At 50.8% G+C, this 70,055-nt stretch overlaps 3 protein-coding genes across 4 annotated transcripts; 1 reads left to right on the top strand and 2 right to left on the bottom strand.

Annotated features, from left to right (window-relative positions):
* Positions 1-20,236: 20,236 nt before the first annotated feature.
* On the bottom strand, positions 20,237-33,812 carry LOC123348708 (mast cell protease 1A-like). Its single transcript, XM_044986323.1, has 5 exons — positions 33,749-33,812; positions 24,290-24,437; positions 21,790-21,925; positions 21,340-21,612; positions 20,237-20,990 (listed from the first exon to the last, which is right to left on the bottom strand). Exons 1-5 carry the CDS (start codon positions 33,756-33,758, stop codon positions 20,847-20,849), a joined length of 711 nt encoding a protein of 236 aa, XP_044842258.1. The 5' UTR covers positions 33,759-33,812; the 3' UTR covers positions 20,237-20,846.
* Positions 33,813-37,117: 3,305 nt separating this feature from the next.
* On the bottom strand, positions 37,118-40,813 carry LOC123348710 (granzyme B-like). 2 transcript variants are annotated; one of them, XM_044986326.1, is made up of 4 exons: positions 40,750-40,813; positions 39,385-39,532; positions 38,693-38,828; positions 37,118-37,790 (listed from the first exon to the last, which is right to left on the bottom strand). In XM_044986326.1, the coding sequence occupies exons 1-4, from the start codon at positions 40,811-40,813 to the stop codon at positions 37,641-37,643; spliced, it is 498 nt and encodes a 165-aa protein (XP_044842261.1). In that variant the 3' UTR covers positions 37,118-37,640. The 2 variants fall into 2 exon arrangements, with proteins under 2 accessions (XP_044842261.1, XP_044842260.1); XM_044986325.1 differs by lacking the exons at positions 38,693-38,828; positions 39,385-39,532; positions 40,750-40,813 and adding an exon at positions 38,189-38,586.
* Positions 40,814-58,862: 18,049 nt separating this feature from the next.
* Positions 58,863-67,468, top strand: LOC123348182 (cathepsin G-like). The gene is made up of 5 exons (XM_044985627.1): positions 58,863-58,938; positions 63,995-64,142; positions 66,098-66,233; positions 66,411-66,683; positions 67,035-67,468. Exons 1-5 carry the CDS (start codon positions 58,863-58,865, stop codon positions 67,176-67,178), a joined length of 777 nt encoding a protein of 258 aa, XP_044841562.1. The 3' UTR covers positions 67,179-67,468.
* The last annotated feature ends 2,587 nt before the right edge of the window (positions 67,469-70,055 follow it).

The raw sequence follows: 70,055 nt of genomic DNA, 5'->3' as shown, positions 1-70,055 counted from the left end.
TTCTATCCAAACCCCAAATAAACCCGTTTTACTCTGTATAATGCTTATAGAGGGTACATTTTTTAATTGTTCACCTTCTATATCACTGATAGAGAAATATGCACAGCTGTTTGGTCCCACAGGTATTAATCACTTACTCTGGGTTTATTAATAAACAAAAGTGATTTTATTAAGTATAAAAGTAGAATTTAAGTGGTTTTAAGTAATAACAGCCAGAACAAAGTAAATCACAAAGCAAAATAAAACAAAACATGCAATATATTAAGGAACTGATTAGAGGTAATATCTCCCCCTCAAAGATGTTCCAATAAGCTTCTTTCACAGGCTAGACTCCTTCCTAGTCTGGGCCCAATCCTTTCCCCTGGTACAGTCTTTGTCAGATCCAGCAGACATCTCAGGTGGTAACCAGGGCTTTTCTCATGACTGGTCTCCTTTTGACCTGCTCCACCCCCTTTTATAGCTTTGCCAAAAGGCAGGAATCTTTTGTCTCTCTGGGTCCCCACCCCTCCTTCTAAATGGAAAAGTACTAGATTTAAGATGAATTTCATTATCAGGTTACATGGTCACATATCACTGTAAGACCCCTAGTCTCCATCCCCCATGGGCTGGCCCACATGTACACAGGAAGGCTTTCAAGTAACCAAGGCCATTTACAACTGATTGTTTCTGGAGCACCCTTAATGGCCTCCACTTAATATTTATGTTTACATCAGTGACACATGTTTATATCTTATTCTCCTAACTCCAGATATAGAAATAATACGTGCCAACAAATAAGATGAACACACTTAGTGGATTACAAACTTTCTAATGACACCATACAAGGGGTATTTAGTGTAAAGCATATTCCAGTTATGTCATATTCATAAGCATACTTCCATAAAGCATATGGAGTGCGATGTCACAGGATCGCCTCTGGATTCGGCCCTTATGGGACGATGACTGGAGATTTTGTCCATTTCAAATGTCCACACCTCTAGCAGGACTTCGGCAAATTGGAAAGAGCTACAAGAACAAGCTGGCGGGGAGAGGTAAAAGGAGAGTGATCTCCTTAGGGTACTGGAGGTGAAGATGGGACTTGGCCCCCTTCTGTAGGAACCTCCATGGGGCAGGGGTTTCTTGGAGCAGGGGGCTCCTCAACCTCTCTGGCCAAAGCAGGAAAAGACCCGATGGCTGGCAGCTGGAGTCAGAAAAGGTCTGGCTGAGACTAATATGCAACCATTAAACATGCAGCCATGTGAACAACTGACCCAGGGCTGTAATGGAGACCAGAAATGCTGGGTGGGTTCTGGCTCTGGGGTGCCCACCAGGGGGTCAGGTTGGGAGGTCACAATGGTCCCTCCTGACTTTGAAATCTAAGGGTCTGGGTATCTCAGTGCAGAGAAGCCCAAGGGTGTAGTAGGGAGGGGGCAGGGTTAACCACATCTGCAGTCAGGCTGAGTGGGCACCAGAGCAGGGAGGAAACCACCCACCCTGATGTGGGCACAGCTGTGGCTGGAGGCGTCTCCAATTCGCATCTTCACCCCTGGGCCATCTGGGGTGGGAGATTCCGGGCACCAGGGTACACGTCCCTGTGGTTGCCAGGCCCTGCCCTCCCCTCCCCACACCTGGTCCATATAAGCCCCGGGGCTCAGGCAGAGGATCCGTGCCCATCCCTGGATGTCTCTGACAATGCAGCTCTTATTCTTCGCCCTGCTTCCCGTGGCCTTTTGCCTTCCCCCTGGGTCTCAGGCTGGTAAGTTTCTTTGGGGGGGAGATAAGGGCCCATGGGCAGCGTGACCCTCATACCATATGGGGATCTGTGGGCCGCATTTAGGGTCTCCCCCTTGCTCCTGCTGGGGCCAAGCGCCTTTATCAAACCCTGTATCCTCTCCTGAGTACACCTGGGGCTCTCAGAGCTGCCCAAGGGGTTGGGTGGCCCATCCCCCACAGGCTCCTTCGGGACTCCACTGCCAGGGCCGATGCAGGGATATTTTGTGCCCAAGGCGAAACTTCCACCTTGCCCCCCGCCCCGTAACATCAGTTCATTGAGGGGCAAATCCCAACGAGCCTTTATAGACCCCAGGGACCAGCCATGCCCAGGGGCTGCTCCCCAGACCAGGTTCCCCCGTCCCCACCCCCTAAACTCCCCTGGAGGGTGCACAGCCCCCCGCGAGCCCTCCTCACCCCACCCCGGCGGCCCCCACCCCGAGTCCACTCACTGGCTTTGCCAGGCTTGGGCCGCTGCAGCAGCTCGGCAGGGAGGAGTTGCATTCTGGGGGATTCTGAAGGCTCCTGCAGCAGATGCATGTGAGCAGAGGCCCCCGTGCACCCCCCCGTTCACCACGCTTGGGCTCTGCGTCTCCTGGGAGTGTGATGTCACAGGGGGCGGGGTGATGGGATGGGAGCGGTACCTGCAGCAGTGTGAGGTCACTGGGGGGTGGGATGATGGGATGGGGACGATACCTGTAGCAGTGTGAGGTCACTGGGGGGTGGCATGATGGGATGGGGGTGGTACCTGCAGCAGTGTGAGGTCACTGGGGGTGGGATGATGGGCTGGAGCGGTACCTGCAGCAGTGTGATGTCATTGTTTAGGGTCGTCTTGTTGTATTTTGGGTGCAGAATCTTTACACACACAGGGATCTTTTGTCGTTTCATGTCCAGTCCTTGTTTTATGTTATGGGCTCCCAGGGATCTCACTGTAAAAGACGAGCAATGCATGAGTTGTAGGGGCAGGAGCCTATGTGAGGTTGGGGATGGGCTCATGTGGGTCTGATTCATGGACAGTGATGTGGGCAGACAGGGCAGACTGGGGCTCTTAGGCCAAGATCTCGGACTCCACTGCTGTGGTGAAAAACCTTATTCTGATGGGCACAGGGCCTTTCCCCAGTGGCACTGGTGTCGCATCAGGTAGCTCCACCAGCCCCTTGTGCTGTTCCCCTGAGCTCCTTCACTCCTCGTTGTCCTCCTGCTGGGCCCTTGGGTCTCAGCTCACCTCTGGCCCAGTGACCCTTTCCCGGCTAGATCCAGACAGGGGCCTATGCCCAGTTCCCCCCAGACCAGACCCCTGCAGAGCTGTCCTGGGGCTATGAGCCCCTCCCTGCCCCGATCTGGATCTGGAGCATGGTTTGCAGAGGCCCCTACAGACACAATGATGCCCACTGAGCAGATCAGACCCCTGGGCTCTGCTCTCCCAGCCTGTCGCACTCACTGCTACTTCCCTGCAACCTACAACGGCACCAGAGCTCCCAGCTGCCCCATCACCTGCTAACACCCGATTTGCCCTGACATCCCCAGCACAGAGGCACTTACTTTCCATTTCAGTGAGCCGCCATCAGCACAAAGTTCTCCGACACCAGGAACCCTCCACAGCGAGACTTCTCATCTCCATCTCATATTTCCAAATAGGCCATGTAGGGTCTGGTGTGGGGCTGGGCTTCCTGTCCCCCGATGATCTCACCTGGAGGGAGACCAGGCTGATACAAAGAGCCCCATCGGCTCCTTGGGCCAGACTGGGAGCGAGCTCCCCATCCCAAAGAGGTGTCCCCTCCAACCTCATACCACCCCCTGTAATGCTCTCCCTGGGGGATTCCTGTGCCTGGAACACTCCCTACTCCTCAGTTCTCCCCCAGGCTGGATACCCCATGGGGCCAGAGGGTAAATCTAAAGCTCTGACCTGCCTGGGAGTGACTCAACAATCGCAACAGTATTGGGGGGGCAATATCATTCCAGATTAGGCCAGGCAGCCCCCAGAAGTGCACTGAGAGGTCCCTTGTGGATGCTTCTCCTTCTCCATCCACCCACAGTGACCAACCAGAGCTGCTCCAAGACTGACCTACCAATCTTTTGGTCCAGTGAAAAATTTTTACTAAGGGCATTTTTTCTCAGAAAGCCTTTTCTCTCCTTGAACATGTCTGATTTTTTCTTGTGAAATTGATTCTTTCCCTCCGGGTTTTGATAATTTTTAGGTGGAAGTTTCCAGATTTTGCTCGCTATAAAAGAAAGTTTTGGGGGGTTTCCCATGGAAAAATAAAAAAACAACTTTTGTGATCAGCTTCAAACAAGTCTCCACTCAAGTGAGTGGATGAGTTGGAAAATGCCACCTTTAACAAATGGCTGTTACAACACCAGAGTTAGGAACTGATCTGTCACCCACACACCTCATTTGTAACCGGACGTGTGCAATCAGGCAGCAGTAAAGACCAAGAAAAAGGAAGAAGAAGCAGGTACAGCACAGTGCTGTAATAAACGCAAACTACTTAAGAAATAAAGGAAAAGTTTTTTAAAAAGAATTGGCAAGATAAGGAAACAGTTTCTGTGCTTGTTTCATTTCAATTAAGACAGATAAAAGCCGCATTTTAATTCTACATAGTAAAGTTTCAAAGCTGTATTAAGTCCATGTTCAGCTGTAAACTCTTGAAAGAGCCAGAATGTGTTGTTCAGAGTTATGAACACTTAAGAGTTAGGAACAACCTCCACTCCCGAGGTGTCAAGGTTCCTTCCCCACTCTGAACTCTAGGGTACAGATGTGGGGACCTGCATGAGAACCTTTAAGTTTAACTACCAGCTTAGATCTGGTTTTGCTGCCACCACCCAAATTATTTATAAGTCATTTGGGAAACTCTGTCTACCTCCCCTCCTGAATATCTCCCTCCCAAGTACTATAACCCTTCCCTGGGTAGCCTTGAGAGACTTCCCCACCAAATTCCTGGTGAACACCAGTCCCAAACCCTTGGATCTTAAACCAAGGAGGAATTAACCATTCCCCCTCCTTTCCCCCCATCAATTCCTGGTGAGTCGAGATCCAACCCCCTTGGATCTTAAAACAAGGAAAAATCAATCAGGTTCTTAAAAAGAAGGCTTTTAATTAAAGAAAGAAAGGTAAAAAATCATCTCTGTAAAATCAGGATGGAAAATAACTTTACAGGGTAATCAGATTCAAAGAGCTCAGAGGAACCTCCTCTAGCCTTAGGCTCAAAATTACAGCAAACAGGGATAAACACTCTAGCAAAAGGAACATTTACACACTGAGAAAACAAAGATAAACCTAACACGCCTTGCCTGGCTGTTACTTACAAGTTTGAAATATGAGAGACTGGTTCAGAAAGATTTGGAGAACATGGATTGATGTCTGGTGCCTCCTAGTCCCAAGAGCGAACAACCCCAAAACAAAGAGCACAAACAAAAGCCTTCCCCCTCCCCAAGATATGAAAGTATCTTGTCCCCTTATTGGTCCTCTGGGTCAGGTGTCAGCCAGGTTACCTGAGCATCTTAACCCTTTACAGGTAAAAGGATTTTGGTGCCTCTGGCCAGGAGGGATTTTATAGTATTGTACACAGGAGGGCTGTTCCCTTCCCTTTATAGTTATGACATGAGATGATCATAACTCTGAGGTTTTATTGTACTGGCATTAGGGTGGCACCTAGACCAAGATGTGCCAGGCACTGTACAGACCCTGTGTCACAGGTCTCACCCCCACTCTGAACTTTAGGGTACAGATGTGGGGACCTGCATGGACCCTTCTAAGCTTAACTACCAGCTTAGATCTGGTCTCGCTGCCACCATCCAGATTTCTGAGTTATCTGGAAAACTCTCTTCCCCCCAAAACCTTCCCCTCCCAGGGTAGCCTTGAGAGACTCCTCCACCAAGTTCCTGGTGAACACTGATCCAAATCCCTTGGATCTCAAAAACAAGGAAGAATTACTCCTTCCCCCTCCCTTTTTCCCCCCACCAATCCCTGGTGAGTCCAGATCCAATTCCCTTGGATCTAAAAAATGGGGAAAAAATCAATCAGGTTCTTAAAAAGAAGACTTTTAATTAAAGAAAAGAAAGGTAAAAGAAAAAAACCTCTGGGAGACAGCATACAAGCTGATCTCACAGACAACAGATTTAAAACACAGGATGTTCCCCTGGGCAAAAACCTTAGTACACACAAGAATATCCAATTTGATTACTCCCCTAATTGCACAAAGACAAGTTACAAAAGAAAATAAACATAAACCTATTTATTCCTTTCTAAAACTTACTACTCTGATAAGAGGCTGGTTTCTTGATCTTTTTCACTCCGGCTGAAACTGAAACTGACTCTAAAAAAAGGAAACTTCCCTCCTTCCTTTTGAAACATCTTGTTCCCCCATTGGTTCCTCTGGTCAGGTGTCAGCTAGGCTAGGTGAACTTCTTAACCCTTTGCAGTTAAAAGAGGCATTAACCCTTAACTATCTGTTTATGACACCCTGACTGAGATCATAGAATCCTAGAATCATAGATCTCGAGTGGTCATCTAGTCCAGTCCCCTGCACTCGTGGCAGGACTAATGATCTAGACCATCCCTGACAGGTGTTTGTCTAACCTGCTCTTAAAAATCTCCAATGATGTAGATTCCACAACCTCCCTGGGCAGTTTATTCCAGTGCTTAACCACTCTGACAGTTAGGAAGTTTTTCCTAATGCCCAACCTAAACTGCCCTTGCTGCAATTTTAGCCCATTGCTTCTTGTCCTATACTCAGAGGTTAAGAAAATCATGTTTACCTCCTCCTTGGAACAACCTTTTACATACTTGAAAACTGTTATCATGTCCCCTTTCAGTCTTCTCTTTTCCACACTAAACAAACCCAATCAGGCCCTTGCCCCCCTGTGCCAAGCACTGCTCAGACCCTAACTGAGATCAGGGACCCCCATTGTGCCAGGCGCCACATAGACCCGACCAAGATCAGGTTCTCCTCATTGTCCTGGGCATGGCACAGACCCTGACCAAGATCAGGGCCCTCATTATGTCAGGTGCTGCTAAGACCCTGTCTGAGATCAGGGACCCCATTGTGCCAGGCCTTGCACTAACCCACAACCCTTTCCCCAAAGAGTGCCCATCTCAAACAGACACAGGAAGAACCATTCTTCTTATTATATAAATGGGGAAACTGAGGCCCAGGAAGATTGTTCCTAAGTGGTTTGGGTGCCCAGTTCTGTTATGTCCTAGGGGCAGCCGGTGTAGGAAGCAATCACTTGAGGCCAGAGAGCAGACAGCTAACCAAAACCTCCATTTTATTTACAGAAACAGAGAGCTCACTCAGCCGGTTGAAACCGGCTGAGCTATCCCTTAATAGTCTAACTCAGTTGCCATAGTAACAAAACCCATGACAACCAAATACACAACATATTCCTCCCGCCCCCCTAATAAGAACATCCCCTAAATAAAACACACACTAAACTAGAGAAGGAGGGTAGACTGCCTCCATTCCCGGCTAAACCCTGGGGATTATTTTGCCCCATAACCATGGGTTCGCCCTAACTAAAGATCCAGCCGATGAGGAGGCCTTCTGTCTCTAGGTGGATTACGGCGAACTTCTGGTGTTGTTGCACCCGAAAGTACTAGGGGCTCAGGGTCCGCAGCACGAATAGGTGAGGAGGTGGTATCAGCTCGTGCTGGGCAAAGGGGTATCTCAGCTGCCGGCAGTAATGGGGGAGAACAGTCAGGAACAGGTGACTCATGATTCGGTGTCTCACCAGGAGGGGTGAAGTCAGACCCCTCAACTGCAGATGGGTCCTGAAGACTGGCATGACCTGGCAACAGCTGATCTACATGTCGCCGCCAGGTAAGATTCTCTGCAGTCCGGACTGTATAGGAAACAGGTCCTGTTTGAGTGATGACTGTGGCCGGGACCCATTTAGCTCTGGAAGTATAATTCCGAGCCAAAACTGGCTGTCCTGGGCTAAAGGTTCGGTCTTTTGCTCTGGGTGCCCGTCTGATGACTTGATATTGCTGCTGATGTTGCACAGTTTGTCTGGGTTCAGAAGGTTTCAGCAGATCAAAGCAAGTGCGCAGCTGTTGTTCCATCATTAGAAAGGCTGGGGAAGCCTGGGTCGTAGCATGAGGTGTGTTTCTATAGGAAAGTAAGAAGGTATCCAGACGCTTTTGAATGGAGTGTTGTCCCTTTGCTGATTTCAAAGCGTTTTTCATTGTCTGCACAAATCTTTCAGCTAATCCGTTGGTGGACGGATGATATGGTGCTGACGTGATGTGGTGTATCCCATTTGCCTTCATAAAATTTTGAAACTCCTGAGAGACTAACTGCGGTCCGTTGTCGCTCACAAGTTGTTCTGGCAGACCAAAACGACTAAAGAGTCCTCGTAGTTTTTGGATAGTACTCTCTGCAGTAGTGGACTGCATTATAGAGACTTCTGGCCATTTAGAATGGGCATCTACTGCCACCAAGAACATGCTTCCTTCAAGGGGGCCAGCAAAGTCAACGTGAATACGTTGCCACGGGTTTTCAGGCCAGTCCCATGGGTGTAGGGGTGCCCACTGGGGTGCATTTCTTACACTCTGACATGACATACAAGTTTTTGCCTTCTCTTCAATAGCACTGTCCAATCTAGGCCACCAAAAATAGCTTCGTGCAATTTCCTTCATGCGCACTATTTCACAGTGACCGGAATGTAGCTGTTCTAACATCTGTGATCTCAGGGGTGGTGGAATAATGACACGCCTCCCCCACAACAAACAACCAGATTGGACCGATAACTCCGTCCGCCTGGACATGTAGGGAACAAGGTCGGGTGAGACCGGAGAGGTTTGTCGAGATTTTCCATGCATCACCAGGTCCATAACTTGGGATAATACTGGGTCAACGCGGGTTGCCTTCTTTATCTGAGTAGCAGTGATGGGTGTATTCTCTACCTGTTCAAAGTAGAAGATTTCCTTTTGGGCACTATCTTGATGTTTGACCGGTAAAGGCAACCTTGAGAGGCCATCTGCATTGCCGTGCAGAGTGGATTTCCGATATTTGATTTCATATGTGTGTGCAGAAAGTATCAATGCCCAACGTTGCATACGACTAGCAGCTAATGGGGGAATGCCTGTGTAGGGTCCAAAAATTGATGTCAGAGGTCGATGGTCTGTAAGAAGAGTAAACTTTCGCCCAAACTGGTACTGATGAAACTTCCTAATTCCAAAAACAATTCCTAATGCCTCACGTTCGATTTGGGCGTAGTTAGTTTCTGCTTTGCTTAGAGTGCGTGAAGCAAAAGCAATAGGTCTTTCTTCTCCCGAAGGCATAACGTGTGACACGACCGCTCCCACTCCATAAGGGGAAGCATCGCAGGCCAATTGCAGGGGTAAGGATGGATCAAAGTGCGTTAGAACTTCAGAATTTAACAATGCATCCTTAGCTTTGTTAAATGCAACATCAGAGGCTTCAGTCCACTTCCAGGACTTGTTCTGTCCAAGGAGCTCATGAAGTGGTTTTAGCAGTGTGGCTAACTGTGAGATGAACTTTCCATAATAGTTCAGTAGTCCTAGAAATGAGTGCAGCTGGCTTACATTTCGAGGTGGGGGAGCCTCCACAATAGCTTTAACTTTTGCAGGGGCCTTATGAAGACCTGCAGAATCAATGATGTGTCCCAAATATTCAACAGAGGGCTTGAAGAATTCACACTTGTCTTTGCGAACTCGTAGGCCATACTCTTCCAGTCTTTGTAGGGTAGCCTCTAAATTCTTTAAGTGATCCTCTTCATTTCTTCCAGTGACCAGGATATCATCCAGATAGCACTGAACTCCTGACAAGCCACACAAGATCTGGTCCATAGCCCTCTGGAACAGGGCGGGAGCCGATGTGATTTTGAAGGGTAGGCGACAGTATCGATAAAGCCCCTTATGAGTCACAATAGTCAACAGCTCTTGGGACTTTTCATCGACGTGCATCTGTAAATATGCTTGACTCAGATCAATCTTACTGAACTTTTGTCCCCCAGCCAGGCCTGCGAAGAGGTCATCGATGCGTGGAAGTGGGTATTGCTCTGCACACAACACTGGGTTGACAGTGACTTTAAAATCACCGCAAATCCAGAGAGAGCCATCTTTCTTCACTATTGGAACGATAGGAGTGGCCCATGAGCTATGGGTAACTGGTATTAGGACTCCATTGGTGACCAGGCACTCCAGGTCTGCTTCAACTTTTGGCCTGATGGCATATGGCACAGTTCGGGCTTTCAGATATTTTGGTGGACTGCCAGGTTTAATGTTCAATGTCACAGTGATTCCCTTCATACTTCCCAAATCATCTCCAAAAACAGCATCATGTTTCCTTAGTATAGGGGTTAGACTGGTTTCTTCTTTAGTCATCCGGTGCACTTCTGCCCAATTCAGCTGAATCTTCCCAAGCCAAGACCTACCCATTAAGGCTGGGTAGTCACCTCCCACCACAAACAGTGGCAATTTAGCCGCCTGTCCATTGAGCTCCACCTTAACATCAATAGTGCCCAACATGGGCACAGCTTCACCTGTATACGTCTTCAGAACAGTTTTTGTTGCCTTAAGCGGAAGATGCTGTAGCTTTTCCTTATACACAGTCTCAGGAACCAGCGAGACAGCTGCACCGGTGTCTAGTTCCATGCGTATAGGTTTGCCCTCCAATAAGGGGGTTACCCAGTATTCATGTGAGCCCGCTCCCAAAGACAAAACATGCAGTGGCACTTCCTCTTGTGAGGAGGTGTCACCTTGATCATCCTGGGTCTGCTCTAGGGTATGCAAGGTTCCTCTTTTTGTCGGCCAGACCACAGGCCTCTTTTTCTTTTGGTTACAGGCATACTCAATGTGTCCCTTTTTGCCACAGTGTCGACACACCAGGTCCTTACACCAGCATTCTGATGCCTGGTGACCCAGCTTACCACAGCGGTAACATTCTTGACTCTGCACCGTTTTGTGGGTCAGTTCTTGTGACACTTTTTGCACCCTAGGGGATGCACCGATGTATTGTGCCTCCCTTGTAGCCAGTTCCATGGAGACAGCAATATCAACAGCCTTCTGTAATGTAAGCTGAGCCTCTGTCAGTAGGCGCTTCCGTATAGCTTCACTGCAGAGGCCACACACTAACCTGTCACGCAGGGCATCATTTAACATCTCTTTAAATTCACAGTGTTCTGCTAGCTTTTTTAAAATGGCTACAAATTGTACAACTGTTTCATCTTCCTTTTGGTCTCTTTTGTGGAACCTATATCTTTCAGCAATTACCAGTGGTTTTGGGGAGAAATGAGACCCCAGGATTTCCACAATGTCACTGTAAGATTTAGTCTCAGGCTTAACAGGGTGTAGTAAGCTGCGTAGCAGAGAGTAGGTTTTAGCCCCTACAACAGTTAAGAATATTGGCACCTTCTTCGCTTCTGTAATGTCATTTGCAATACCAAAAAGCTCAAAACGCTCAGTATACACATGCCACTGCTCTGTATTCTCATCAAAAGGCTCCAGGGGCCTGGTCAAAGTAGCCATGATTTTTAGTTTCACTTTCACAGTCAGTGCAAACAAGCAGCTTTTTTTCTTTGTTTGGTCTTTACCTTGACTTCTACTTCCTTCTGTTACTGGAGCAGCACCGGAATCCCACCCTCGTCGCCAGTGTTATGTCCTAGGGGCAGCCGGTGTAGGAAGCAATCACTTGAGGCCAGAGAGCAGACAGCTAACCAAAACCTCCATTTTATTTACAGAAACAGAGAGCTCACTCAGCCGGTTGAAACCTGCTGAGCTATCCCTTAATAGTCTAACTCAGTTGCCATAGTAACAAAACCCATGACAACCAAATACACAACAAGTTCCCATCAGCACACCATGAAAATCCCAGTTTCAGGGACTGGCCCAATATCCCCACAGGGAGCCTAGGAAGAGCTAGGAAATGGTCCCAGATTTCTAGGGTCCCAGCCCTGTGTCTTAGCCCCATGACCAACTCCTCTATCTGGGGCTTGGCTTGACCGTGGGATTCCAAAAGAGCCTGTGGGGCCCCAGCCACACTCAGGGGAGGCTACAGGTTTCCTATAGCCCCCTTGGCCCTAGCAGGATCGTGGGGAGACCCTCACTGATGCCCACAGGTCCCTGTCATAAACATACAGCTACGGGTAGCATAAAATCCCTCTTCACCCTGTAAAGGGTTAATTCCTCTTTTACCTGTAAAGGGTTAAGAAGCTCAGATAACCTGAGTGGCACCTGACTAAAAGGACCAATAAGGGGAGAAGATACTTTCAAATCTGTGGGGGAAGTCAGGGAGGCAAAGGAACCAGGGCAGGACAAATACACCTCCCTAAGCCATATCTGAACTAAGCATCTAGTATTGCAGAAATAGTAAGTATTAGCAAATAAATGTGTTAGATTATCTTTTGGTTTAGCTTGTGAATTTTTCCCATGCTGAGAGACAGGTTTATCCCTGCTTTTGTAACTTTAAAGTTTTGCCCAGAGGGGAAATCCATTGTGTCTGAAATCTTTTTGTTACCCTGTAAAGTTATCTTCCATCCTGATTTTACAGATGTGATTTTTTAAATCTTTTTTTATTTTTTTTAAATAAACTTCTTTTAAGAACCTGATTGTTTTTCAGTGTCCTAAAGACCCAGGTGAGTTTATCTGTGCTCACTTTGTAACCAATTGGTTAGGATATTATTTTCATTGAGAGTAAACCACAAAAAGAGGAGATTCAACCTAGTGAGAAGCAGGGATCCCATTTTACCCCTGGGAAAAAGGAGGGTGGCTGGAAGGCTGGGCACTTACCTCCCCCAAACCATTCCTCTAACCCCCATCCCAAATCTCCTGTGAAAACAGAAGAGCCCCAAATGTGCTGTCACTGTAATTCCACTGATCACATGAGGGATAAATGCCCTGTGCTGGAAGGAAGCAGGCAGCAAATAGTCCATGCTAATTCTGCTGTTCTCAATGCAGAAATCTCTCAGGCGATTGAGACGTATCATACTGTTTTTGTGGGATTAGCCTGTGGAGAACCAGGCCTGGAGCACATAGAGGTTGCTAAGATTAATGGCAAGGAATATATAGGATGGAAGGACACTGGTGTAGAAATTTCTGTGATTAAGCAGAGTGTAATTCAAGAAGATGACATATTGCCAGGACAAAGGGCAGAGCTTTTATTAATAGAAGGTTAAGTCATAGAACTGATGGTTTAGAAAGTGGATTAACGGTGGGAATAGTAGACTATATTCCTGTTGACATGTGTATTGGGAATGATTTTTTCCACCTGGTTCAGGTTATTAAGGTGTTTACCAGCAGCAAGGAGTATTATGCTTGGACCCCTGAGGGAAAGGGTAAAGTCCCAGGAGCTGGGGGAAAGAGGGAAAACTCTCTTTTGATGCCTCTGCAGCAGGCGGAAATGGCATGCTTCTACGTGTGGGGGAGGTTGAGACCGGGTGCTGTACTACAGCTGAAAGCAACACCTCTTGAAAAATGAAAGGGGGAGGGATAGCTCAGTGGTTTGAGCATTGCCCTCCTAAACCCAGGGTTGTGAGCTCAATCCTTGAGGGGGCTGATTTGGGGCAAAATCAGTACTTGGTCTTGCTAGTGAGGCAGGGGGCTGGACTTGATGACCTTACAGGGTCTCTTGCAGTTCTATCAGCTAGGTATATCTCCATATACATTTTATTATAAATAGGTGGGATGCCTGTCAGTGACAGAACTGTCCAGGTTGTTAGCTGCCAGCAGATTGCGCATGAACAAGGGATAGATCCCATGCTACAGAGCATAGAGATCTGGCCTAGAGGAAGAAACTGGGGAAGTAAAAATGGGGGAACAAGGTGGTCTCTGCACCAGTCACTTGAGAGGAAGCCCAGGACAGAATGGCTGAGTCAGGATCTGTGCACCCAGGCACTCAGCCGGTGACTCAGGTACTGAGAGAGAACTGTGTAACTGACCTGCTGGAGGGGAGCAGTCACACAGCTGGCCTCTTGGGGATAGAGAAAGTGGTGATGGATGGTACCCCAATCTAGGTCCTGGTTTTTCAGGATGCTGTTCCTGATATGTTTGTGTAAAGTGACTGTCTCTTTAAGACAGGATGCAGATCCTATTGAAGAAATGGTTGTCTGTGAGAATCCAAATGCCCCAGCTGGCAGAGTGAGGAGGGCTTTCCCTGGGCTGCTATGGGAAAGCAGCTATGGGAAAGCTGTTGGGAAAAGATGCATTGACCAAAGAGTAGGCACGCTTAGCCCAGCAAGCACAGATCACAACCCTCCAGATAAAGGGGGTGGGGAAGGTCCCAGTGTTGGGCATGCATCTGATGAAGTGGGTATTCACCCACAAAAGCTCATGCTCCAATACCTCTTAGTCTAAAAGGGTTGGGAATGGAGATCACAGGGTAACCCCAAGAGGGGAGGTGGATTTTTTGCATATGCATAACCCTGAGGTTGGGATACAGCTCCACAGAGGGCTAGCCAACATGCAGAATCCCACTATATCCTCAGCAGTCCCCGGAGTGCCAAAGCCCCAAAGATACCATTGGAGTGAGGACCCACACTAAAGGGGACACGAAGGGAACACTGAAGGGAAAGAAAACCAGTAGTTGAACACACGGTTAGGTTCAGGGAGAAGTTGAAAGACACAACGGGTATTGAAGAAACCAGACTGTCTAAAGAGATGGCACGTTATGACAAAGATACTTGTAAACACCAACCTGTGATAAGGGGTTTGGTGTTACTGTTAAATCTCATGATAAAAAGTTTAATGCTAATGATAAACCCTATGACAAAGAATTTGGTATTGATGACAAATCCTATGAAAAGATGTAACATGCATGATTTGGGGGAAAAGCTTTGGGACATGCTAAGAGTGGTAAAATTAGAACACACCAGTGTTAAGAAGCCCTATGGTAATGCTGCTTCTCAGCTAATACCTGTATATGGGCTTGAAGCTTCTCAAAGCAGAGAAACTGTAATAAACCTGGTCTGTGGAAGGGGAACTGAGGCACACCACCTCATGGCATTTATGGCTATATGCTAAGATACCTACACTCTAGACCAGGGGTCGGCAACCTTTCAGAAGTGCTGTGCCGAGTCTTCATTTATTCAAAAGACATATCTGGCTTTAAGACTAAGCTTGATAAGTTTATGGAGGGGATGGTGTGATGGGGTAGCCTAATTTTGGCAATTAATTTAGCAATTGATCTTTGATTGTCAGCAGGTAAGTATGCCTAATGGTCTGTGATGGGATGTTAGATGGGATCTGAGTTACTACAGAGAATTCTTTCCTGGGTGCTGCCTGGTGAGTCTTGCCCACATGCTCAGGGTTTAACTGATCGCCATATTTGGGGATGGGAAGGAATTTTCCTCCAGGGCAGATTGGCAGAGGCCCTGGAGGTTTTTTGCCTTCCTCTGCAGCATGGGGCACAGGTCACTTGCTGGAGGATTCTCTGCAGCTTGAGGTCTTCAATCCACAATTTGTGGACTTCAATAACTCAAACATAGGTTAGGGGTTTGTTACAGGAGTGGGTAGGTGAGATTCTGTGCCCTGCATTGTGCAGGAGGTCAGACTAGATGATCATAGTGGTTCCTTCTGACCTTAAAGTCTATGAGTCTATTCACTCTGATTTAAGGTTTTGCGTGCCAGTAATACATTTTAATGTTTTTAGAAGGTCTCTCTCTAGAAGTCTATAATATATAACAAACTGTTGTTGTATGTAAAGTAAATAAGGTTTTTAAAATGTTTAAGAAGCTTCATTTAAAATTAAATTAAAATGCAGAGCCCCCTGGACTGGTGGTCAGGACCCAGGCAGTGTGAGTGCCACTGAAAATCAGCTCGCGTGCCACAGGTTGCCTACCCCTGCTCTAGAACACATTAATATCTGCATTGAGTTAACAATGCTGCACACATACAAAGAGATAGTTTCTAGCAACCCAGAGAAGGCACACTGGCTAACTTCTGAGATCACTAGACTGATCTAAAAAGTGTTAAAAGGTAGACAGAACTTTGCAAGAGCTCTTGTGGGTAACACTACAATGTTTATCAACACTTGGGAGTTGTATAGTCAAAACCTGAAGAGAATCTGGGGCCCACTTCCTCCACATTAGTCAGTGACTAACACTCCTGCAGTAAACTCAGTGGGGACGTGTGACATTCTGTACTTCAAAGTAGCACTTGAAACGCCCATATTCACCACTGTCGACAATCATGATATTTTTGTTCAAAGTGTGCTTTTTGAGGTATCATTTTAAAAGTCATGATCTGCTAAACATAATAATATCCTGTTGATTTGTATGTTGTGATGGAGTCACAGGCAGGGCCGGTTTTAGGCCAATTCCCCCGATTCCCCTGAATTGGGCCTCGCGCCTAAGCGGGCCTCGCGCCTGCGCCTAAGAGGGCCCGACTCCGGGGTCTTTGGCGGCATTTCGGCAGCAGTGGGGAGGTCTGCTCTGGGGTCTTCAGCGGAATTTCGGTGGTGGTCCTTCAGTGCCGCAGAAGATGCTGCGGGGACCCCCTGCTGCCAAAGTGCCGCTGAAGACCCGGACTGCTGCAGGTATTCAAATCTGGCCCCGTAGGTCCTAAAGCTGGCCCTGGTCACAGGTCCATTGCTCTGGAACTGCTCTGTTTGAAGCCAGTGAGGACTCTGGGTAGCGCGACTCCCCTCGGGCAGGCTGTCCAGGGCAAAAAGCCTCCTTGGCTACAGCCTTCCTGGTCTGACCTCAGAGATGCAGCATTTCTCTTCACACCTCACACTGCCCCTTGGTGGATCCACGTGGACAGGATCCCTGGGGAAGCCAGAGGGCCCTGCACCCCCACTGCGCAGTCAGTTGTGACTCTCAGCCATTGTTGTAACACAGAAGTTTTATTAGTCGACAGGAACACAGCATAGAACAGAGCTTGTTAGCACAGAAATCAGTTACTTTCAGCCAAGTCCATCTTGGGGGGACCCCAGGCCGGATACCCTGGTCTCCCCCCTCTAAGTCCCAAACAGGAGACTGCCCAGCTTCCAGTGACTTGACCTTCAACACGCCCATTGCCTCTTCTCCTGGTCTTTGTCTCGCTTCCCAGGCAAAGCGTCACCTGGTCACATCCCCCTCCTGTGTTTCAGGTTACGAATGGCACCGTCCATTGCTCACCTACAGGGAGGTGGAGCCGCCTCCCCCTCCCCCAAGGGTCTCAGCAATTCACACACCCTTATTTCCACCACCTAGGCATTGGTGCAATACACAGGGGAACTGAGGCATTCACAGTATTCATGCATAACAGTAAGACTCATATAGGCTTGCATACAACATAATAATGGGGGGAAATCCACTTTGTCACATGTGTGCTAGAGTTATAGGTGGAGTTATGAAATATTCTGCATGTGTTACAGATACATTGTGAGGTTGGGAGGTTGGGAGCACCCACAACCAACCTTTCAGTTACAACAAAGGAGTGGCCATCAATAGCCAGACGGCGTTAATGGCTCATCAACACCCAATCCACTATCCCAGAGGCTTGTAGGAGAAGGCAAGTACACCATGGGGGCCGACTAGCCCACTTCACAGCAAAGTTTCAGAGTAGCAGCCGTGTTAGTCTGTATCCGCAAAAAGAACAGGAGTACTTGTGGCACCTTAAAGACTAACAAATTTATTTTAGCATGAGCTTTCGTGAGCTATAGCTCACTTCTTTGGATACCGAAGAAGTGAACTATAGCTCACGAAAGCTCATGCTAAAATAAATTTGTTAGTCTTTAAGGTGCCACAAGTACTCCTGTTCTTTTCACAGCAAAGATCTTTCCAGCAAGCTGGAAATAAAGCATAAAAGAGGGGAAGTGACATCATCACTTGGCCTCTCTCCCCAAATCTCAACACCTGTAAGAACATCTGGAAAACAAAGACTTTGAACGGGGGAAGGGTGGTCCTAGGCTGGAAAAGAGTCCCAGTCCCAGTCTATGTGTTGAGGATCTGTGACCTGTTTGTACCCTCTGTCAGGGTGAGACACTGCTTGAGTTTGTAGAACTCAGACTGCAAATTTATTTTTATTTCTTAAGGAACCAACTTTGATCTCTACGCTTGCTACTTATAGGCACGTAAATCTACCTTTCTGTAGCTAAAAATCTTATTTTATTGTTTTAGCGTTACCAGTATCTAAAGTGCTTTGGAAATCTGTTCAGGTGACAAAGGCTGGTGCTTGTCCACTTTCATTTGAAAAAGTGTCAAACTAGGCAATGAGCTTACCCTGGCCAGGCTTCTGACCAGGGGCGGCTCTAAGAATTCTGCCGCCCCAAGCAGGGTGGCATGCCGCAGGGGGCACGCTGCTGGGCGCCGGTCCTGCGGCTCCTGGGCTCCTGGTGTCCTCTTGCAGGCATGCCTGCAGAAGGTCCGCCAGAGCCGCCTGCCGCCCTTCCGGCAAAATGCCACCCCATGCGCGCGCTTGGCGCGCTGGGGTCTAGAGCCGGCCCTGCTTCTGACCAGTGCAAGATGGTACAGTTCTGGGGTACAAGTCTGGGGAGCTGGGGGAATTGTCTGGAGCCTCCCTATTGATGGTTCACGAGTGGCTGGGAGATCATTCATGTACCTCAGTTGGGCATGTCCCTGCCTGGGGGACGGCTGTGTCAGGGCAGTGCCTATCAGAGGCTTGTAGCTTGACATCAGCATCACAGTGTGAGAGGCAGCCCAGGTTGGTGGGACAGAGGGTTCAACTGTCCCAAAGTCCAGGTTGCACCCTGAGGACTCTGTCACAGAAGGCATTTGCCAAACTGCCACACGACTTTCAGATTGAGAAACTGTAACATCAACATGGCCCATGTGAAATAGGTTAAAAACTGGTTTGCCACTGAGTGCAAAATGCAATGTCTTGCCCCCTCCAGCCAAGGTGGGAGGTGACCTTCGCAGATGCACCTCTGAACTCTGGATCTGTGCTGACTAAGGAGAACAACTGTGAGTGGGATGCAATGAAATGAGGGGCATGTTAATGGAACTTTTAGTTGCTGAATTTAAGAACCTGAGGTGAAAGGACACTGCCCAACGTACTCTGGGGTGGGGCCTTTGCTCATTGTTTTATATTTATGAATCCTTCTTGCAGCATTTTCCCAAGTTAGTACCGGGTCACTTCCACCCTTTTATTAATAGTTTCTTTTCTACACTCGTACTCTGTGCTTGTGAATGGGGCAGTATTGCCTCTGAGAGCCACCCAGGGGGTACCTGGGTGGAGGCCTGAGACAGTTCTGTGTTGTATTGTTGACAAGGAACCCCTAGATATTGAACCCGGCCCTTGATGCTGCCAACTCCACCTGGCAGAAGGGTTTCATAAGCAGAGAAGGGAAATGTGCTGTAAATGAAATTACTATCAGGTAGAGGGAGGATGGGTTGAAGGACCATATTCAAAGAGTAGTTCTCAATGGTGTGCTGTTACAGTGGGAGGGCATTTCTAGTGGGATCCCACAGGGCTCAGTCCTGGATCTGGTACTGTGCAATCTTTTCAATAATGACTTGGATAAAGGAGCAGAGAATATACTTATCAACTTTGCAGATGAAACCAAGCTGGGAGGGGCTGCAAACCCTTTGGAGGATAGCATTAGATTTCAAAACGAAATTGACAGATGAGAGAATTGGTCTGGAATCACCAAGATGAAATTCAGTGAAGACAAGTGCAAAGTACTTCACTTAGGAAGGAAAAATCAAATGCACAGCTACAAACTGGGGAATAACTGTCTAGGTGGTGGTACTGCTAAAAAGGATCTGGGGGTTATCGTTAGGTCTCCATGTCTGTCATGCAGGTCGTGGAAGTGACGGATTCTGTGACTTTCCACAAACTCCATGACTTCTGCAGCAGTGAGTGTGACTAACCCCATGTGCCAATATTTATTTATGCCTGTACCTGTAATTTTCACTCCATGCATCTGAAGAAGTTGGTTTTTTACCCACGAAAGCTTATGCCCAAATAAATCTGTTAGTCTTTAAGGTGCCACCGGACTCCTCGTTGTTTTTGTGGATACCAACTAACACGGCTACCCCCTGATACTTGGTGAATAGATGTGAATAGATGGATGGGAATAGGATAGATCAGTAGATGGGGATAGATGGATAGATCTGTGGATGGATGGGGATGGGAAGATATAGGTCAATTTTTTGTGGCTAGAACAGTTTCAAACCTCTCCCGCTTTTGTCCTGGAAGTTGAACCTCTGGGATCTGGATAGTTGATTGCTCAGGTTGTTTTCCTCATTGTAGTTCCCTCTGAATCTCTGTCCCAGCCAGCAGGGACCTCTCAAGCTCTGAGGGGGTTAATTCCCCACTGGCACCCACCAGACCCTCATTCTGCATGAAATCACTAAACTCAGGTGTCCTGGTTCCCAGCCTAGTGCATTAACACAAGCCCAGCCTTCCCCCATAGGAGCTAATTCCCTCTTGGTCCTGGCAGATGCAGCGGCTGCTCTGGATTTCATGGCTTGAGTCCATCGCTCAGTCACTGAGTCACTTTTGTTTGTAACTTCATTTTTATTCATTGCTGGCTAGGAAGCAGCGAGCGAAATGCAGCAGGCCGAGTAGCAGGGCAGGGCAGGGCTGGGAAGGTGGGAAGGAGGCAATCAGTAGCCTTTGCTGAGTTCCCGTCCGGCTGGCCTTGCCAACCATGGGGACAGGTGTGTTTGGAACGGGCAGTGACCACCCCGAGGGAACTAACGCATGGGAAAGGCCCAGTGAGGACAGGGCAGGCTGCAGTTTTAACACAACTTAGCAGGACAGGTACACACTACCAGTTTAGAAGGACAGATAACGACGAGGATCTCCCATAAACAGTCACTCAACCAACTGACACAAGGGGAGAGATACAAACTGCCGAGTCTTCCCCAGGATTTGGCTCATGTCCATCACCCCAGGGGTAATAAACCAGCTGTTTCCCTAGCGAAGAGGCAGCCTAAGGGTCTGGGTTGGGATTCCCAAGGGAGCTTAGAGGAGCTGGTCTTGAACCAGGTTCCTAACTCCCCTGGGATCCCGGCCTTGATGCTCATGGGCTGGGCACTGCCTGAGTGGAGCGATGGCTGGGGCAGTTAGTGGGGGGTGGGGCTCAGCCTGGTGGGGGATCAGCCCCTCTGCAAAGCAGGCCCTACATCTGGGCCAAGCCAAAGGACAGAAGCGGCGCCTCTCCAGCCTGTGCAGCGATTCTTGGCTTGGCTCAGGGCTGCAGCCTCCTCATCGTCGCCCGTATCCAGGGGATGAAGGTGGAGACTCTCGTGTACACCCCGGGACCTCTGCAAGGCCCCCAGGAGACGATGCCCTGGGCTGTTTCCCCACACACCAGGGGGCCTCCAGAATCGCCCTGTGAAATGAAACAAGCCACAGATGGAGAACAGCTCAGGGAGTCATTCCAGCTGATGCACAGCTCAGTGACACCCCCCAGTGAAGCTGGACTCAGTGTCACCCCCGATGTCCCCCCGGTCTCTGCTTGGCCCCCACATGGCCCAGTGGTCTCAGCGCCCCACCCACTCTCCTGTCCACCTGGTCTCTGCTTCCTGCCGAGAGACCAGTTAGTTTCCCATTCATTAATACAGCACCTAGTGCCGTGGGGCCTGATCCCTGATCGCCGCTCGTGGGTTTCACTGCAACACCAACAGCCTCATTAATAAGAACAATTTATCAAGGGAGCTCGAAGCCAGGAGCAGATTTACCTGTGAAGAGTCTTTGCACTGATTTGGGTCCCCCACACACATCATGGTGGAGGAGTTATAGTTATTATATGGCCCATAAGGATCCTTCGGACACTTGGCATCCGGCATCACCATCACATTCACCTCCCGGAGCCTGGCCGGAGTCGATTCACTCTCTGTGCTAGTTCTGCCCCAGCCAGCGACGCTGCACCAATTCCCTGGCTTTACAATCTCGTTGGCGCGGGGCAGGGCGATGGTACCCACATCTCCGTTCAGCTTCGCTTTCTTTGCCAGCTGAGACACAAGAACGATGAGGATCAATGTCAGAGTTTTGCTCAAGAACAAGGAGACATCCCCATCCTCAGCAAAACCCATAACATGGGGTCAGTGAGGGTGGGGGTGATCGGATGGGGGTAGTTTCTGCAGCAGTGTGAGGTCACTGGGGGTGGGGTGATGGGAAGTGGATGATACCTGCAGCAGCATGATGTCATTGTTAAGGGTCTTATTGTCATATTGCTGGTGGGGGATCGGGCGGTGCACGGAGATTTTCTGTTGACTCCATTCCCGTAGTCGAATGTTATGGGCTCCCAGGTATACAGTGATCTTGCTGAAAAAGCCAAGAGCAGTACATGGGGCATTAGGAGCAGTAGCGTACATGAGGTGGGGGACGGGCACCTGTGGGTCTGACTCATAAATTCTGATCTTGTGGGCACAGGGCAACCTGGGTTCTCAGGCCGAGATCTTGGACTCTGCGTCTGAGGTGAAAAACTGACACCACTGCACGCAGGGTTGGGGACTGGCTGCCTCAGGTGGGCATAGGGACCTTGCCCACAACTCAGATTGCAGCACAAAGCCTCTTCCCAGTGATGCTGGGGTCCCAGCTGGTGTCTCCCCCAACCCTTGTGCTGTTCCCTGAGCACCTACATTCCCCACTGTCCTCCTGGTCCCTGGTTCTCAGCTACCCTCACCCCAGTGACCCCTCCCTGGCTAGATCCAAACAGGGGTCCATGCACAGCTTCCCCCAGACCAGAGTCCTGCAGACCCATCCTGGGGCTGTAAGTCTCTCCCTGCCTCGAGCTGAGCAATGGGCCAGACACCAGTTCACGTCACTGACTGTAGCTCCACTGATTTACCCAGCGCTGGATCTGGACGACGGTTTGTAAAGGCCCCTAGAGCAGAGGTGGGCAAACTATGGCCCGCAGGAGACATGGGCCCCTCCTGCCCCGCCCCTGAGCTCCTAGCCAGGGAGGCTAGCCCCCAGCCCCTCCGCCATTGTTCCCCCTCCACCACAGCCTCAGCTCACTGTGCTGCCGGTGCAATGCTCTGGGTGGTGGGGCTGCGAGCTTTTGGCAGCAGGGCAGCTGCAGAGCCTGGCCTGACCCGGAGCTCTGTGCTGCGTGGTGGTGGGGCTGGCTCCAGCCAGGCGGCACGGCTGCCTGCCCCAGAGCTCTGTGCTGCGCCGTGGCGGGGCTGGCTCCAGCCAGGCGGCACGGCTGCCTGCCCCGGAGCTCTGTGCTGCGCAGTGGCGGGGCTGGCTCCAGCCAGGCGGCACGGCTGCCTGCCCCGGAGCTCTGTGCTGCGCCGTGGCGGGGCTAGAGCCACTGGTGCTCCAGGCAATGTGGTAAGGGGGCAGGGACCAGGGGGGTTGGATAAAGGGCAGGGGAGTTCAGAGGAGGTGGTCAGGGGGCAGGTGTGTGCATAGGGGTAGGGGCGGTCAGAGGGCGGGGAACAGAGGGGTTGAATGGGAGCAGGGCTCCCAGGGTGGCAGTCAGGGGACTCCTGCAGGACTCCTGATGGGGGAGGAGTCCCCAGGGGGGCAGCCAGGAAGGAGAGGAAGGGTTGGATGGGGCGGCGGGGGGCAGCCAGGAGTGGGTGTTCCGGGGGTGGTCAGGGGACAGGGAATGGGGGTGGGGGTGGATGGGGCAGGGGTGTGGATGGGGCCGGGGCAGTCAGAGGGCAGGGAACAGCGGGGTTGAATGAGGGCAGGAGTCCCAGGATGACAGTCAGGAAGGAGGGGGGGGGTTGGATGGGGTGGCAGGGGGCAGTCAGGGGCAGGGATTCTGGGGTTGGTCAGGGGACAGGGAGCAGAGGGGATAGATGGGACAGGGGTCCCCAGGGGGGCAGTCAGGAAGGAGGGGGGTGTTGGATGGGGCAGCAGGGGGCAGCCAGGGGTGGGTGTTCCGGGGGTGGTCAGGGGACAGGGAGTGGGGGTGGGGTGGATGGGGCAGGAAACAGAGGGTTTGGATGGGGCAGGGGTGTGGATGGGGCCGGGGCAGTCAGAGGGCAGGGAACAGCAGGGCTGAATGAGGCCAAGAGTCCCGGGATGGCAGTCAGGAAGGAGGGGGGTGTTGGATGGGGCAGTCAGGGGCGGGGGTTCTGGGGTTGGTCAGGGGACAGGGAGCAGAGGGGATAGATGGGACAGGAGTCCCCGGGGGGCAGTCAGCAAGGGGAGGGGGGTTGGATGGGGTAATAGGGGGCAGTTAGGGGTCCAGGGTCTGGGAGTGGTGAGGGAGAAGGGGTGGTTGGATGGGGCACGGGTCCCCGGGGCAGTCAGGAAGGAGAGAGGGGGTTGGATGGGGCAGCGGGGGGCAGTTAGGGGACATAGAGTAGGGGGGTGGATGGGGCAGGGAATGGGGGGTTGGATGGGGCAGGAGTCCCAGGGGGGCCATGAGGGGGCGAGAAGCAGGGGGGTCAGATAGAGGTCGGGGCCGGGCCATGTCTGGTTGTTTGGGGAGGCACAGCCTCCCCTAACCAGCCCTCCATATAATTTCAGAAACCCGATGAGGCCCTCAGGCAAAAAGTTAGCCCTCCCTAGCCCTAGAGACATGCTGATGCCCCTAGGCTCTGCTCTCCCAGCCTGTCATATTAATTGCTCCTTCCCTGCAACCAACGAAAGTGCCAGAGCTCCCGGCTCCCCCATCACCTGCTAACGCCCGACCTGCCCCGACATCCCCAGCACAGAGGCGTTTACCTTCCATTGCAGTGAGCGGCCGTCAGCACGAAGTTCTCCGACACCAGGAACCCTCCACAGAAGGACTTATTTTTTCCATCTCGTATATCCAGATAGGCCATGTAGGGCCTGGAATGAGGCTTGGCTTCCCAACCCCCGATGATCTCACCTGGGGAGAGACCAGGTTCATAGAAAGAGCCCCATCATTTCACTGGGTGTGGCTGGGACCGAGCTCCCAATTCTGAAGGGGAGTCCCCAGAGCCAAACCCCACCCCCTGTGATGATCTCCTGGGGGATCCCTGGGCCTGCAACCCTGCCCCCTGCTCCGCTCTCCTGCAGACTGGACACCCTATGGGGCCGGAGGGTAAATCTAAAGCTCTGATCTCGCTCGGTGAAGAATTGGTGCCAAACGCACCTGGAATGGGTCAGTAATTGCACTGCCTTGAGCTAACAGCTCTGAGGGGCCAACGTCGCCCCAGATTAGGCCAGGCAGCCCCTAGAAGGGCACTAGCTGGCTCAGGGGGTCGGGAATGGGACATCTGCTCTTTCCCCTTGAGGACAGCTTGGTGCTCCTGTCACTGTTCCAAGGGACTATTTTTGCCCTTCCCCAGCTCTTCCTTACTTGGGCTGTGGCTAACACTGATCAGTATCGGTGCCATGTGAGACAACACACCCTGGTCCCCTGTGACAGTCTGCACCACTGTGTTCACCCCTTTACAGGACGGTGATACATTTCGTACAGAGAATGCCTTGTGAGGTCTCTCTCAGCACATGTTTCTGCAAACTTATTGGCTGAATTTCCTTCAGTCAGGATCCCTCTCCCAGTCTAATGCTGCTTCCTTTGTACTTCTGGTGTTGTGAATTCCGTGGGTAGAGAGAAAGGGAGACATCATTTGGGGCATCTCCTCCCCCTTCTTCTAGTTCTTTCTCTTCTTTGAGAATTATCTCCAGCTGAGGTTCAGGAGACAGAAAGTCTCTGGGCAGGGGCACCCCAATCTGTTTGATCATCAAGATGTAAATTTTAAACCCACGTCCTCTTTTCTGCCTAAGAATGGCCACTTAACCAGGTGACGGTCCAATTGATTACATTGACACTTGACTGAGGTGTCGGTTGGCATTTTGTCTCTAGAAAACTGGTTTGTGATTGCTCTCCAGATTTGGAACATGTCTTAGGAACATCATAAAGTAGAATCCCATAACTTTACATGCCACAAATATTTTACCAGGAAAATAATGATCAGAAAATTATGAATTTTCAGATGATACCTCACAAGGCATGCTTGCTATAAAATGTATCATAGTCTTGTACAAGGGATGAACATAGGGGTATAGTCTGTCACAGGCCCCTAGATACCACCCACTGAAACCAATTCCTGAGACCTCCCCATTCACATCAAATTCCCAGGGTCCTGCAATCCCAACCATACTCACCAGCCCAAGCCCTGGGGGGCAGGAGAAAAGCCATGAGGAGAAGAGGCAACATCTGGACCCACATGTTCGACATCAGTGCAGGGACCGTGAATCTGTCTCAGGCCTCAAGGCTTTATAGACTCAGCTTGGAGGGGATCAAGGGGGCAGGAAACCTCAGGGTCACACACACTCATCTAAATGCAGGGCTCAGGCGTCTCAGTTTCCAACCACAGCCAACCACACAGGCTGGGGGGGAAGGACAGGCCGTGCGTCAGCCATCGATCCTGCACAGCTGGATGGATACTGCATGGCTAGGACCCTACACAGCTGGATGGATGCTGACCACCTGGGTCCCTGCATCTGGATGGATGATGTACCACTGGATGCAGAAGACCCTAGTGAGGATGTGTCTAGCGAGATCCAGGACTGCTCTGGGTGCTGGCTCACAGCTGGGCACATCTGGGGCTCTTACTCATCTGGCCCCATCCTCGCTCAGCTCTCTGCCCGTGGCTCTGTGCTGGGGGCTGTGTGACAGTGACTGGTCTGGGTGGTGGGTGGGAACGTGTGTGACATTGTGCAGTCTATGTGGTTTTCTAAAATATTTTGGTAATGAGTGAATATAATGGAACTGGAATATGCTTCATGCAAAAGATCTCTTGTAAGGTATCATTACAAAGCTTATAATCTACTGAGTATGGTCATCCTATTTGTATAAATGTACCACTCTTGTAGCTGAAACTAGAAATATGATATGTAACTACAAGGGCCTATTGTAATTATGCAAAGTGTGGGCCATTAATGGTGGTTTGGTATCTTAATGGCTCCCATCAACCAGGACAATTGACTGGGCTCTGTTTGCAAGCCAGGCTGGGAGGAATGGAGGCTTGGGGGTCTTACAGTGACATGTGATCATGTCACATGAACTGGAATCCATCTTTAACCTGGTGCTTTTCCAGAGAAGGGGGGCGGAAACCCAGAGAGAGACAAAGGATTCCCACCTTATGCAAAAGATATATAGGGGGTGGAACAGAAGAAAGAGAGGAGCCATCAGGAAGAATCCCCTGGCTACCACCTGAGCTGGAACAAGAGCTGTTCCAGGGGAAAGGATTGTGCCCAGGCCTTTAAGGTGTCCAGTCTGAGGAAAAAACTTACTGAAGCATCTCTGAGGGTGAGATTATCTGTATTCAGTTTGATTAGACATAGATTTGTGTGTTTTATTTTATATTACTTGGTGACTTACTTTGTTCTGTCTGTTCCTACTTGGAACCACTTAAATCCTACTTTCTGTATTTAATAAAATCACTTTTTACTTATTAATTAACCCAGAGTCTGTATTAATACCTCGGGGGGGGGGGGAGCAAACAGCTGTGCATGTCTCTCTATCATTGTTATAGAGGGTGAACAATTTATGAGTTTACCCTGCATAAGTTTTATACAGGGTAAAACAGATTCATTTGGGTTTAGACCCCATTGGGAGTTGGGCATCTGAGTGCTAAAGACAAGCACACTTCTGTGAGCTGCTTTCAGGTAAACCTGCAGCTTTGGGGCAAGTAATTCAGATCCTGGGTCTGTGTTGGAGCAGTCGGGTGTGTCTGGCTCAGCAAGACAGGGTGCTGGAGTCCTGAGCAGGCAGGGAAAGCAGGGATAGATGTAGTCTTGGCACATCAGTTGGCAGCTCCCAGGGGAGTTTCTGTGATCCAACCCATCACAGATATGTATTTCAAATGTGCTTACTCTGAGTAGCGCTCATGACTGCATGTACAACAAGGAAGAAGCTAAAGCGTGCTGGTGGCCCATCAACAAAGACAATGGACCACGAGGAGCTTAGCCATCCTGTAAACGTTTCAGACAGCCAGTAAGTAATGGCTGCTAACGGCTCTGCAAAGCATGCATGGACATGTGACAAAACCTCATGACACTGAACTCCATTTTAGTACCTGTATTTTCCCACAAACTGGGCTGGGAACTCAGCTTAGAACAAAGGGTTCCCAACATAAAGAGAAACTATATGGGAAGTGACATCATGACTTCATCCCTCCACATCTCAACACGTGAAAGATCCTCTGGAAGACAAGGACTTGGAATGGGGGAAGGAATCTCAAGCTTCACAGCAATTGCAGTCTGTGCCATAAGAATCTGCAAGCCTGCTTGTATCATCAGTCAGGGTGAGAAATTGCTAATTCAAATCCTATCTTTATTATCCTATGATTTAGTCCTAAGTGGAGCACAGGATCTGGTCCAAGAGGTGAATGTAGCTGGACCACTTAGTAATAGTGATCATAATATAATTAAATTTAATATACCTGTGGCAGGAAAAACACCACAGCGGCCCAACACTGTAGCATTTAATTTCAGAAAGGGGAATGTAGAGAGTCTCAACCCTGTCCGGGGCGGTGGGGAGCCACACCTCCTCACTATACACTGTTGATGTCGGGGGGGAGGGGAATTAGTCTGGCCGCGGGAGTCTGCCTCGGCAGCCCTTACAGCAACTGAAAGCACGGGCCCTAGGTCAGGGTGGGGCAACAGTGAGTCAGATGCTCAGGCCCTCGGGCAGGGCTGAGCAGTAGCAACACAAACAGCAGTATGCCCAGGCTCTGGGTCAGGGCGGGGCAGCAATAACTCAGGCCCTCAGGCAGGGGCTGAGCAGTAGCAGTGAAACAGTAGCGATGAGCCCAGGCCCCCACACGTTGGGTGGCAGAGGGGACGTCCAAGCCCGGGGCACTAGCAGCAGCAGAAGACCCGCTGCTGTGGCAGTGGGGATCCTGGCCGCAACACACCGACATAGGCTCTGGGTGTGCTGCAGCCAGACTAGGGTCGGTTGCCCTCGGGCTACTTCCAGACTCCCCCTCTTGAGGTACCTGGGTCAGGGTGGTGTCCTCCGGGGGGGTCCAACACCGTGGGTTCCCCAGGATAGCTGGCAAGAGGCAGATCCAACAGCTCCTCCAGGTAGCTGGCATGGGGCAGGCCCGGTAACTGCTCCGGGTAGCGGGCGCAGGGCAGGTCGGGCCAGTGCTTGGGTGCACCATGGGCCACGGCGGGGGCTTCCCAGTCATGGGCCAGGCCGGAGGCATCTGGTCTCCCCAGCGGCTGTCTCTCAAGTGAGTTCTGAGGCCAAGCCTTTATACTTCAGGGGCACCGCCTGGTCCTCTGAGGGGCAGACTCAGAGCTCCCTAGCTCCGCCCAATCTGGTGTCCAGAAGGGCTCGTCCCTCTCCGAGGTGGCGGGGAGCCACACCACCTCACTACAGGAAACTACACAAAAATGAGGAGGTTCGTTAAACAGAAATTAAAGGGTACTGTGACAAAAGTACAAAGAGTCAATGTTGGGATATTGTTAGCCTTTTCCAGAGGGTCTGGCTGGAGAGTCTTGCCCGCATGCTCGGGGTTCAGCTGATCGCCATATTTGGGGTCGGGAAGGAATTTTCCTCCAGGGTAGATTGGCAGTGGCCCTGGAGGTTTTTTGCCTTCCTCCGAAGCATGGGGCAGGGGTCGCTTGCTGGTGGATTATCTGCTACTTGAAGTCTCTAAATCATGATTTGGAGCATTCAACAGCAGAGTCAAGGGAGAGAAATAGTTCAGGAGTGGGTGGATCGGCTTATGTGGCCTGCATCTTGCAGGAGGTCAGACTAGATGATCATAATGGTCCCTTCTGATCTTGAATTCTATGATTCTATGATTCTATGATTCTAAAAGTGAAATATCTGCAAGGTGCATGTGGAAACTTTTTAAAGACACCATAACAGACGCTCAACTTAAATGTATACCCCAAAATCAAAAAACATAGTAAGAGAACCAAAAAAAGCCACTGTGGCTAAACAACAAAGTAAAAGAAGCAGTGAGAGGCAAAAAGGCATCCTTTAAAAAGTGGAAGTTAAATCCTAGTGAGAAAAAATAGAAAGGAGCATAGACTCTGGGAAATGAAATGTAAAAATACAATTAGGAAGGCCAAAAAGAATTTGAGGAACACTAAGCCAAATACTCGAAAAGTAAGAGAAAATTTTTTGTCAGTACATCAGAAGCAGGAAGCCTGCTAAACAACCAGTTGGGCCACTGGACAATCGCGGTGCTAAAGGAGCACTTAAGGATGATAAGACCATTGCAGAGAAACTAAATGAATACTTTTCATCTGTCTTCACGGCTGAGGATTTGAGGGAGATTCCCAAACCTGAGCCATTCTTTTTAGGTGACAGATCTGAGGAAAGGTCCCAGATTGAGGCTAATGGCATATTGGGATGCATTAGTAGGAGCATTGCCCTCTATTTGGCACTGGTGAGGCCACATCTGGAGTATTGCGTCCAGCTTTGGGGCCCCAACTATGGAAGGGATGTGGAGAAATTAGAAAGAGTGAAGCAGAGGGCAATGAAAATGATTAGAAGGCTGGGGCACATGACTTACGAGGAGAGGCTGAGGGAACTGGGCTTATCTAGTCTGCAGAAGAGAAAAGTGAGGGGGATTTGATAGCAGCCCTCAACTACCCGAACAGGCATTCCAAAGAGGATGGAGCTCAGCTGTTCTCAGTGGTGGCAGATGACAGAACAAGGAGCAATGGTCTCAAGTTGCAGTGGGGGAGGTCTAGGTTTGATATTAAGAAACAGTATTTCACTAGGAAGGTGGTGAAGCACTGGAATGGGTTACCAAGGAAGGTGGTGGATTCTCCATCCTTAGAGATTTTTAAGGCCCAGTTTGACAAAGGCCTGGCTGGGATAATTTAGTTGGGATTGGTCCTGTTTTGAGCAGGGGGTTGAACTAGATGACCTCCTGTAGTTTCTTCTAACCCTCGTCTTCTATGATTCTATGATTCTATGCCAAACCAACCTATAATTTGTTCTTTGAGAGGTTTTCTAGCCTTGTGGATGGGGTGAAGTGTTAGGCATGATATACAGTAACTGCTCACTTAACGTTGTAGTTATGTTCCTGAAAAATGTGACTTTAAGGGAAACAATGTTAAGCAAATCCAATTTCCCCATAAGAATTAATGTAAATGGGGGCGGGGGCGTTAGGTTCCAGGGAATGTTTTTAATTTTTTTCCAGACAAAAGGCATTCTATACATTTTAAACAATTTTAAACAAACAATTTAATACAGGTATAAGTTTTAAACAATTTTAAAGAAACAATTTAATACTACAGTCATCCCTGCTGAGTATGACGCTTGGTTGAGGTGGTGGAGTCAGAGATTGGAAGAGGTTAGATTGTCCGGCTGCTCCTCTTGCGGTTCTTGCAAGCACAGGCACTGACTTTACTGGGGGCGGGGGGCTCAACCCTCGGCCCATCCACTCCATCCCTTCCCCCAAGCCCCCACCCTTGATCCACCTCTTCTCCCCCTCCACCTCCTCCCCCTTTACTTCATATGCTGCGTCCTCACTCCTCCCCTCTCCCCCTCCCTTCTGAATGCTGCAAGCCAGCTGACTGCTGCGGACAGGAGGCGGGGGGAGGAGGGAGAAGGTGCTGATCCACGGGGTCTGCCGGCGGGCAGGAGGTGCTGTGGGGAGGGGGGGGCTGTAGGGAGGCTGTCAGATGTGGAGAAAGCAGGCAGCCAAACAACATAAGAGTGCAGCATTGCACAACTTTAAATGAGCATGTTCCCTAATTGCTCAGTAACGTAACGACGAAGCAACATTAACCGGGACAACTTTAAGTGAGGAGTTACTGTATCTTGATTTTAGTCAGCCTTCTGACGCGGTGCTACCTGACGTTCTCATAAGTATAAGCAGGCTCTGAATGAGCTCTCCTCTGACATCTAATGGTGAGCTGGGGAAGATCATTACGGGCTCCAATCTTGTTTGCATGGGCACACCCACCCTGCCTAGCTACTCTGCATGATGGGGCTCCTTGCCCAAACGATCACTTTTGACTGGTGCTGGGTCACAAGTAGGGTGACCAGATGTCCTGATTTTCTGGGGACACTCCTGATATTTGAGGCTTTACCTTATATAGGTGCCCATTAATCCCCATGCTCTGTCCTGATTTTTCACACTTGCTGTCTGATCACCCTAATCGCAAGTCACTTTGTTGTTGGAAGAGGGGTCCTAATGGGGTGCTATCCTTGTTGTGTAAATCAAGGGCAGCAGAACTGTGCTTGGCATGCCCTGATTGAGGGACTCACCTTTGAACTAAACTGCACTCGCTAGGCTGGGGACATGGGTGCCAAAGCCCAGGGAGTTGAGAAAGGGTGGGGATAGGTACTTGTTCTTGGTGGTGTGGGCCCTAGACAACATTTGACCCTTCCTCTCTCCACTGCACAATAACAGGGCGGATTAAGATTCAGTTGTGGGTCTTGTTACACACCACAGAGCTGAAATCACTGACAATGAGGTCTAAGCATTAGACTTGCTTTGGGACAGTGTCTCTGATGCAAGAGACGGCCCACAGTGCATGAGGAGTGAGGTTCCCCACTAACAGCTGAAATCACTGAGAGCTGAAATCACTGAGGGCTGTGTTACTTGGTGGGACCTGAAGACATCCTAGTGGAGGGGAGAAACCAGCCGGGCAGCCAGTGGAGAGGATGGTGAGCGGCCAGCAAGGAGGCTGGCAGAGAGCATTGGAAGTTGCTGGCAGAGGGGCTGGTGGCTGGCAGAGGGGCTGGTGGCTGGCAGACAGGAGCAGTGAAGTGGCCAGCAGTGGAGGCAGCAGAGAGAAGCGGCGAACAGCCGGCAGAGCAGCAGGTGGCTAGTGGAGAGGAGCAGCAGAGTGGCCAGCAGAGTGTCTGGTGGAGAGAAGCAGCGAGTAGCCGGCAGGTGTTTGGCGGAGCGGAGGGCAGTTGGCAGAGAGGAGCAGCAGAGCGGCCAGCCAGGCGGCCAGCTGAGAGGAGTGAGCAAAGTGCCTTCTTGCCCCCTCCAGCCAGAGTGGGAGGTGAACTCTGCAGATTCATCTCTGAACTCTGGGTCTGCACTGACCAAGGAGAACAACTGTGAGCGAGTGCAGTGAAATGAGGGGCACATTAAAGGAACTTTTGGTGGCTGGACTTAAGACCCTGAGGTGAAAGGACACTGCCCAGTGGAGTCTGGAGAGGGGGTGGGTTGCTCATGGTTTCATGTTTACAAATCCTTCTTGTGGTGTTTTTCCAAGTTAATGCTGGGTTACCTTCCCCCTTTTAATTAAGTTTATTTTCTATACTCAGCTTCTGTGCTTGTGAGTGGGCACCCAGGGGGTGCTGTGTAATTCTCCTAGGTTACTGGTTGGGGCCTGAGCCGGTTTTGTGTTGTATTGTTGACAAGGAACCCCTAGATATTGAACCCGGCCCTTGTTGCTGCCCACTGCACCTGGCAGAAGGGTTACATAAGCAGAGCAGGGAAATGTGCTGTAAATGAAAGTACTATAAGGTGAGGGGAAAATACATTGAAAGACCATCCTCAAAAAAAAGGTCTTAATAGTTTGCTGTTAAAGTGGGAGGGTGTTTCTAGTGGTCAGTACAGTGGTCAGTCCTGCAATCTTTCCAATAATGAGTTGGAGAAGGGGTGGAGCATATACTTCTGAAATTTGCAGATGACACGAAGCTTGGAGGGGTTGCAAGCACTTTGGACGACAGCATTAGATTTCAAAATGAAATTGGCAGATGAGAGAATTGGTCTGGAATCAACAAGATGAAATTCAGTAAAGACAAATGCAAAGTACTTCACTTAGGAAGGCAAAATCAAATCCACAGGTAAAAAATGGGGAATAACTCAGTAGGAGCCGAGAAGGTTTTTTTCCCTCTCTATGTGACACTGGGGCAACTATTGGTAGAATCCTGTGTCCAGTTCTGGTGTCCACACTTCACGAAGGATGTTGAAAAATTGGAGAGGGATCAGAGAAGAGCCACAAGAATGATGAAAGGATTAGAAAATCAGCCTTAGAGTGAGAGACTCAAGGAACTCCATCTATTTAGCTTAAAAAAGAGAAGGTTACCAGGTTCCTTGATAACAAGTTGTAAGTATCTACCTGGGCAACAAATATTTAATCAGGGCTCTTCAGCGTAGCAGAGGAAGGTTTAACATGATCCAGTGGCTGCAGGTTGAAGCCAGACAAATCAAGCCTGGAAATAAGGCGTAACATTTTTAACAGAAAGAGTAATTAACCATTGGGACAATTTACCAAGAGTCATGGTGGATTCTCCATCAGTGGCAATTGTTCAGTCAAGGTTGGATGTTGGTCAAACAGATCTGCTCCAGGATTATTCTGGGGCAGGTCTCTGGCCTGTGCTAAACAGCAGGTCAGGCTAGGTGATCACAATGGTCCCTTCTGGCCCTATGAAGTCATGAATCCTTGTCAAGTGTCCCCCACCCTGCGTGTGAGCCAAGGGGAGGGATGTGAGTCAGAGAGACCAGATCCTCCCATCTCTGACAGCATCATTTCCCACCAACTCCTTGATGAGGGTGGAAAATAAAGTGTCTGATTCTCAACACCCCCTGAGCCAGCCAGTCCCCACACCCCCAAGAGATGAAAGAGATGGAACCTGGTTCTAACGACTTGGTGGGAGAAATATGGAGATATTGATAGAGGTGTGGGGATAGCTGGATGAGGGTGCGGAGAGACAGACAGACAGACAGACAGACAGATATGGATGTGGATGAATAGGTAAGTGGGGATGGGGATATAGAGATGGATGGGGACAGGTAGATGGATGGGGGTGGAACAGAGAGATAGATGGGGACAGATAGATGTATGAGTGAAGATAGATGAATGGCTCTGGGGATTGATAGAGAGGAAACAGATAGATGGGGATTAGATAGATTAGATAGGGATTGGCTAGAGAGACAGATTGGGATAGAATATATCGATTATGGGGACAGGTTGGTGGGGTTGGGTATAAATAGACGGGTGGATGAGGATGGGAAGAGGTAGATTGATTATTTTGTCACCAGAACAGTTTCAAACCTATACACGTCTCACTTTTATCCCTGAAGTTGAACCTCTGGAGTCATGACAGCTGACTGCTCAGGCTGCTTTCCTCCTTGGAATTCCCTTTGCATCTCTGCTCCAGCCTGCGGGACCCCTCCTGCTCGGCGGGGGTTCATTCGCCAAACACACCGGGAGTGGGTCAGTAATTGCCCTGCCTTGAGCTAACGGCTTTGGGGGCCAACCTCACCCCAGCTTAGCCAGGCAGCCCCCAGAGGGGACTGGGTGAGGAATGGGACACAGGGTCTGTTGCTCGGTGCTGAGCTGCTTGGTGCTGGTGTCGCTGTTTTTGCCCTTCCCCAGCCCTCCCTTACATGGGCGGTGGGTGACACTGATCGATATCAGTGCTGGGGGAGACACAGTGCCCAGATCCCCCCAGACATTCTGTACCCCTGTGTTAAACCCATTACAGGATGGAGATAAACTCTGCACAAAGCATGCCTTGGGAGGGCTCTCGCACCACATGTTTCTGCAATCTTACTGGCTGAGTTTAAAAAAAAGTGCCAAAAAAATAAAATTTCTGCACACAATATTTTAAATTTCTGCAAAATTTTGTATATTTTATTTGCCAAAATGAAACAATATAATCACGCCAGTTTCAATTATTTTGGTAATTAATTTCAAAATATCTGTCAGCCAGTAGGTCTGTAAAAATACAGACCAAATATATATATATAAGATTCTGGTCTTTTTATTTTTTTTTAACAAGTAAATTCCTTAGGAGACATATTACCATGGAACTTTTTTCCCCCACGGAAAATACATAGGGCAACAGAAGCGCTGCAGTTCTGCCTTTTGCCCACAAAAGGCCGCTCTGGCAACAGAGCATCCATCTGCATGCCGGGTGCTGGCTCTTCAGAAGCTGGAGGGACCCCGGGTGGGCAGAAGGTGGAACTGCAGCACTTCTTCCGTGGAAATGTGTTTTCTGCTGGGAGAAAAAGGTACTTGGGACACGTCCACAGAGGTGAAGAATTCCCACAGGAATAAATTCCCAATTAACCGTGACATTTTTCTGGTTAAATTCTTATCGACGATTTGGCTCATAATTATTTTCAGCGCGGCAGCGTTTTGAAGCGCTAAGTGTAGTCAAAGTCTCTCCCAGCGCTGTCCGTACTCCACCTCCCTGTGGGGAATAACGTACAGCGCTGGGGCTTTGACCACACTGGCGCTTTGCAGCGCCACAATTTACAGCGCTGGAGAGGGTGTGTTTTCACACCCTGCTGCAGCGCTGCAAATTTGCAAGTGTAGCCATGCCCTTAGAGTGAGACACTCAGGGAACTCATTCTGAAGCTTAACAAAGAGAAGGTTACCTGGTTCCTTGATGACAGGCTCTAAATATCTAGAGACAATAGTTAACAATGGGCTCATCAGTCTAGCAGAGGAAGGTCTAATGTGATCCAATGGCTGGAGGTTGAAGCTTGAAAAATTCAGACTGGAAATAATGTGCAAATGTTTAAGAGTGAAAGTAATTAACCATTGGAACAATTTCCCAAGAGTCCGGCACAGCTGATTTTTGAATTAAGATTGGGTGTTTTTCTACGGGACCTGCTCTAGGAATTCTTTTGGGGCAGGCCCATGGCCAGTGTAAGACAGGAGCTCAGGCTAGATTATCACAATGGTCACTTCTGGCCTTGGAAGTCATGAATTCTTCTCGACTGCCCCCCGCCCAGAGTGTGGGTGTGAGCTGGGAGGAGGGAGGTGGGTCAGAGAGACCAGATCCCCCCATCTGTGATAGCATCATTTCCCACAGACCCCTTGATAAGGTGCGGGGAATAATGTGTCTGATTCTCAACGCCCCTGAGCCAGCCAATCCCCCTGCCCAGGGCAGACAGGGGCCAGCATCCCCAAAGGGGAAAGATCCCATGTCCCATTCTCTGCTCCCCTGAGCCAGACAGTGCCCGCACCTCCTAGAGATGAAAGAGATGAAAACTGGTTCTGACATAGCATGGGGGGGGGGCACTATGGAGATATTGATAGACAGAAGCTTATGTGTATGGGGATAGGTCTGTGGAGAGACACAGATTAGATAGATAGACAGATAGACAGATAGATAGATAGATAGATCAGTGGGTGGGGTGGGGATAGATGGATGGATGGATGGGGATTGCCTAGAGAGATAGATTGGGATAGGATCGATTGATGGATGGGGATGGGAAGAGGCAGATCAATTTCTTGTCACTAGAACTATTTAAAACCTGTCCGATTTTTGTCCCAGAAGTTGAACCTCTGGAACCTGGACAGCCGATTGCTCAGGCTGCTTTTCTCCTTGTAGTTCCCTTTCTGTCCCAGCAGGCAGGGACTCCTCCAGCCCTGAGGGGGTTAATTCTCCCCTGGCACCCGCCAGATCCTCATTCTGCATGGAATCACTGAACCCAGGTGTCCTGGGTCCCAGCCTAGTGCATTAACCACAAGCCCAGCCTTCCCCTGTAGGGGCCAATTCCCTCCTGGCCATGGCAGATGCAGCGGCTACTCTGGATTTCACTGCTCAGGTTAATGTGGCAGTACCTGAATCACTCTTTCTTGTAACTTCATTTTATTCATTGCTAGCTACGAAGCAGAGAGCGAAATGCAGCAGGCCACTCAGCAGGGCAGGGGAAGTGGGAAGGGGAGGATCAGCACTAATGTTTGATCTGCGATCAGTTCAACGTAGCCGTCGCTGTGTTGCCTTCCCACTGTCATTGCTGGCACCAGGAACAGGTGTGTCTGGAACAGCAGGTGGCCACACAGGAGGAACAAACCCATGGGAAAGGCTGACACGGAGGAGAGCTACCAACCATTGAGTCCAGGGTTCAACTCGAGTCTGTTACCTGGGAGGAAATAACCCAGCTGTTTCCCCAGCAAAGAGGTCGTCTAAGGGTTGGGATTTCCAAGGAAGCTGACGGGAGCTGGCCTCAAACCTGGCTTCTAACTCCCCTAAGCTCCCTACCTTGACGCTCATGGGATGGGGGCTGCATGAGGGTCACAAAGACTGGGGGAGGGGCTCAGCTTAGGGGGGCTCCACCCCTCTGCAAAGCAGGCCCTACGTCTGGGCCTCTCCAAAGGACAGAAGTGGTGCAGCTCTGGCCCGTGCAGTGATTCCCGGCTCTGCTCAGGGCTCCAGCGTCCTCATAATCTTCTCTATCCAGGGGATGAAGGTGGAGACTCTTGTGTACACTCCAGGGGAGGTGCTCTTTTGGGATCCCCAGGAAACAATACCCTGGGCTGTTCGACCACACACCAGGGGGCCCCCAGAGTCACCCTGCAAAATTAAACAAGTCACAGTTGGAGAACAGCTCAGTGAGTCGTTTCCTGCTGATGTGCAGCTCAGTGATACCCCCTGGTGCAGCTGGTCCCAGTGTCACCCCACAATGTCCACCCAGCTCTCCTGGAACCCCACAGCCCAGCTGGTCTAAACACCCCACCCACTCCCCTGTCCAGCTGGTCTCTGCCTTCCCCTGAAACAAGACCATAGAATCTCAGGGTTGGAAGGGACCTCAGGAGGTCATCTAGACCAGTTCTTTTCCCATTCATTTGTACAGCACCAAGCACAGTGGGGCCTGATCCCCTATTTGCTGCTCATAGGCCCAACTGCAACCCCAAAAGCCTCATTCATAATAATGATTTATAAAGGGAGCTTGAAGCCAGAATGAGATTCACCATAAAAGAGGCTTTGCCCTTCTTCAGATCACCGACACACATCATGGTGGAAGCATCATAGTCATAGTAGGTCACATCGGGATTTTTCAGACACACGTCATCCTCCAGCACCTTCAAATTCGCCTCCTGGAGTGTGGTGGCTGGGGCTGATTTACTCTGTCTGCTGGTGCGGCCCCAGCCGGCAACACTGCATTTGGTCCCTGGCTTCACTCTCTTGTTGGTGCGTGGCAGAGGGATGGTTTTCACCCATTTATTCAGCTTCACTGTCTCTGCCAGCTGAGAGACAAGAATGATGAACATCAATGTGAGGGTCACATTCATGGGCACCCATCCACACCCTGTTCCCAGCAAAACCCTTTGACCATGTGGTCACTGGGGACAGGGTGATGGGATGAGGTGGTGCCTGCAGCAATGTGAGCTCACAGGGGGCAGAGTGATGGGATGGGGGCGGGGCCTGCAGCAGTGTGAGGTCACTGGGGCGGGGTTATGGGATGGGGGTGGTACCTGCAGCAGCATGATGTCATTGTTAGTGGTCTCCTTGTCATATTGTGGGTGGAGGATCTGGTGGCACACGGGGATCTCTTGTTGGCTCCATTCCTGTTCACTAATGTTATGGGCTCCCAGCTTGACAGTGATCTCTCTGTAAAAGCCAAGTATAACCCATGGGGCATCAATTGCAGGAGCGTATGTGAGGTGAGGGGTGGGCACCTGTCGGTCTGATTCACCAACAGTGATATGGATGGGGCAGGGCACCCTGGGGCTTTCCCCCTTTGCTGCTTCACTTTCCCCTTGTTCTCCAGGACCATGGGTCTCATCTCCCCTGCACCCTGGAGAACAATCCCTGCCTAGATCCATACGGGGCTATGCCCCACTCCCCCCAGCCCAGAGCCCTGCAGAGCTGTCCTGGGGCTGTGAGCCCCTCCCTGCCTCAATCTGGGCAATGGGCCAGAACCCAGCTGGTGTCAGTGGCTGTAGCTCCATTGATTTACCCATCGTTGGATCTGGACCATGGTTTGCAGAGGCCCCTAGAGACACACCGACACCCCCTGAACAGCTCAGACCCCTGGGCTCTGCTCTCCCAGCCTGTCCTGCTAACTGCTCCTTCCCTGCAACTTAGGATGGCACCAGAGCTCCAGGCTCCCCGATCACCCACTAACCCCGACCTGCCCCGACATCCCCAGCACAGAGGCGCTTACTCTCCATTGCAGTGAGCGGCCGTCAGCACGAAGTTCTTCGACACCAGGAACCCTCCACATGTTTTTATATACTGTCCGTCTTGTATTTGCAGAAAGGCCATGTAGGGTCTGGAGTGGGGCTTGGCTTCCCGACCCCCAATGATCTCACCTGGGGAGAGACCAGGTTCATAGAAACAGCCACATCATCTCCTTGGGCCGGTCTGGGACCGAGCTCCCCATCCCAAAGGGGAGTCTCCACAACATCATCCCACCCCTGTGATGCTCTCCCTGGGGGATCCCTGTGCCTGGAACCCTGCCCCCTACTCAGCTCTCCCCCACACTGGACACCCCATGGGGCTGGAAGGTAAATCTACAGCTCTGATGTCTCTGGATGGAAAATCGGTGCCAAACGCACCTGGAGTGGGTCAGGAATTGCCCTGCCTTGAGCTAACGGCTTTGGGGGCCAACCTCACCCCGGCTTATGCTTCACCACTGGGTGAGGAATGGGACACAGGGTCTGTAGCTTGGTTCTGAGTTGCTCGGTGCTGGTGTCGCTTTTTTTGCCCTTCCCAAGCTCTTCCTTACATGGGCGGTGGGTGACACTGATGGATATCAGTGCTGGGGGAGACACCATGCCCGGATCCCCCCTGACATTCTGTACCCCTGTGTTAAACCCATTACAGGATGGAGATAAACTCTGCACAAAGCATGCCTTGGGAGGGCTCTCTTGCCGCATGTTTCTGCAATCTTACTGGCTGAGTTACTTTCAGTCAGGATCCATCCCCCATGCTGCTTCCTTTGTACTTCCGGTGTTGTGTGCACCGTGGATAGAGAGAAAGGGAGAGGTCATGTGGGAGGGGAGGGGTCTGCTCCCCCTCTTATAGGTCTTTCTTCTTCAAGAATCATCTCCAGCTGGGACTGAGAAGACAGAAAGTCTGTGCAGACAGTAACACTGAGCTGTTTCTTTGTCAAGATGTAAATTTTTCTCCCACATCTTTTTTGCCCAAGAATGGCCACTTAACCAGGTGATAGTCCATTTAATTACATTTACTCCTGGTTGAGGCATTGGCTAGCTATTTTGCCTAGGGAACTGGTTTGTGGTTTCCTCCCAGACTTGAAACATGTCTAAGTAACTCCATGCAATAAAATTGTATAACTTTACATGCCACACATATTGTACCAGAACAATAATGATCAGCAAATTATGACTTTTCAGATGATAACTCACAAGGCACACTTTGTGTAAAATTTATCATAGTCCTGTAAAAGTAGTGAATATATGGGTACAGATTGTCACAGACCCCTAGATACCACCCACTGACCCCAATCCCTGAGACCTCCCCATTCACCCCAATGTCCCAGGGGCCCTAATCCAGCTGTACTTACCAGCCCAAGCCCCGGGGCATAGGAGAAAGGCCATGGGGAGCAGGAGCAAGCTCTGGGCCTGCATGTTTGGAGTCAGTGCAGGGACCGTGAATCTGCCTCAGGCCTGCAGGCTTTATAGACTCAGCTTGGAGGGGATGGGGGGCGGGTGAGGCAGGAAACCTCAGGTTCGCCCACACACTCATCTAAATGCAGGGCTCATGCATCTCAATTTCCAACCACAGCCAACTACATAGGCCAGGGGGAAGGACCGGCCGTGCGTCAGCCTGGGATCCTGCACAGCTGGCTGGATCCTGCATGGCTGGCTCCCTGCACAGCTGGGTGGATGATGCACCGCTGGATGGAGAAGACACCGCTGGGTACTTCTGGGATTCAAACTCACCCGGCTCCATCCTTGCCCGGCTCCCTGCCCGTGTCTCTGTGATAAGGGCTGTGGGTGGCAGCGACTGATCTCAAGTGGCTGATAGGAATGAGGCCCTTTGATCTTTCTCATATTGGCCCAGCTGTGAGCAGTGTGGGTCTGGGCAGACCAGCCATTGGCCCTGATCACAGCACCCACAGTGGGAGGGTTTCTGACAAGCCCCTCCACTTCAGGGAGTCTGTGACCACATGAAGGAGATGCGGCAGCATCTGTGCTGCCGTACCGCTGGGAGCTATGACTGTGCAGCATCAGATAGGAAATGACACAGCAGAGCCAGCAATATAACCCAGTTGTCCTGGCTCCCAACCCTCCCTCCTTCCCCCACCCTAACTGGTAGACCCCACAATCCTCCCAGAGCCAGGGACAGGACACAGGAGACTTGGCCCCCAACCCGCTCCTCTTCCCCTTCTCTAACCATTAGACCCCACTCCCCTCACATAGCCAGAGATAGAACCGAGGAGTCCTGGGCCCGGCGCCAGTGTACCCTCTCATTTTTCCCACCCCTCTACGGAATGAATGTTCTTATGTGCACCAGTATGGAGGTGAGGTGTGGCGCAACCCTGTGTGACACATCACCTTCATATTGGTGCACATAGCAACATCCATGTGGCGGGGGTGAGGCCAAAGGTTTCTGAGTGCGGGAGGGGGCTCAGGCCTGAGGCAGAGGGTTGGGGTGCAAGGGTGTGAGGGCTCCGACTGGGGGTGCAGGCTCCAGGGTGGGGCTGGGGATGAGGGGTTTGGGGTGAAGGACGGTGCTCTGGGGCTACCGTGAGGAGAGAGGACTCCCCCCAGCGCTCTCCTCACAGCAGCACTCGGGGGGCAGGGAGGCGCCTCCCTCCACCGTGGCAGATCCAGGGTTGGGGCTGCAGGAAAGTTGCCCCTCCCCTGGCCCTGGCAGGTTTCACCTGGGGCTGGGTTGGAGCAGGGGGAGGGTCACAGATCCTGGTGCCCTGGCCGCAGTAGCTCCGGGCTCCCCCGGCCCCAGCTGAGTTCAGGCCAGGGTAGGGGCACCCTGGCCTTGGCTGGGTTCAGGTTCTGGCAGAGTTGCAGCCAGGGGAGGGGCACCCCATTAGTGGCAGGTCCAGTCCGGCGCTGGGTTCCAGCCAATCCTCCCCAACCCATGGCTCATTGGAGGACAGGCTAGGTTGGGGCTGGGGGAGGGGCATCTCTCCCCTGGCTGCGGCATGTCCCCGGGCAGGTTCTTTGAGCACCTGCACAGCACTAATAGATGGCTGCGCGGCTTGCAGGAAACTTGGGGACTCCTGGCTCCCAGCCCTCTGTGACCCCGTTGGTGCCAACAAGCAAAGTGTTCACTGTCCTTCACAAACCACTCTGGTCTCAGACCAGAGAAACTCACTACAGCTCAGACACCACTTCCCTGGGCTTTACTGCATGAGAGGGCTTTACTGAAAGCCAGTACCTTGTCAAGCCTCATGCTCTCTGCAAGCCGTGCATATGGATGGCTAGCATCCTTATCCTGACTGACACTTACGGTTAATGGTCTTGGGGTGATCCTCCAGGGAATCTCATGGCTTGGGAATGGCCCATTCATGCAGGAGTGAGCTGGCAGCCCTCATCCCCACCCCCCAGCTAGCCAGTGGTAGACTTCACGGTGTGACACTGGCAGACCCAGGCAGCTGGCAGTAACTGAGAACTAACAAACTCATAGCTGGACACCAGACTGTTCACCCGTGTGTTAGTTTCACCCAAAATAGGGACGAGTCTTACAAGAAAGTATTTAGTGTTCAGACTCTATGAAATGCTCAGAAGTACCTCCCTGCATCGATCTCACATGCAGTGTCTGTGTTCCAGGATATAAGGAAAGATGTACATTTTGCTTTATAACACCAAAATGTTTGCTCTGAACATGAGCACCCGGGCACTGGAATTTTCCCACCACCCCCACCCCACACATCCAGAAGGACGATCAAAATCAGATGGGCCATCACAGGCCATCACATTAAAAAGGATTTTTGAATGGACCTCTTGCTAATGGAAAATGCTGCCTGCAAAAAAGTACTGTGGGTTTGAATGTTGAATGGAGTAAATAAAAGGAAGCCACTGGTCAATTTCTTCACCAACACAGACTCTTTCCTTAATTGTGTCTTTCTGGGCAACAAGTCTTCTGCAACAATTCCTATTCCTAGGGGAATTCTTTGCCAAAAAAAAAAGTGCCAAAAAATTAAAATTTCTGCACACAATATTTTAAAATTCTGCAAAATTTTGTATATTTTATTTGTCAAAATAAAACAATATAATCACACCAGTTTTAATTATTTTGGTAATTTATTTCAAAATATCTGTCAGCCAGTATGTCTGTAAAAATACAGAGGAAAAAAAAGGATTCTGGTAAATTCCTTACTAAGCATATTAAGATGGAACTTTTTTTCCCACAGCAAATACACACTGCAACAGAAGCGCTGCAGTTCTGCCTTTTGCCCACAACAGGCCGCTGTGGCAACAGGTTTCAGAGGAGTAGCCATGTTAGTCTGTATCCACAAAAACAACGAGGATTCTGGTGGCAGCTTAAAGACTAAGAGATTTGTTTGGGTATAAACTTTCATGGGTAAAAAACCCACTTCTTCAGATGCATGGAGTGAAAATTACAGATACAGGCATAAATATTTATTGGCACAGGAAGAGAAGGGAGTTACCTTACAAGTAGAGAACCAATGCTGAAGGCCAATTTAGTTAGGGTGGATATTGGCCACTCCCAATAATTGATGAGCAGGTATAAATACCAAGAGAGGGGAAATTGCTTTTGTAGCAAGCCAACCACACCTAGTCCCTATTCAAGCCCACATTGATGGTGTTAAGTTTGCAAATGAATTGTAGCTCAGCAGTTTCTCTTTGAAGTCTGTTTTTGAAGTTTTTTGGGTGAAGTATGGCTCCTTTTAAATCTGTTATTGAATGTCCAGGGAGACTGAAGTGTTCTCCTAGTGGCTTTTGTGTGTTACCATTCCTGATGTCCAATTTGTGTCCATTTATTCTTTTATGTAGAGACTGTCCGGTTTGACATTGTACATGACAGAGGGGCATTGCTGGCACGTGATGGCATATATCACATTAGTAGATGTGCAGGTGAATGAGTCCCTGATGGTGGGGCTGGTGTGGTTGCATCCTATGATGGTGTCGCTAGAGTAGATATGGGGACAGAGAAAGCAACGGGGTTTGTTACAGGGATTGGTTCCTGGGTTAGTGTTTCTGTGGTGTGTAGTTGCTGGTGAGTATTTGCTTCAGGTTGGGGAGCTGTCTGTTAGTGAGGACTGGGTTGCCTCCCAAGGTCAATGAGAGTGAGGGATCGTTTTCCAGGATAGGTTGTAGATCACTGATGATGTGCTGCAGAAGGTTTAGCTGGGGGCTGTACGAGATGGCTAGTGGTGTTCTGTTATTTTCCTTTTTGGACCTGTCCTGTAGTCGGAGATTTCTGGGTACCCATCTTGCTCTTTCAATCTGTTTCCTCACTTCCCCAGGTGGGCATTGTAGTTCTAATAATGCTTGATAAAGATCTTGTAGGGTGTGGCCCAATCTCTGCATTTGTGCTGGAGCTGAACTGGAGAGTCTAGCTCAGCAAGAGAGAGTTGAGGGGAGCCCATTCTGTCAGGGGGGTTATTCTGGTATCCCAGCACATCAAGGGAGAGTCTCAAGGGGGTCTCCGTGACTAAACCCATCGGGGGGACCAGCTGGGGTGGAATGGGAATAGGGCCTTTCCCCTCTGAGAGGCGCCAGCTCCACTACACACCTTTCTATTTTTTTTCTTTGCCCCATCCTATAGGATTGAATAGAGAGAATCTGATTCCTGCTCCAGAATCCCATAGGATAGTCCAAAAAGATCCCAGAGACACACAGGGGTTTTATCCCAACATTTACAAACTGCTTCCCCCACCCCCAATCCATTCTGATACCAATCAATTCATAGCATTGTTCTAAGAGTAATGAAGATCATTTGCATTTCACAACCAAAGCCTAGTTAGCCAATGGCTGGTCTAGCCAGGCAAAGAGCCAGCAAAATGGGTGTCTCCTTTAATGCTGGTTCTGCAGAATGTTCTGGATCCAGGGGATGAATTTGGAAAGTCTTGTGAACACACTTGGTTTGTAGAAATTCACAACGTATGAAGTGATGCCCTGGACTACTCCCTCACAAACCAAGGGGTCACCAGATTCACCCTGGGATTGAGAATAACCACAATTACATCTTGAACATCTCTAGTGCCACTTTTCATCTATAGGTCTGATTGCATCAGAGAAGAGAAGGTTTACATATTGTACAAGAAATATCTTTTGTGTAAAGAAAGAAGCCTTTCTTAAACTTTGGCAACTTCAGGAAAAATGTTTGCTGTGTTGAAGTGTTTCCTTTTTTGTCTGAGTCGCACTAGTAGGGTTGGGTAGGATTTTAAATGGGTAGTATTTAAGACAGGTTGAGGTTGTGTTGGGTAGACTTGGTAGGGTTTGAATTGGATGGATGTGGGTAGGGATGAGTCTGGATGGAATTTAGTAGGATGGTGTCAGAGTCTACCCTCACTTGAAACTGGGCGGTTTCAAAGTGAGGACCCGCATGTATTCCCCCACCCTAAAATCCTAGGGTAGGTCTTCCCTTCGGCTGCCACCACCCGGTCAATTCCGTGGGCCGGGACACCCCTGTTTCCCCCCTTGGGAACACAGATCAATTCACAGAGGAGGAACCTCCCCCCTCTTCCCTCTCTCCAGCCTGTTCTGGAGACAGAGATGCCTGGATTCAAACGCCTTGAATCTCTACACACAGGGAAGCAGCCCACTTCCCCCTCCCCTTCCCCTGAATTTCCCCAAGGGAAGGAATTAACCAAGTCCAAAGAGAAGAAAAGAATTTATTAAGAGAACAAAAGAAAATACAGAATCTCTATGAATCCAAGCTGGGCACTCATAGGGTATAACCTTGCTAAGTTCTGGAGAGAATCCTCTCTCTTTCTCAGTACAACCAGTACAAGCAGAATTAAGAATAATCAATAACAAACACACAGAATTGCAAACATAAGATTATTAGATAAGGACACAAAGTATCTTTCTAATACTCACTATCTTGACTAGAAGAAATTAGTTCAGAAAGGTGGAACTTGTAGGGACTTGATTAACTCGTCTGGTCTCTTGAACTCCAAACGGTCAAAGACAAAGACCCCCCCAAACAGAGGGAAAAGTTCCCTCCTAGGAGTTTCAAATTCTCTTCCCTGATTGGTCCTCAGGTCAGGTGTCCACCAGGTACTATGCTTTAACCCTTTACTAACTATTCATGACAGATGGGGTAATGTTGGGTAGAGCTGGATAGGACAGTAGTTAAATTAAGTAGAGATTAGGTAGTGTTGGGTAGAGTTGGAGTTGGGGAGAGTTGTGCATGACAGGGGTTAAGTTTGATACAGTTTAGTTAGGATTGTGTTGCATGGGGTTTGAGTTTGAGGAAGGGTTGGGTACAGTTGTGCTGGGTATTGTTTGAGCTTTAGCTAGCATTAGGTTGGGCTGTGTTGGGTTGGGGTAGGATTGGTAGGGTTGTGTTGAGTGGGGTTTGAGTTTGAGTAGGTTTAGAAAGGGTTTTATAGAGTGGGGTTTGAATCTGAGGTAGAGTTGGTAGGATTGTATTGGCCAGGGTTTGAGTTTTGGGTAGGTTTGTGTTGGAGGGCAGGGGGTTGAGTTTGAGATAGAGTTGTTTAAGGTGGGTTTTGAGATTAGGGTAGAGTTGGTACAGTTGTGTTGTCCATAGCTTGAGTTATGATAGGATTGATAAAGTTGTGTTGGAGAACGTGGGGGTTGAGTCTGGGGAAGGGTTGCGTTAAGTGGGATTTGAGTTTGGGGTAGAGTTGGTAGGGTTGTGTTGGCCAGGGTTTGTTTGAGGTGGGTTTGGGGCAGGGGTTGAGACTGAGGTAGAGTTGGATTGGGTTGTGTTGGGTGGGCTTTGAGATGAAGGAACCTCAATAACCAGGTGTAATAAAGGATCTTGCTCAAGCTAGTAGGAGCTGTGCTAAGGTGGTCTCACTATCGCTTCACCCTCTGGGCCGATCTGATGTCTGCATCAACACCCTGTCTCCTGAGTGGGGCTAGGTTGGTAGGGGATCACTGCACACTTAGATACTTAGCCCTGGAAAGTATCTCTCCATTTCCTCCCAGCAGTGGCCTCCTGGAACCAAGGAGCCTCCAGGTCAGCAGGATATTTACCCAAGAAGGTAATTTCTCAAAGCCGGGCTTCCCCACACACAGCATCCCTGAGGGGTTGTATCCAGGATACAGCTCGCACATGTCATTATTATGACCTCCAGGTTCACCTCATGGACCATGTCAGTTCTTCAATTCCAGCCAGTCCGACCCCACCTGGCCACCCTGCAGGTGGATCTCGGCCTCACCCAGGTCTTGGTCTTTGGCAGGGGGGATGAGCCGCACCCAGTTATTCCACACTGCGCTGTGTGCCATAGACAGGAATGTCTAGTGCATAGTGCGAGGTCACGGGGGTGGAGTGATGGGATGGGGATGGTACATTCAGCAGCATTATATCATTGTTAAGGGTCTTTCTGTCATTTTGCATGTGGGGGACCCAGCAGAGCATGGGGATTTTCTGTTGGCTCCATTCTGGTTTGTGCTCCCAGAGTGACAGTGATCTCACTGAAAAAGCAAAAAATTATACGTGGGGCATCAGGGGCAGGAGGTGAGGTTGGGGATGGGAACATGTGGGTCTCACTCATGGACAGTGACTTAGGGCAGCCTGGGCCTCTTAGGCCAAGATCTTGGACTCATCTGCTGGCCTGGAGAATGTATCTACCACTGTACACACTGCCAGCTGCGATCTGGCCCAGGGCTGAGGACTGGCTAGCTCGGGAGGGTGGGGGCTGGGAAATAGGAAAGGGGCCTTTCCCCTCTAGGGGGTGCCAGCTGCAGCACAAACAGCTGCCCAGAGACGTTGGCCTCCCAGCCTATGACAGCACCAGCCGCTTTTGTTGTTCCCTGAGCTCCTTCACTCCCTGTTCTCCTCCCAGCCCCTAGGTCCCAGCTCCCCTGCATCCCGGTGACCCCCGTTCCCGGCTAGATCCACACAGGGGTATATATTCAGCTCCCCAGAGCCCTGCAGAGCTGTCCTGGGGTTGTGAGCCCCCCGCCTGCCCCAATTTGGGGAGTGGGCCAGACCAGCTGGGGTCAACAGCCATAGCTCCATTGACTTACCCCGTGCTGGATCTGGACCATGGTTTGCAGAGGCCCCTAGAGATACGCTGATGCCCCCTGAGCAGATCCCCTGGGCTTTGCTCTCCCAGCTGATCGCACTAACAGCTCCTTCCCTGCAACCTATGACAGCGCCAGAGCTCCCGGCTCCCCCATCACCCGCTAACCCTGGACTGCCCCGACATCCCCAGCATGGAGGCGCTTACTCTCCCCTGCCGTGAGCAGCCGTCAGCACCAAGTTGGCTTCACCACGAACCATCCGCATTTCTTTGTACCCTTTCCATGTTGTATTTCCAGATAGGCCATATAGCATCTGCAATGGACCTTGCCTTCCTGGCCCCTGTTGATCTCACATGCAGGGGAGACCAGGTTTTACAAAGAGCCCCATCGTCTCCGTGGGCCGGGCTGGGACTGAGCTCCCCATCCTGAAGGGGAGTCCCTACAACCTCAACCCACCCCTGTGATGCTCTCCTTGGAGGATCCCTGTGCCTGGAACCCTGCCCCCTCCTCAGCTCTGACCCAGACTGGACACCCCAGGGGACTGGAGGATAAATCTAAAGCTCTGACCTCCCTGGCTGGAGAATCGATGCCAAACGCACTGGGAGTTGGTCAGTAATCGCAATGCTTTTAGTTAACGGCTTTGGGGGTGAGGTCACCCCAAATTAACTCAGGCAGCGTCCAGACAGGCACTGACAGGTCCCTTGTGGACACTTCTCCTTCTCCATCAGCCAACGGTGACCAGCCAGGGCTGTGCCAAGACCGATCCATGAAATGTTTGTTCCAATGGGAAATTGTGGTTTTTACAAATGGCATTTGTTCTCAGAAAGCCTCTTCTCGAACCTGCCTGAATTATTGTGGGGAAACTGATTCTTTCCCTCCAGTTGTGGGTAATATAGAGGTGAACATTTTCAGGTTTTGGTCACTGTAAAAGAAACATTTTTGGCATTTTTCTCAAGGAAAAAAAACATTTTGTGATCAGCTGTGAAGAAGTCTTCACCCAGGTGGGTGGGTATGTTGGAAAATCCCAACTTTAACAAGTTGTACTTAGACCAAGATAAGGGCCCCACATTGTGATGGGCGCTGCACTTTACCCACAAACCCTGCCCCTAACAGCATCCAGACCTAGGCAGAATCATTCTTCAGATTGTACTGATGGGGAAACTGAGGCCCAGAGAGATTCTTTGTAAATCTGCCTAAGGGATTTGGATGCCCATCGGCAATTTCATGCAAGTCTCTGTCCACAGAGATCCTGGGCGGAGCTGGGAACTGGTCCCAGATTTCTTGGGTTCTAGCCTTGTGCCTTAGTTGGCCTTAGCTGGCCTCCCTGTCTGGGACACAGACTGGCAGAAGGGACCCAAAGAAGCCTATGGGGGCTGGGTCACCCAATCCCTTGGGCTGGTCTGAGAACCCAAGCTGCATTCAGGGTTGGATTTGTATTTTGGGCACCCCTAGGAGCAGGGGTTGGGAACCCACCAACACACACACACACACCACTGCGGGCGGTAAGGTTCCCCCACCACTTTTTTTTTTTAATTTAACCACAGACCCACCACCACGCAGTGCCCCTCGCTCAGCCCCACCACAACTTCCCAGTCTCCCACACAGACTCCCCAGTGCCCAGCGCCCCCCACCCCTCACTGCCCAGAGACCCCCCCCCAATCTGCCCCAGAGACCCCCCTCTCTCAAGCACTCTGTGGCCCCACTGGGAGATGACTCTCTCCGCCGGGCTGAGCGAGGAGTGCTCCAGCAGGGCTGCATGTAGCCGTCTTCCCCTCAGCCCCACCCCTGCTCTCTAGAGTGACTCAGGCAGATGCCTACTGTGCCTAATTGGAAATCCAGCCCTGGCCACACTCAGGAGAGGCTGCAGGGTTCGCTACAGGTGCTTGGCCCCAGCAGGATCAGTGGGGAGACCCTCATTGCAGTCCACAGCTCCGCTACCTGGTGAAGGCCCTGCTTCCCACAGGCCCCATTCGCCAGCCTGGGCCCCGTGGCACAGGAGAAAGGTTTACTCCTTGCTCTGGTGCCCACCCAGCCTGGCTGCAGATGTGGTTAACCCTCTCCCCTCCTTACTACAGGTGTAAGAAACACCCCTGAGCTTCTCTGCACCGAGATACCCAGACCCATCAATTGCAAGACTAGGAGGGACTATGGTCACAGTCAAACCTGGCCCCCAGGATATCCCAGAGCCAGAAGCCACCCAGCGACTCCTGCCTCCACCATGGCCCCGGGTCAGTTGTTCCCCTGGCTCCATGTTTAATATTTGCACATTAGTCCCAGCCAGACCTTTTCTGACTCCAGCTCCCGGCCATCAGGTCTTGTCCTGCCTTGGCCAGAGAGATTGAAGAGCCCTCTGCTCTCAGAAACCCCCTCCCTATCTATAGGAGGTTCCTATAGATGCGGGCTGAGTCCCCTCTTCACCTCCAATACTCTCAGGAGATCGCTCTGCTTGGAGCTGTTCCGGCCAAGCAGGTTCTCCAGATGTCAGCTCTCTAGAGATCTGCCCTAGCTCTGCCTGCAGAGCCGGGCTGGAGGGCAGAAGCTGGGTGGGTTCTGGTTCTGGGGTGTCCAGGTGGGTACATCTGGAAGGTCAGCATTGCCCCTCCTGGCTTTGATATCTATGGGTCTGGGAATCTAGGTGCAGAATAGCCCAGGGGGTTCCTTTCACTGGAAGCTGGAGGGGGAACAACATTAACCACTCCTCAGTCATGGGTTCGGGGGGAGCAGTGTTAGCCACATCCTCAGCCAGAGGGATGGGGGGTGGGGCATCATTAGCCACTGCCCACAGCCAGTTTATTTAGGCAACAGAGCAGAGAGGAAACCCTCCCCCACCCCATGATGGGTGTGGCTGTGACCTGACAATTTCCCAATCGGTGTTTCTGCTCCTTCCCCAACCAGGATGGGGGTTTCCAGGCAGCAGGGTAATTGGCCTGTCCTGTCCTCCTCTCCCCCAACCTGGTCCATAAAATCCCCAGGGCTGAGGTAGAGTCTCCGCTCATGTCCCTGGATCGTGCAGAGGATGCAACTCTTGATCCTGGTCCTGCTTCCCACGGCCTCTCTCCTGCCCCACAGCTGCCCATAGTGAAATGAGAGCTGTCCAGGGTGGGGAGCTTTTGGAGCAAACCATGCCTCTCGGATGGACCAATCAGAAGCTGTTCTACAGCTATATCATTGCATGAATTCTTCCTGAATCAATCACATCATAACAAGATTTTAAAACATGAGCCCCCCCACCTCCCTCCCCCAGCTGTTAAGCTTTATAAAGGGAGGATGTCATATCCAAGAGCATTTCAAAAGAAATGTGTAACTGAATGAAGGAGTACGCTAAATACCCACACATTCTGCCTTGTTATTTGAAACTGTTAACTACTACAACAAAATGTGTATTAGTATTTATAAGACAAAAACTATCACTTTGTGACTACATGAAGCTCAGAGATAGTCCATCTGAAGCACCCCAGGCCCCTTCCTCCATTTAACACTTTTGCTAAGTCCAGGAATTCTTTTCCTATCATAAAATAATATAACTGCATGACAGGAATATTATCTGGTTTTATACTGGATGACACTAAGAAAACAGCTTAAAACATTAGCTACTTTTTTCAAATGTAACTTGCCAGCAAGTTAAAGAAGTATGGGCTGGAGGAATGGACTATAAGGTGGATAAAAACCTAGCTAGATCATTGGGCTCAACAGGTAGTGATCAATGGCTCCATGTCTAGTTGGCAGCCAGTATCAAGCGGAGTGCCCCAAGGCTCAGTCCTGGGGCTGGTTTTGTTCAATATCTTCATTAATGATCTGGAGGATGGTGTGGACTGCACCCTCAGCAAGTTTGCAGATTACATTAAACTTGGAGGAATGGTAGATATGCTGGAGGGTAGGGACAGGATACAGAGGGACCTAGACAAATTAGAGGATTGGGCCAAAAGAAACCTGATGAGGTTCAACAAGGACAAGTGCAGAGTCCTGCACTTAGGATGGAAGAATCCCATTCACTGTTACAGACTAGGGACCGAATGGCTAGGCAGCAGTTCTGCAGAAAAGGACCTAGGTGTTACAGTGGATGAGAAGCTGATATGAGTCAACAGTGTGCCCTTGTTGCCAGGAAGGCTAACAGCATTTTGGGCTGTATATGTAGGGGCATTGCCAGCAGATCAAGGGACGTGATCATTCCCCTCTATTCGACATTGGTGAGGCCTCATCTGGAGCACTGTGTCCAGTTTGGGGCTCCACACTACAAGAAGGATGCGGAAAAATTGGAAAGAGTCCAGCAGAGGGCAACTAAAATGATGAGGGGGCTGGAGCACATGACTTATGAGGAGAGGCTGAGGGAACTGGGATTGTTTAGTCTGCAGAAGAGAAGAGTGAGGGGGGATTTGATAGCAGCCTTCAGCTGCCTGAAGGAGGATTCCAAAGAGGATGGAGCTCGGCTGTTCTCAGTGGTAGCAGATGACAGAACAAGGAGTAATGATCTCAAGTTGCAGTGGGGGAGGTTTAGGTTGGATATTAGGAAAAACTTTTTCACTAGGAGGGTGGTGAAGCACTGGAATGGGTTACCTAGGGAGGTGGTGGAATCTCCATCCTTAGAGGTTTGTAAGGCGCAGCATGACAAAGCCCTGACTGGGATGATTTAGTTGTGGTTGACTCTGCTTTGAGCAGGGAGTTGGTCTAGATGACCTTCTGAGATCTCTTTAACCCTAATCTTCTATGATTATACTGTGTCCAGTTCCGGGTGCCACACTTTAGGAGAGATGTAGAGAAACTGGACAGGGTCTGGAGGACACCCATAAAAATAGTCAAAGGTTTAGAAAACCTGACTTTGGAGGAAAGGTGAAAAAAACAGGGTATGTTTTGTCTAGAGTAGAGGAGGCTAAGGGGGAACCTGAGAACAGTCATCCAATATGTTAAGGGCTGTTCTTAAAAGTATGGGGGTCAATTCTTCTCCATGTCCACTGACGGAAGGAAAACAAGTAATGGGCTTCATCTGCAGCAAGGGAGATTGTGATTAGTCATAGGAACTTTCTAACCCTAAATGGAGTTAATCTCTGGAATAGGATCCCAAGGGAGATTGTGGAATCCCCATCACTGAAGGTTTTTAAGGCCAGGTTGGATAAACATCTGTCAGGGATAGTCTAGGTTGATGTGGTCCTGCCTCACAAGAGGAGGATGGACCAGGTGACCTCTTGAGGTCCCTTCCAGGATGATATTTCTATGATTCTACTCTATGAAATGTCTTCTGAGGTGAAATCCCCTGAGCTTTGGTCCCCTCCATTACCCATTATCTGGTGACCAGCTAGCCAGGGGCCAGGGAGATATGAAACGTTACACCGAGAAAACAAAGCTGGTCTTGAAAGTTTTCTAAGAACCGGGAGAAGAAAGAAATGACTCAGAGTAGTGGGGACTGGAGAAATAACAAATTTGCAAACAACGATGTAGACATTTAATAGTCTCACTGGTGCAGGCCAGAGGCAGTGCAGTGTGGGGTGGGCAGCCAGTATGTGACCACAAATGCCCCCCAAGATTTGCTACTTAGCTTATACTGACCATGCTTACATGGACTGAGCATGCGGGATAGCACTGCTGAAACCGGCTGCCCTCATTCTGTGCCCCCACCATGGGCAGGCCTGGGTCATCTCTGCCAGTGACCCTCAATCCCAAGCTGCAGACCCACCATCCTAGTCCAGGACTCAGACCCTCAGAGAGCTCAGTTTGTGCTCCCCAATGTCTGACTCTGAGAACTGTTTCCATTGGTGACACGGCCGTGTGGGGGGGAATGCACCTTTCACTGCCAGGGGGACGGAGAGATGTCCCTGCTCTCAGCTTGTCAGTCAGGCCTCAGTGCCGACAGCCTGCTACAGATGGGAGGGTTTTACTCTCCAGGCCATGGGCGCCGGGTGTATGTCTACACCACAAATAAACCTATGGCAGCAAGTTTCAGAGGCCGAGTCAATTGATCCCTGGGTGCGGACCAGACTGGACACAGCCCCAGCTGTGCAGAGCCCAAGATGTTGAGTGTCTGCAGATGTTGGGGGCCCGTCCCTTCTCCCTGCCATGTGGCTGGGTGTACATGGCCCAGGACAGCCTTTCACCGACCTACGCACTGGGAACCTGATCTGAGTTTTCCTGTCCCCACCCAGCTGGGGTTGTAACCCCCCTGGGCCCAGGCAGAAGCGCTGCCCCCTCCTCAGACAGGCCATGAAGATGCCGCTTGCAGCGGGGTTGGAGGAGGCCCCTTTGGAGAGAATGGGGGGGTCTCATACTCTGTGGGTGCTGTCTCACAGATATTGGGGCACCCCGAGGGAGTGGGATGGATGAGGAGAAGGCCAGGGAGCTTTATGCATTTTGGGGTCGGGTCTTCAAGCTCTTCTCCGCAGCTTCATGGGCTCAAAATGTCCAATTTACCAGAAGAGAAGCTGAGTTTCACAGGTGATCCCATGACTTCTGATGCTGAGGCTTTACGAAATGCACAAAGCCATTTCAGGAGAGTTCGGAGCTTGATGCAGTAATGTGACCGGGCCCTCAGGGCAATTTTAAGCCACTTTCTGGGGCCCAGAATTGTAGGCATGTGAGATGTTCAAACATCTGAGGGGTGGGGGGCTAGCTCTGATACAACCTCATGGCTGGGGACTGGCTGGTTCAGGGGGTGCAGAATGAGATGTGGGACATTTCTCCTCTAGGGCATCTCTGTGCTGCTGTCACTGTTACACGCACCAAGTTCTGACCTCCCCAGCTCTCTTGTGAACATGGGCTGTGGGTAACACTGATCGGTATCAGAGCTGGGTGAGAAAACACACCCCTGTGCCCCTGTGTGGAGGCAGGTGGCTCTGATCACCCTGATACCAGCGCCCCACCCTAGACATCGTGTACGTGACACCCAAAGTGACACCCTCATTGAGTTTATCAGCCCCCAAGGGGGCTCAGCCCCATCCCCTATCCATGGGGTCCCTGGCCTGTCAGGGTAAGTGCTGTTCCCCTATGGGGATTCACAAGCACAGAGCCGGGAACATCACTGGTCCAGTCATTCCTGCATCCCACCTCCCCGGGGACCAGACATGGATGCTCCCAGCCAACCCCCCTGCTGGCCCCGAGTCAGGTCGGTGACCCCTACTGTAGCTACCAGCAGGGTACAGACAGCAAGTGCGTCCAGTACTGGTAGGGTGGCAAGATGGATCGATAATTGATGTATGGAGGTATAGATGGATATAAAATGGATGTACAGGGATGTGCATTGATCTAGAAGGGATCTACAGGTGGCTATGTGAGTATGGGTAGATCTAAAATGGAACAGCATCAACTGAAGCGAATCTAGCACCAATTTAAATGAAGTTAGTTGAGTATTCATGCATCTGTATTGATATTGAATGGATCTAAAGAGATTCTGGAATTGTTCTAGATATGATACTGAATGGACAAATCCTACACCTCATCCTTCAGACATACCAATTCCAAGAGAAGTGTCCAGAGCCAAATAATGGAATGGCTGAGATTGGATCTACCAATAGCCAGATATTAAAATATGGAAACAGAGTTAATGCCAGTCAACATGGGTTCATGGAGAACAATCCATGTTCAATAACTACTCTGTCATTTCTGAGCAACATTAAAAGTCATGTTCATTAAGGTGACCGTGCTGATGTGATATATACGTGGATTCCCATAGGAAGTTTGCCCAAGTACCACACAACATTCAAATTGAGAAATTAGCTCTCTAAAAGCTCAACATGGCTCCAAACTGGGCTAACTGATTCTCCTCAAAATATGATCCTCAATGGGGAATCAGTATCCACCAGGGTGTTGCTGGTGGGCCCCATAAAAATCTATTCTGGGCCTCGGGTTATTCAGTATCGGTATCAATGATCTGGAAGTTCATGTAAACTTGTTGCTGGCAAAGTCTGCAGAGAACACAAGGATAGGTGGGGTGGAGGACATCTTCAAGCTACAGAGCTACCTGGGTCACCTGCTGAGTTGGGCTCAATTAGAACTGCATGTGAATCCAGCCAAATGCCTGGTCAAATATAGAGGAACAAGGGACGTCATTCATGCTGGCAGGACAGGAACTGTGCACTGGAGAGGAGGGACTATGAAAGGGAGCATGGTGGAAACCATTCAAACAAGAGAATGCTGGAGCTAAGCAGGCAGATACCATCCTTGGGTACATAAACCAGGGGATATTCAGTAGCAGCAAGGAGGTGAGGTCTGTGACGGGTTCGGTCACAGAGATCTCCTTGGGACTGTCACCTAATGTGCTGAAACCATGATTTGAGGACTTCAATAGCTCAGACACAGGTTAGGGGTCTGATACAGGAGTGGGTGGGTGAGATTCTATGGCCTGCATTGTGCAGGAGGTCAGACTAGATGATCATAATGGTCCCTTCTGACCTTAAAGTCTATGAGTCTATGACATTACCCCAAGCCCATTTTCCCTGCCAGCTTGAGACTCCAGAACCCTGCCTTGTTGATTCAGACATGCTAGCCTGCTGCAACACAGACATGGGGTCTGGGCCACACCCCAAAGCTTCAGACTTTAACTAAAAACAGCTCAGCAGGTTACCTGTCTGCAGCACCCAGACACCCAGCTCCCAGTTCTATCCAAACCCCAAATAAACCCGTTTTACTCTGTATAATGCTTATAAAGGGTACATTTTTTAATTGTTCACCTTCTATATCACTGATAGAGAAATATGCACAGCTGTTTGGTCCCACAGGTATTAATCACTTACTCTGGGTTTATTAATAAACAAAAGTGATTTTATTAAGTATAAAAGTAGAATTTAAGTGTTTTTAAGTAATAACAGCCAGAACAAAGTAAATCACAAAGCAAAATAAAACAAAACACAGAATATATTAAGAAACTGATTAGAGGTAATATCTCCCCCTCAAAGATGTTCCAATAAGCTTCTTTCACAGGCTAGACTCCTTCCTAGTCTGGGCCCAATCCTTTCCCCTGGTACAGTCTTTGGCCTTGGCTACGCTTGCAAATTTGCAGCGCTGCAGCAGGGTGTGAAAACACACCCTCTCCAGCGCTGCAAATTGCGGCACTGCAAAGCGCCAGTGTGGTCAAAGCCCCAGCGCTGGGAGCGCGGCTCCCAGCGCTGTACGTTATTCCCCACAGGGAGGTGGAGTACGGACAGCGCTGGGAGAGCTCTCTCCCAGCGCTGGCGCTTTGACTACACTTAGCGCTTCAAAGCGCTGCCGCGGCAGCTCTGCCACGGCAGCGCTTTGAAGTGCAAGTGTAGCCAAAGCCTTTGTCAGATCCAGCAGACATCTCAGGTGGTAACCAGGGCTTTTCTCATGACTGGCCTCCTTTTGACCTGCTCCACCCCCTTTTATAGCTTTGCCAAAAGGCAGGAATCTTTTGTCTCTCTGGGTCCCCACCCCTCCTTCTAAATGGAAAAGTACTAGATTTAAGATGAATTTCATTATCAGGTGACATGGTCACATGTCACTGTAAGACCCCTAGTCTCCATCCCCCATGGGCTGGTCCACACGTACACAGGAAGGCTTTCAAGTAACCAAGGCCATTTACAACTGATGGTTTCTAGAGCACCCTTAATGGCCTCCACTTAATATGTTTACATCAGTGATACATGTTTATACCTTATTCTCCTAACTCCAGATATAGAAATAATACGTGCCAACAAATAAGATGAACACACTTAGTAGATTACAAACTTTCTAATGACGCCATACAAGGGGTATTTAGTGTAAAGCATATTCCAGTTATGTCATATTCATAAGCATACTTCCATAAAGCATATGGAGTACGATGTCACAAGGATCGCCTCTGGATTCGGCCCTTGTGGGACCATGACTGGAGTTTTTGTCCACCTGAAATGTCCACACCTCTAGCAGGACTTTGGCAAATTGGAAAGAGCTACAAGAACAAGCTGGCAGGGAGAGGTAAAAGGAGAGTGGTCTCCTGAGGATACAGGAGGTGAAGAAGGGACTTGGCCCCCTTCTGTAGGAACCTCCATGGGGCAGGGGTTTCTGGGAGCAGGGGGCTCCTCAACCTCTCTGGCCAAAGCAGGACAGGACCCGATGGCTGGCAGCTGGAGTCAGAAATGGTCTGGCTGAGACTAATATGCAACCATTAAACAACTGACCCAGGGCTGTAATGGAGACCAGAAATGCTGGGTGGGTTCTGGCTCTGGGGTGCCCACCAGGGGGTCAGGTTGGGAGGTCACAATGGTCCCTCCTGACTTTGAAATCTATGGGTCTGGGTATCTCAGTGCAGAGAAGCCCAAGGGTGTTTCTTACACCTGTAGAAGGGAGGGGGCAGGGTTAACCACATACGCAGCCAGCCCGAGCGGACACCAGAGCAGGAAGGAAACCACCCACCCTGATGTGGTCACAGTTGTGGCTGGAGGCGTCTCCAGTTGGCGTCTTCACCCCTGGGCCATCTGGGGTGGGAGATTCCGGGCACCAGGGTACACGTCCCTGTGATTGGTAGGCCCTGCCCTCCCCTCCCCACAACTGGTCCATATAAGCCCCGGGGCTCAGGCAGAGGCTCCGTGCCCATCCCTGGATGTCTCTGACAATGCAGCTCTTGTTCTTTGTCCTGCTTCCTGTGGCCTTTCGCCTTCCCCCTGGGTCTCAGGCTGGTAAGTTTCTTTGGGGGTGGGGATAAGGGCCCATGGGCAGCGGGACCCTCATACCATATGGGGATCTGTGGGCCGCATTTAGGGTCTCCCCCTTGCTCCTGCTGGGGCCAAGCGCCTGTATCAAACCCTGTATCCTCTCCTGAGTACACCTGGGGCTCTCAGAGCAGCCCAAGGGGTTGAGTGGCCCATCCCCCACAGGCTCCTTTGGGACTCCACTGCCAGGGCCGGTGCAGGGATATTTTGTGCCCAAGGCGAAACTTCCACCTTGCCCCCCGCCCCGTAACATCAGTTCATTGAGGGGCAAACCCCAACGAGCCTTTATAGACCCCAGAGGCCAGCCATGCCCAGGGGCTGCTCCCCAGACCAGGTTCCCCCCTCCCACCCCCTGAACTCCCCTGGAGGGTGCACAGCCCCCCCGCGAGCCCTCCTCACCCCATCCCGGCAGCCCCCACCCTGAGTCCACTCACTGGCTTTGCCGGGCTTGGGCCACTGCTGCAGCTCGGCAGGGAGGAGCTGCCTTCTGGGGGGGTCCTGAAGGCTCCTGCAGCAGATGCATGTGAGCAGAGGCCCCCATGCACCCCCCCCTCGCCACGCTCGGGCTCTGCAGCTCCTGGGAGTGTGAGCTGTCGCCGCTGCCCCTCCCAGAGCAGGCGCAGGGCCCCGCGCCGCGGCAGCCGCTCAGATGCCCAGGAGCCGCAGAACCTGAGCATGGCGAGGGGGGAAGCTGGGGGGCACATGAGGGCCTCTTCCTGCATGCATCTGCTGCAGGCTGCAGGAGCCCCCTGGGGGGGCACCAGGCCACAGCCTCCCCGCTAGCGTTACTGCCGCCTTAACAGGGCTCTTGCCTCCCTGCGCCGCACCGGCTCCTCCATGGCTGGGGCTCGCCGCCGCTGCCGCAAGCAGGACATTCTGGCTCTCCGGTGCCTCTGGAAGGCGGCTCCTCCCTGTCATAGAATCATAGAATCATAGAATCTCAGGGTTGGAAGGGACCTCAGGAGGTCATCTAGTCCAACCCCCTGCTCAAAGCAGGACCAAACCCAACTAAATCATCCCAGCCAGGGCTTTGTCAAGCCTGACCTTAAAAACCTCTAAGGAAGGAGATTCCACTACCTCCCTAGGTAACCCATTCCAGTTCTTCACCACCCCACTAGTGAAAAAGTTTTTCGTAATGTCCAACCTAAACCTCCCCCTCTGCAACTTGAGACCATTACTCCTTGTTCTGTCATCTTCTACCACTTAGAACAGTCTAGATCCATCCTCTTTGGAACCCCCTTTCAGGTAGTTGAAAGCAGCTATCAATTCCCCCCCTCATTCTTCTCTTCTGCAGACTAAACAATCCCAGTTCCCTCAGCCTCTCCTCATAAGTCATGTGCTCCAGCCCCCTAATCATTTTTGTTGCCCTCCGCTGGACTCTCTCCAATTTATCCACATCCTTCTTGTAGTGTGGGGCCCAAAACTGGACACAGTACTCCAAATGAGACCTCACCAGTGCTGAGTAGAGGGGAACGATCACATCCCTCGATCTGCTGGAAATACCCCTACTTATACAACCCAAAATGCCATTACCTTCTTGGCAACAAGGGCACACTGCTGACTCATATTCAGCTTTTCGTCCACCGTAACCCCTAGGTCCTTTTCTGCAGAACTGCTGCCCAGCCATTCGGCCCCTAGTCTGTAGCAGTGCATGGGATTCTTCCGTCCTAAGTGCAGGACTCTGCACTTGTCCTTGTTGAACCTCATCATATTTCTTTTGGCCCAATCCTCTAATTTGTCTAGGTCCCTCTGTATCCTATCCCTACCCTCCAGCATATCAACCACTCCTCCCAGTTTAGTGTCATCTGTAAACTTGCTAAGGGTGCAGTCCACACCATCCTCCAGATCGTTAATGAAGATATTGAATAAAACCGGCCCCAGCACTGACCCTTGGGGCACTCCACTTGATACCGGCTGCCAACTAGACATGGAACCATTGATCACTACCCGTTGAGCCCGACCATCTAGCCAGTTTTCTATCCACCTTACCGTCCATTCATCCAGCCCATACTTCTTTAACTTGCTGGCAAGAATACTGTGGGAGACTGTATCAAAAGCTTTGCTAAAGTCCAGAAATAGCACATCCACTGCTTTCCCCTCATCCACAGAGCCAGTTATCTCATCATAGAAGGCAATTAGGTTAGTCAGGCATGACTTGCCCTTGGTGAATCCATGCTGACTGTTCCTGATCACTTTCCCCTCCTTTAAGTGGTTCAGGATTGATTCCTTGAGGACCTGTTCCATCATTTTTCCAGGGACTGAGGTGAGACTGACTGGCCTGTAGTTCCCTGGATCTTCCTTCTTCCCTTTTTTAAAGATGGGCACTACATTAGCTTTTTTCCAGTCGTCCGGGACCTCCCCCGATCGCCATGATTTTTCAAAGATAATGGCCAATGGCTCTGCAATCTCATCGGCCAATTCCTTTAGCACCCTCGGATGCAGCACATCCGGCCCCATGGACTTGTGCTCATCCAGCTTTCCTAAATAGTCCCGAACTACTTCTTGCTCCACAGAGAGCTGGTCACCTCCTCCCCATACGGTGCTGCAGAGTGCAGCTGTCTGGGAGCTGACCTTGTCTGTGAAGACAGAGGCAAAAAAAGCTTTGAGTACACTAGCTTTCTCCACATCCTCCGTCACTAGGTTCCCTCCCTCATTCAGCAAGGGGCCCACACTTTCCTTGACTTTCTTCCTGTTGCTAACATACCTAAAGAAACCTTTCTTGTTACTCCTAACATCTCCGGCTAGCTGCAACTCCAAGTGTGATTTGGCCTTCCTAATTTCACACCTGCATGCCTGAGCAATACTTTTATACTCCTCCCCGGTTATTTGTCCAATCTTCCACTTCTTGTAAGCTGTTTTTTTGTGTTTAAGACGAGCAAGGATTTCACTGTTAAGCCAAGCTGGTCGCCTGCCATATTTACTTTTCTTCCTACACATCGGGATGGTTTGTTCCTGCAACCTCAATAAGGTTTCTTTAAAATTGTCCTGGTTGATGGGAGCCATTAAGATTCCAAACCACCATTAATGGCCCACACTTTGCATAATTACAATAGGCCTTCAGAGTTATATTTCATATTTCTAGTTTCAGCTACAAGAGTGATACATTTATACAAATAGGATGACCATACTCAGTAGATTATAAGCTTTGTAATGATACCTTACAAGAGATCTTTTGCATGAAGCATATTCCAGTTCCATTATATTCACTCATTACCATATTTTTAGAAAACGACATAGACTGCACAATGTCACACACGTTACCACCCACCACCCAGACCAGTCACTGTCACACAGCCCCCAGCACAGAGCCACGGGCAGGGAACTGAGCGAGGATGGGGCCAGATGAGTAAGAAACCCAGATGTGCCCAGCTGTGAGCCAGCACCCAGAGCAGTCCTGGATCTCGCTAGACACATCCTCATTAGGGTCTTCTGCATCCAGTGGTACATCATCCATCCAGATGCAGGGACCCAGGTGGTCAGCATCCATCCAGCTGTGCAGGATCCTTGGCTGACACATGGCCTGTCCTTCCCCCCCAGCCTGTGTGGTTGGCTGTGGTTGGAAACTGAGACGCCTGAGCCCTGCATTTAGATGAGTGTGTGTGACCCTGAGGTTTCCTGACCCCTTGATCCCCTCCAAGCTGAGTCTATAAAGCCTTGAGGCCTGAGGCAGATTTACGGTCCCTGCACTGATGTCGAACATGTGGGTCCAGATCTTGCTCCTTCTCCCCATGGCTTTTCTCCTGCCCCCTGGGGCTTGGGCTGGTGAGTACGGTTGGGATTGCGTGACCCTGGGAATTTGATGTGAATGAAGCGGTCTCAGGAATTGGTTTCAGTGGGTGGTATCTAGGGGCCTGTGACAGACTATACCCCTATGTTCATCCCTTGTACAAGACTATGATACATTTTACAGCAAGCATGCCTTGTGAGGTATCATCTGAAAATTCATAATTTTCTGATCATTATTTTCCTGGTACAATAGTTGTGGCATGTAAAGTTATGGGATTCTACTTTATGATGTTACTAAGACATGTTCCAAATCTGGAGAGCAATCACAAACCAGTTTTCTAGAGACAAAATGGCAACCGACACCTCAGTCAAGTGTCAATGTAATCAAATGGACCATCACCTGGTTAAGTGGCCATTCTTAGGCAGGAAAGAGGACGTGGGTGAAAAATTTACATCTTGATGATCAAACAGATTGGGGTGCCCCTGCCCAGAGACTTTCTGTCTCCTGAACCTCAGCTGGAGATAATTCTCGAAGAAGACAAAGAACTAGAAGAAGGGGGAGGCGATGCCCCAAATGATCTCTCCCTTTCTCTTTACCCACGGAATTCACAACACCAGAAGTACAAAGGAAGCAGCATTAGACTAGGAGAGGGATCCTGACTGAAGGAAATTCAGCCAATAAGTTTGCAGAAACATGTGCTGAGAGAAACCTCACAAGGCATTCTCTGTACAAAATGTATCACCGTCCTGTAAAGGGGTGAACACAATGGTGCAGACTGTCACAGGGGACCAGGGTGTGTTGTCTCACATGTCACCGATACTGATCAGTGTTAGCCACAGCCCAGGTAAGGAAGAGCTGGGGAAGGGCAAAAATAGTCCCTTGGAACAGTGACAGGAGCACCAAGCTGTCCTCAAGGGGAAAGAGCAGATGTCCCAATCCCACCCCCTGAGCCAGCTAGTGCCCTTCTAGGGGCTGCCTGGCCTAATCTGGGGCGACGTTGGCCCCCCAGAGCTGTTAGCTCAAGGCAGTGCAATGACTGACCCATTCCAGGTGTGTTTGGCACCAATTCTTCACCGAGCAAGATCAGAGCTTTAGATTTACCCTCTGGCCCCATAGGGTGTCCAGTCTGCAGGAGAGCGGAGCAGGGGGCAGGGTTGCAGGCCCAGGGATCCCCCAGGAGATCATCACAGGGGGTGGGTTTTGGCTCTGGGGACTCCCCTTCAGAATTGGGAGCTCGGTCCCAGCCACACCCAGTGAAATGATGGGGCTCTTTATATGAACCTGGTCTCTCCCCAGGTGAGATCATCGGGGGTCGGGAAGCCAAGCCCCATTCCAGGCCCTACATGGCCTATTTGGATATACGACGTGGAGACAAAAGGTCTTACTGTGGAGGGTTCCTGGTGTCGGAGAACTTTGTGCTGACGGCCGCTCACTGCAATGGAGAGTAAGCGCCTCTGTGCTGGGGATGTCGGGGCAGGTCAGGCGTTAGCAGGTGATGGGGGAGCCGGGAGCTCTGGCACTTTCGTTAGTTGCAGGGAAGGAGCAATTAATATGACAGCCTGGGAGAGCAGAGCCCAGGGGCATTAACATGTCTCTAGGGCAGAGGAGGGCTAACTTTTGGCCTGAGGGCCTCATCAGGTTTCTGAAATTATATGGAGAGCTGATTAGGGGAGGCTGTGCCTCCCCAAACAACCAGGCATGGCCCGGCCCTGCCCTCTATCTGACCCCCTTGCTTCTCGCCCCCTGATGGCCCCCCTGGGACTCCTGCCCCATCCAAACCCCCATTCCCTGCCCCATCCACCCCCCTACTCTCTGACCCCTAACTGCCCCCCGCTGCCCCATGCAACCGCCTCTCTCCTTCCTGACTGCCCCTGGGGACCCCTGCCCCATCCAACCACCCCTTCTGCCTCACCGCTTCCAGACCCTGCACCCCTATTACCCCGTCCAACCCCCCTCTCCTTGCTGACTGCCCCCCGGGGACCTCTGTCCCATCTATCCCCTCTGCTCCCTGTCCCCTGACCAACCCCAGAACCCCAGTCCCTGACTGCCCACTGCTGCCCCATCCAACACCCCCCTCCTTCCTGGCTGCCACCCCGGGACCCCTGCCCTCATTCAACCCTGCTGTTCCCTGCCCTCTGACTGCCCCGGCCTCATCCACACCCCTGCCCCATCCACCCCCACCCCCACTTCCTGTCCCCTGACCACCCCCGGAACACCCACCCCTGGCTGCCCCCCGCCGCCCCATCCAACCCCTCCTCTCCTTCCTGGCTGCCCCCCTGGGGACTCCTGCCCCATCCATTCCCCCTGCTCCCTGTCCCCTGACCGCCCCCTGAACTCTCAACCCTGACTGCCCCCTGCCACCCCATCCAACCCCCACCCCTTCCTGACTGTCACCCCGGGACCCCTGCTCCCATTCAACCCCCCTGTTCCCCGCCATCTTACCGCCCCAACCCCTATGCACACCCCTGCCCCCTGACCACCCCCTCGGAACTACCCTGCCCTCTATCCAACCCCCCTGGTCCCTGCCCCCTTACGACATTGCCTGGAGCACCAGTGGCTCTAGCCCCGCCACGGCGCAGCACAGAGCTCCGGGGCAGGCAGCCGTGCCACCCGGCTGGAGCCAGCCCCACCACTGCGCAGCACAGAGCACTGGGTCAGGCCAGGCTCTGCAGCTGCCCTGCTGCCGAAAGCTCGCAGCCCCACCACCCAGAGCATTGCGCCAGTGGAGGAACAGCGGGGGAGGGGTTGGGGGCTAGCCTCCCTGGCTAGGAGCTCAGGGGCAGGGCAGGAGGGGCCCATGGGTCCTGTGGGCCATAGTTTGCCCACCTCTGCTCTAGGGGCCTTTACAAACCATCGTCCAGATCCAGCGCTGGGTAAATCAGTGGAGCTACAGTCAGTGACATGAACTGGTGTCTGGCCCATTGCTCAGATCGAGGCAGGCAGAGACTCACAGCCCCAGGATGGGTCTGCAGGACTCTGATCTGGGGGCAGCTGGGCATGGACCCCTGTCTGGATCTAGCCAGGGAGGGGTCACTGGGGTGAGGGTAGCTGAGAACCAGGGACCAGGAGGACAGTGGGGAGTGTAGGTGCTCAGGGAACAGCACAAGGGTTGGGGGAGACACCAGCTGGGACCCCAGCATCAATGGGAAGAGGCTTTGTGCTGCAATCTGAGTTGTGGGCAAGGTCCCTATGGCCACCTGAGGCAGCCAGTCCCCAACCCTGCATGCAGTGGTGTCAGTTTTTCACCTCAGCAGCAGAGTCCGAGATCTCAGCCTGAGAACCCAGGTTGCCATTTGCCCACAAGATCAGAATTTATGAGTCAGACCCACATGTGCCCGTCCCCCACCTCATGTACGCTACTGCTCCTAATGCCCCATGTATTGCTCTTGGCTTTTACAGCAACATCACTGTATACCTGGGAGCCCATAACATTCAACAACAGGAACAGAGTCAACAGAAAATCTCCGTGCGCTGCCAAATCCCCCATCCGCAATACGAGAGAGAGACCCTTAACAATGACATCATGCTGCTGCAGGTATCATCCACTTCCCATCACCCCGCCCCCAGTGACCTCACACTGCTGCAGAAACTACCCCCATCCGATCACCCCCACCCTCACTGACCCCATGTTATGGGTTTTGCTGAGGATGGGGATGTCTCCTTGTTCTTGAGCACAACTCTGACATTGATCTTCATTGTTCTTGTGTCTCAGCTGGCAGAGAGAGCGAAGCTGAAGAGAGAGGTGGGTACCATCGCCCTGCCCCGCGCCAATGAGATTGTAAAGCCAGGGACTTGGTGCAGCGTCGCTGGCTGGGGCAGAACTAGCACAGAGAGTGAATCGACCTCAGCCACGCTCCGGGAGGTGTATGTGATGGTGATGCCGGATGCCAAGTGTCCGAAGGATCCTTATGGGCCATATAATAACTATAACCCCTCCACCATGATGTGTGTGGGGGACCCAGCACAGTGCAAAGACTCTTCAAAGGTAAATCTGCTCCTGGCTTCGAGCTCCCTTGATAATTGGCTATTATTAATGAGGCTGTTGATCTTGCAGTCAAGCCCACGAGCGGCGATCGGAGATCAGGCCCCACGGCACTAGGTGCTGTATTAATGAATGGGAAACTAACTGGTCTCTCGGCAGGAGGCAGAGACCAGGTGGACAGGAGAGTGGGTGGGGCGCTGAGAGCAGCTGGGCCATGGGGGGGCCAAGCAGAAACCGGGGGGACATCGAGGGTGACACTGAGTCCAGCTTCACTGGGGGGTGTCACTGAGCTGTGCATCATCAGGAAATGATTCACTGAGCTGTTCTCCATCTGTGGCTTGTTTCATTTCACAGGGCGACTCTGGAGGCCCCCTGTTGTGTGGGGAAACAGCCCAGGGCATCGTCTCCTGGGGGCCTTGCAGAACTCCTGGAGTGTACACAAGAGTCTCCACCTTCATCCCCTGGATACGGGCGACGATGAGGAGGCTGCAGCCCTGAGCCAAGCCAGGAATCGCTGCACAGGCTGGAGAGGCGCCGCTTCTGTCCTTTGGCTTGGCCCAGATGTAGAGCCTGCTTTGCAGAGGGGCTGATCCCCCACCAAGCTGAGCCCCACCCCCCACTAACTGCCCCAGCCATCGCGCCACTCAGGCAGTGCCCAGCCCATGAGCATCAAGGCAGGGAGCCCAGGGGATTTAGGAGCCAGGCTCAAGGCCAGCTCCTCTCGGCTCCCTGGAAAATCCCAACCCAGACCCTTAGGCTGCCTCTTCGCTAGGGAAACAGCTGGTTTATTTCCCCCAGGGTGATGGACATGGATCAAATCCTGGGGAAGACTTGGCAATTTGTATCTCTCCCCTCGTGTCAGCTGGTCGAGTGACTGTTTATGGGAGATCCTCGTCGTTATCTGTCCTTCTAAACTGGTAGTGGGTACCTGTCCTGCTAAGTTGTGTTAAAACTGCAGCCTGCCCTGTCCTCACTGGGCCTTTCCCATGGGTTAGTTCCCTCGGGGTGGCCACTGCCCGTTCCAAACACACCTGTCCCCATGGTTGGCAAGGCCAGCCAGACGGGAACTCAGCGAAGCCTACTGATCGCCTCCTTCCCACCTCCCCTGCCCCGCCCTGCCCTGCTACTCGGCCTGCTGCATTTCGCTCGCTGCTTCGTAGCCAGCAATGAATAAAAATGAAGTTACAAACAAAAGTGACTCAGTGACTGAGCGATGGACTCAAGCCATGAAATCCAGAGCAGCTGCTGCACCTGCCAGGGCCAGAATGGAATTAGCCCTTATAGGGGAAGGCTGGGCTTGTGTTAATGCGCTAGGCTGGCAACCAGGACACCTGAGTTTAGTGATTTCATGCAGAATGAGGGTCTGGTGGGTGCCAGTGGGGAATTAACCCCCTCAGAGCTTGAGAGGTCCCTGCTGGCTGGGACAGAGATTCAGAGGGAACTACAATGAGAAAAACAACCTGAGCAATCAACTATCCAGATCCCAGAGGTTCAACTTCCAGGACAAAAGTGGGAGAGGTTTGAAACAGTTCTAGCCACAAAAAATTGACCTACATCTTCCCATCCCCACCATCTACCGATCGAAACATCCATCCCCATCCATCGATCTATCCATCTGTCCCCATCTACTGATCTATCCTATTCCCATCCATCTATCCACATCTATTCACCAAGTATCAGAGGGGTAGCCATGTTAGTTGGTATCCACAAAAATAACGAGGAGTCCGGTGGCACCTTAAAGACTAACAGATTTATTTGGGCATAAGCTTTCGTGGGTAAAAAACCCACTTCTTCAGATGCATGGAGTGAAGTTACAGGTACAGGCATAAATAAATATTGGCACATGGGTTTAGTCACACTCATTGCTGGAGAAGTCATGGAGTTTGTGGAAAGTCACAGAATCTGTCACTTCCACGACCTTCATGACAGACGTGGAGACCTAACGATAACCCCCAGATCCTTTTTAGCAGTACTACCACCTAGACAGTTATTCCTCAGTTTGTAGCTGTGCATTTGATTTTTCCTTTCTAAGTGAAGTACTTTGCACTTGACTTCAGTGAATTTCATCTAGGTGATTCCAGACCAATTCTTTAATTTGTCAGTTTCATTTTGAAATCTAATGCTGTCCTCCAAAGGGTTTGCAGCCCTTCCCAGCTCGGTATCATCTGCAAATTTTATAAGTATATTCTCTGCTCCTTTATCCAAGTCATTATTGAAAAGATTGCACAGTACCAGACCCAGGAAAGACCCCTGTGGGATCCCACTAGAAATGCCCTCCCACGGTAACAGCACACCATTGAGAACTATGCTTTGAATATGGTCCTTCAACCCATCCTCCCCCCTCATCTAGAGCACATTTCCCTACTTTCTTATGTAACCCTTCTGCCAGGTGCAGTGGGCAGCAACAAGGGCCGGGTTCAATATCTAGGGGTTCCTTGTCAACAATACAACCCAAAATCGGCTCGAGCCCCGACCCAGCAACCTAGGAGAATTACACACCACCCCCTGGGCGGCTCTCAGAGGCAATTCTTCCCCATTCACAAGCACAGAGTACGAGTGTAGAAAAGAAATTATTAATAAAAAGGTGGAAGTGACCCTGTACTAACTTGGGAAAATGCCACAAGGATTCATAAATATAAAACAATGAGCAAAGGCCCCACCCCAGAGTATATTGGGCAGTGTCCTTTCATCTCAGGTTCTTAATTTCAGCAAAGAAAAGTTCCATTAACGTGCCCCTCATTTCATTGCATCCCACTCACAGTTGTTCTCCTTGGTCAGCACAGATCCAGAGTTCAGAGGTCACCTCCCACCTTGGCTGGAGGAGGCAAGACATTGCATTTTGCGCTCAATTGGCAAACCAGATTTTAACCCATTTCACATGGGCCGTGTTGATGTTACAGTTTCTCAATCCGAAAGGCATGTGGCAGGTTGGCAAATGTCTTCTGTGTCAGGGTCCTCAGGGTGCAACCTGGACTGTGGGACAGCTGAGCCCTCTGTCCCACCAACCTGGGCTGCCTCTCACGCTGTGATGCTGATGTCAAGCTACAAGCCTCCGGCAGGCACTGCACTTACACAGCCATCCACAGGCAGGGACATGCCCAACTGAGGTATATGAATGTTCTTCCAGCCACTCATGAACCCACAAGAGGGAGGCTCCAGCCAATTCCCCCAGCTCCCCAGCCTTGCACCCTAGAACTGCACTGTCTTGCACTGGTCAGAGGCCTGGCCAATGTAAGTTCATTACCTAGTTTGACACTTTTTCAAATGAAAATGGACAAGCACCAGCCTTTGTAACCTGAGGAGATTTCCCAAGCACTTTAAACAAATTCACCGGTAAGGATAAAACATTAAAATAAGATTATTAACTACGGAAAG

Source organism: Mauremys mutica, chromosome 13 (genome assembly GCF_020497125.1).
Source record: "Mauremys mutica isolate MM-2020 ecotype Southern chromosome 13, ASM2049712v1, whole genome shotgun sequence".
NCBI classification, from domain to species: Eukaryota; Metazoa; Chordata; order Testudines; family Geoemydidae; genus Mauremys; species Mauremys mutica.
Note: the sequence above shows the minus strand (reverse complement) of the source record. Positions and strands in the feature narration are given on the sequence as shown.

What these genes read in the sequence shown, in the direction of transcription:
- LOC123348710 (XM_044986326.1), bottom strand. Translation starts at nt 40,813, where the DNA reads ATGCAGGCCCAGAGCTTGCTCCTGCTCCCCATGGCCTTTCTCCTATGC. An exon ending in ATGCCCCGGGGCTTGGGCTG is followed by an intron (nt 39,533 to 40,749) that starts GTAAGTACAGCT and finishes GTCTCTCCCCAG; the next exon opens with GTGAGATCATTGGGGGTCGG. An exon ending in GCCGCTCACTGCAATGGAGA is followed by an intron (nt 38,829 to 39,384) that starts GTAAGCGCCTCT and finishes TGGCTTTTACAG; the next exon opens with AGAGATCACTGTCAAGCTGG.
- LOC123348182 (XM_044985627.1), top strand. Translation starts at nt 58,863, where the DNA reads ATGTCTCTGACAATGCAGCTCTTGTTCTTTGTCCTGCTTCCTGTGGCC. An exon ending in TCCCCCTGGGTCTCAGGCTG is followed by an intron (nt 58,939 to 63,994) that starts GTAAGTTTCTTT and finishes GTCTCTCCCCAG; the next exon opens with GTGAGATCATCGGGGGTCGG. An exon ending in AGTGCAAAGACTCTTCAAAG is followed by an intron (nt 66,684 to 67,034) that starts GTAAATCTGCTC and finishes TTCATTTCACAG; the next exon opens with GGCGACTCTGGAGGCCCCCT.
- LOC123348708 (XM_044986323.1), bottom strand. An exon ending in GCCGCTCACTGCAATGGAAG is followed by an intron (nt 21,926 to 24,289) that starts GTAAACGCCTCT and finishes TGGCTTTTTCAG; the next exon opens with CAAGATCACTGTATACCTGG. An exon ending in AGTGCAAAGACTCTTCACAG is followed by an intron (nt 20,991 to 21,339) that starts GTAAATCTGCTC and finishes TTCATTTCACAG; the next exon opens with GGCGATTCTGGAGGCCCCCT.